Source organism: Gossypium hirsutum, chromosome D02 (assembly GCF_007990345.1).
Source record: "Gossypium hirsutum isolate 1008001.06 chromosome D02, Gossypium_hirsutum_v2.1, whole genome shotgun sequence".
Taxonomy (NCBI): Eukaryota; Viridiplantae; Streptophyta; class Magnoliopsida; order Malvales; family Malvaceae; genus Gossypium; species Gossypium hirsutum.
The window spans coordinates 49,994,030-50,066,118 of record NC_053438.1 but is presented as its reverse complement, the minus strand read 5'-3'; the positions used below and the strand labels follow the sequence as shown (position 1 = coordinate 50,066,118).

General features: G+C 31.2%; 2 protein-coding genes, 1 non-coding gene and 1 pseudogene across 4 annotated transcripts; all 4 read left to right on the top strand.

Annotated features, from left to right (window-relative positions):
• The first annotated feature begins 17,534 nt into the window (after positions 1-17,534).
• On the top strand, positions 17,535-27,744 carry LOC107909963 (histidine kinase 4-like; annotated as a pseudogene).
• A 20,543-nt stretch (positions 27,745-48,287) lies between these two features.
• LOC107887263 (DNA-directed RNA polymerases I and III subunit RPAC2) lies at positions 48,288-50,495 on the top strand. 2 transcript variants are annotated; one of them, XM_041089368.1, is made up of 4 exons: positions 48,293-48,433; positions 48,536-48,612; positions 49,172-49,317; positions 50,138-50,495. In XM_041089368.1, exons 1-4 carry the CDS (start codon positions 48,333-48,335, stop codon positions 50,144-50,146), a joined length of 333 nt encoding a protein of 110 aa, XP_040945302.1. In that variant the 5' UTR covers positions 48,293-48,332; the 3' UTR covers positions 50,147-50,495. The 2 variants fall into 2 exon arrangements, with proteins under 2 accessions (XP_040945301.1, XP_040945302.1); XM_041089367.1 differs by lacking the exon at positions 50,138-50,495 and having other exon boundaries at positions 48,288-48,433; positions 49,172-49,815.
• Positions 50,496-52,899: 2,404 nt separating this feature from the next.
• LOC107909964 (U-box domain-containing protein 21) lies at positions 52,900-54,676 on the top strand. The gene has a single exon (XM_016837680.2). It carries the CDS (start codon positions 53,249-53,251, stop codon positions 54,581-54,583), a length of 1,335 nt encoding a protein of 444 aa, XP_016693169.1. The 5' UTR covers positions 52,900-53,248; the 3' UTR covers positions 54,584-54,676.
• A 9,694-nt stretch (positions 54,677-64,370) lies between these two features.
• LOC121214925 (small nucleolar RNA R71) lies at positions 64,371-64,477 on the top strand. The gene has a single exon (XR_005910663.1). It is a non-coding gene; the product is annotated as a small nucleolar RNA R71 (small nucleolar RNA).
• Positions 64,478-72,089: the final 7,612 nt, after the last annotated feature.

Below are 72,089 nucleotides of genomic sequence, written 5' to 3'. Positions count from 1 at the left end.
GAATTTATAACAAAATATATATAATGCATTTATGAAAATAAAGAAAAATATATAAATATACATATATATATTATAACATATGTGTTGTAAATATAAGTTTGTATTTAAGCAAATAAAAAACATAGACATGTGCGTGTATATATATATTCATTAGAAAAATATATAAATACATACATGTACATATATACAAAAGTAAAAAAAAATTGAAACTAAATATAAAAGTATATATATGTATATAAAAGTTAGGAAGTAAAATAAAAAAAACATATGTATAAAATATATATAAGCATACGTATACTATATACAAAACAATATATATTACATAAAAACGATGCATGCGCATGAATATAAAAATAAAAATAATAATAATAATAATAATGATACAAGATTAATGATGCCACATAATAGTATTAATAATATTAAAATAATTAATTTAATAAAAAAAACTAAAATAAGAAATAGAGAATTAAATAGCATCAATAATCAAAGACCAATGAATTTAAAACAAAGAGTATAAAAAATATATATAAGGCCAAATAAAATGTAAACAAATTTGAAAATAATAAATTTGAAAATGAATAATAAGGAAAAAAGAGATTTGAAATCAACAATATACAAATCAATAAATAAATTATACACAAATCAACAAAATAAGAACGCAAAAGAGAGAGAAATTTGAGTAAATACTCTTAAGAATTATTTTTACTTCCCCCTTCCGTACTTTACAATGAAGGGAGAGGCATCTATTTATAGTTGAGCCTCCCCAAATCCAACGGTACAGATTAATTACATCAACGGCTAAGATTAAAAGGTATCTACAAATTAAATCTCTAATATTACAAAATCATATCTTCTAAGATTGCATATCATATCTAAGATTACATATCATATCTAAGATTGTATATCCTTGAAAATTATGTTTCCATATGCATCAAGCTTGTAGATAGAACTTCAACCTTTTCAAGTAATGAGCCATCCCGACCGGGCCAAATGATATAATTTTGGACTTTGTTTTATTATTTTTGGTTTATTATTTTTTTATGAGCCCGGCCTAAATTAGCCTATTACATTAATCAATGTACGTCAAATTAAAGAGCAAATTGGTCTTTTTTAGTAAAAAAATTATCCATTTTTATTGTTAAAAATTGACGCTACTGACAGAATAATCAGACAATTATACATGACATGTCAAGTATACCTTATTTTGAAATACATGAACCGATTTTTAATAGTGACGAAATTTTTAACAGAATAATTAATTTACTTTTTGATCTAATGAATAAGAAATAATTTACTCATTTTTTAAATAAAAACGATAAAATATAATCATACTCTTAATACAAACACCATATATTACTTTTACGAAAAGTTAAAAAAAGGCATATGGGATGGGATGGATGGGATATAATTGAAGGGACCAGTTGAGAACGTCACCTTCCTCTATGAAAGCAAGCAAAAAAACATAAAAATAAAATAAAAAAGGGAACAAGGGGGACAACAGCAGAGCATGAGGCATCAGGTACTAAGAGTCGGGGCCTAATTGCCTTTGCATTGCAGTTTGCCAATGCAAAATCCCCAGTCCCACACCCCCTGCTCCAGGTTACTGTTGAAGGAACTAAGCAACTGCCCCATGTGAAGAAACAAGACATGATCATCATTTACTCTAACAGAAAAATAAAAATGATTAATTCAACAATATGTCCATAATCTAGAGACATTTATGGGTTGAGTGGGATCTAAATATGATATTAATATAATTTATGTTTGCTTAAGTTTGTTTCAACCTGAAATATGTATTTAAATTTTTGCTCAAACTAACTCATATATATAAATGACTAACCCAAATTCATTTTAAGTTTATTCATAATTTTAAAAAAAATTAAAAATATGTATTTATATTTATTTTATTTAATATTGTTTATTTATTATAGTTTTATATATAGTCATCTTAAATTTTTTTAATATTTATATTATAGTAGTATTATATAATTTTTTTATTATAGATATAATTTTTATGTGTTATAAATTACATAATATATAAAAATAACATAATATAAAACATTATAAACTTAAAAAATAGGTCAAGCTTGAACTTTAAATGTTTAAGCTCGAGCTTGACTCATATTTTAATCGGATTTAATATTTTTGCTCAAAATCTTTTAAATTTTAGACAAGCCTTCGAACATATGCAAATAACCCGACTCATGAACAAATCTACCTTTAACGATGAGTCAAATTTTAAAATATTAATCAAACTTCAAAACAATTTAATTAAATGTATTAATCATTTCTTTCATCGATACACTTAATAGGAAAGATAAAAATGTGGACGGAAAATATTTTTCCCTCCCGTAAAAGGGAAAGAAAATAAAATTAAGGTAAATTTTATTGTTAATTAACAATAGAAAAAGAGATAATTAACAATAAAATATTTTTCCCTCCCGTAAAATGGAAAGAACATATTCTTCCATCCTATTTAAATGGATAAAAAGATAATTTTCATCCCTCTTATTTTCTTTTTTTTTAGTGTATCAAGAAGCTCTTAAAATAATTTTCCTACCATTTTTTTCTCTTTTTAATTTTCTGCTGAATTAAATACATTCTAAATATTAACCTAAGTATTAAATACTAACTTAAATTTAACGTGAAGTAATTACAACTTATTAAAAAGAGCGAAGTTAAAAGTAAATATAAATAGTAAAAAGATCATGTTTAAATTGGTGTATGCTTAGGCTCTATTTGGATGAGATAATTTTATGAATAAATTAATGGTGAATTAAATAATTTAAATGATAAGAAGGGTGTTAAAAATAGTATGGAGTGAGAATAATTATTATAGTGATGGGATTAAATATTATGCAGTGAAATTAAAATAAGTGATTTAATATATGTATGGATTCAGGAGCAATTGACTGTGCGATAAGAATAAAACAATGATGGTTAAGGACATTAAATTAATATATAATGGAAGTTTTAAATTATTTACATTTGTGAACATAGTATAAATATATTAAATTATAATTTTATTAATAAAATAATGTGTCATAATATTTTTTTATCTTTTTTGTTATTATTGATGTAATTATTTATTTTTATTTTAATAATCATTTAAATTAATCTAAGTATATTAATAATTATTTTGTAATATTTTCAATAAATAAAATTTTAAGAATTTTATTTTATGTGCTTATATAAATATTTTAATTAATTAAATGTTTTCTAAGTTTAATCTAGAAAATAATTTAACATTTTCGGTAAAAAAACATGCAAAAAGTTAGGTTAGTATGGCACTAAAAAAAATGTTCATCTTCTTTGAATAGTTTAGGTTTGAATAATCTTTATATAAAAAAAATTAAAACTCACCTATGTCAATGAAATTTTCTTAGGGTAAACTATAAAATTGTCCATAAACTTTATTTAAAATAACATTCCGGTCACCTGACATTCAAAAATTATGTAATAGCCACTAATGTTATAAAATTGTAACATTTTTTTCACTCGGTTGTTAACTTCTATTAAAAGAGTGACATTGCACATTAATCTAAAGGGTTAATAGTTAATTTGATCCCTGAGCTATAGTTAAAAAATTATTTTGAATTTTTTCTTCACAATAATTGTAAAAAAGATTTAGAAAGTCTTAAAAATAAAAAAATTATATAAAAAATCAATTGCAGTAAGGAAAACCCCAAAATTTTGCAACTAATTTTTCTATATCCAATCTCATAAAAAATCACAAACTTCAAACTTTCACAAAAAAATTAAATACTCATTTATTATAAAACTAGAAGAAATATACAAAGATTAAGAGAGAAAGAAAGATAAAGAAATGAAGGAATGATTCAACTTTTACTTAGGGATACAATAAGCTTGTACATGTCCTCTATTTATAGGGTTTCAAGTACCATAAGTTACAAAGCATTAAGGACCAACATTAAGGTACCCTATAAATGATTTAGGGGTTATAGGCATTCATTCTTTAGCGGTTACAATAGGATAAATTTGAGGGTGTTTTGGACATCCATTTACCAATGGATTTACAACACTCCCCCTTGGATGTCCATCAATGAAAATGTCTCGTAAAAAAAACTTTATTAGGAAAACCCCTATAGGATAAAAACCTAATGAAGGAAAAAAGTACATAATCTATTATTACAACCTGCCTCGTTAAAAACCTTTACCGAGAAAACCCAGTGAGACAAAATCTTGGTTAAAGGAAAAGAGTGCAACGTGTTTTTTAACATCACATTACATATTTGAGTTGACGCATTCCAATCTTGTATAGTAGTCTTTCAAACATTGCAATTGACAATGTCTTAGTAAAATATCTGCTAAATTATCACTAGAACGAATTTGTTGAACTTCTATATCACCTTTCTTCTCAAGATCATGAGTGAAGAATAATTTTGGTGAAATATGTTTCGTTCTATCACCTTTGATGTAACTACCCTTCAATTGAGTAATACATGTTACATTATTTTCGTATAAGATAGTTGGCATATTTTCTTGTAAAGGTAAATTACTTATCTTCTGGATATATTAGGTCAACAACATTTTCCAAACACACTCTCGACTAGCCTCATACATTGCAATTATTTCTACATGATTTGAAGAGGCGGCAGCTAATGTTTGCTTTGTTGAATGCGATGATATAGCAGTACCTCCACTTGTAAATAAATATCTCGTTTGAGATCAACCTTTATGTGGTTCCAATAAATATCCAACATCAGCATAGCCGACTAATAGGGATTTTGAATCATTCGAAAATAATAAACCCATATCAATAGTGCTTTTGAGATATATAAATACATGTTTAATTTCATTCCAATGTTTACTTGTTGGACAAGAACTAAATATTGCTAACAAGTTTCCAGCGAAAGTTATATCAAGTCTTGTGTTGTTTGCAAGATACATCAATGCCCCTATGACACTTAGATATGGTATATAGTGCTTCGGGACTAAGAAATTCTTCAACATTTTTGCAAGGACAAAATTTATCTTTATTCACATCTAATGATCATACAACCATCAGGGTACTCAATGGATGTTCTTTATCCATGTAAAATTTCTTTAAGATCTTTTCCGTATGAATTCCATCTTTTAAATGCTCGATCTGCAAGCCAAGTAAAAACCTTTTTTTCCAAGTTCTTCTATCTCAAATTCTTTCTTTAAACAATTTACTGCATTTTGAAGCTTTTCAGGAGTTCCAATAATATTTAGATCATCAACATAAATAGCAATTATCAAAAAATCTGATCCAAACCTTTTTATAAATACACATAGACAAATTGGATACTTTTTATAACCTTCTTTTAACAAATATTCACTAAGACGATAGTACAACATACGTCCAGATTATTTTAATCCATATAAAATTTTCTCTAATTTGATCAATTAATTTTCCTGAAAAACTCTATATCCTTTTGAATTTTAAATTCTTCAGGGATTTTCATATAAATTTCACTATCAAGTGTAACAAACAAATAGGCTGTAATAACATCCATTCGACGCATATCAATTTTTTCACGTACTTTCAGACTAATAAGATATCTAAATATGATTGCATCCACCATAGGAGAATATGTCTTTTCGTAATCAACTTCTGGCCTTTGTGAAAATCATTATGCTAGAAGTCGTGTTTTATATATTACAACTTCATTTTTCTCATTTCATTTTTGCACAAATACCGATTTATATCCCACCAGATTTACATATTTAGGTGTTTGGATTACAGGTCCAAAAACCTCACATTTAGAAAGTGCATTCAATTCTACTTGAATTACGTTTTTCCATTTTGACCAATCTTTTCTATTTCTACATTCCTCAATAGATTTAGGCTCAGGACCCTCATTTTCTTTTGCTATTTCAATAGCAACATTATAACTAATTTTTTTTGTTGATAACTATATTTTTCTGGTTCCATGTTTTACCTGAAGTAACATAACTTATTGAGATCTTTTTGTTATCACCATTTTTAAGTACCTGGACCTCTTTTGGGGTTTTTTATTAGTTATATTCTTTGCCTCTTTTTGGACACTCGCCTTCAAAATATGATCATCTTGAATATTTGCTCATTTCTTTTTATGAAGATTTTTATCTTTAGAACCGACAGGTCTTCCATTCAGGCGTGGATAACTTTCTTTTACACTAACAATTTGCCCTATTAGGACATCGATTCGTATTGGAGCATTTTCAGTTGGTATGTGAGATTTTGTATTCTCTTTAGGTCAGTAAATAAATCTGGTAGTTGATTGGCGATGTTTTGCAAATGTATTATCCTTTGAACTTCTTATTCATATTGACTTGTATAATAATCTAATTGAGATAATGATAACTCATTCCATGTAATTTCTTTTACCAGTTGTATTTTGTCTCCCCCTAATGTTGGTAATGTTGTTACATCAAAGTGACAATCAACAAATCGTGCAGTAAATAAATATTTAGTTAACAGTTCAACATACTTAATTATAAAAGGAGATTCATAACCAACATTCTCAACCTCCTTTGAAGATCTATCTTTGTGCTTTATGGTGGAGTAATTGAAACATATACCGCACATCCAAAAATTTTAAGATGGGAAATATTGGGCTTCCGACCAAAAGCTAATTGTAATAGAGAGTATTTATTATAATTGTTGGCCTGATGCCCCCAAGTGCTATTGCATGCAAAATAACATATCCCCAAACTATAATAGGGAGTTTTATTATCACAAAAAATGGCTTAGCTATTATTTGGAGGCGTTTGATAAACGATTCAACTAAACTGCTTTGTGTATGATCATGAGCTACAGAATGTTCAACTTCTATCTCAATTGACATACAATAATCATTAATAGCTTGAGACATAACCTCACCAGCATTATCAAGATGGATAGTTTTGATTGCTTAATCTGGAAAATATGCTCTTAACCAAATTATTTAAGCAAGTAGTCTCCCAAATGCTACGTTGTGTGTAACACGCCTTACCCGACCCGATCGTTGAATATAAGCAACAAGATGTCACATTAGTTTCCAGAACAACTACTGTCAAATAATCAAAAAACAAATCATTCAAACATTCAATCACATCATAAAACACATTCATATAATGACACACAATTGAATTCAAGCCTTAATCGAGCTTAAAAAAGCTCTTTTCTTGACCTAAGCATGAAATAGGACCAAATTGCAATATTCTCAATTTTTTTAGATTAGGTATTGATACCTTCACTTGGTACCGATACCAAATTAAGCTTCGATGTTGATACTTCCTTCAAGGTATCGATACCATTTTAAGGTTCGATGTTTTGAAAATTATAGAAAAATTACCATGTATCGATACCCCTCCCCTATGGTATTGATACCTCAAATAAAATGGTCAAATTATGTATTTGGTAACAATTTATAGGAACTTATTCAAACATTGCACATTTAGTCCAAAAACATCAAAATTTCTTTGCACAAAAACATGCTAAAACATACTAAGGGCTAGTTTAGCAATGTTTCTAAAAAGCACTTTTTGGACAAAAAGTGCTTTTGAGAGAAGCTCAAATTTTCTGCTTCTGCGTTTGACCAATTTTTGGCATTTGAAAAGCACTTTTTCTCTCAAAAGTGCTTTTTGGCCCAAAAGCGCTTCTGAGAAGCATTGTTAAACTAGCCTTAAATCATTTCATTTAAACCAATTCAATTCAAACAACCAATAAAACATTCCATTACAACCTATTCAAATCATCCAAATTAAAGTTTCCACAATTTGACCACAAGCATAACACTTAATCATGACCAATTCCAACATAACCATCATACATTTAAACTACTTAATGCCACCTTTTACCATATGATTTCATCAAGCAAGATTTTGGCATTTATGTGCCACCTTTAAAGCTTATCACACTACCAAAAATACATATAAACATAAATGAACATTTACATTTCATAATTTCATTCATATACCAAGTTTAGACCTAATCATTCATCCTAAGTGCACACACACGTTAACTCCTATATACATGCCACATAACTAGACTAAAACGAGCAAAAGTTTATCGAATCAATAACAATTTACTTACAAATGCCTTGCCACCACAATGGATTCTTACCTTGATCACTTCATTTCAAATTGATCTCAATATCGACTTATCATATCATCCTAAACCTCATCATCTTAGCCCGTGCATATATCTTCTTTTAAAGGAAAATTAATTTACTAATATCCTTGTATATGGCACTTGAATATAAGATTTGTCCCATAGTCAAGTACTTTTTTTTCCCTTGTGGGCTTGTACTTGTAGGATGCTCCCACAAGACTTTCCCTCTTCAGATCATTCGATAATATACTCCTATAAACAAATGGTCCTCCAACGAACTACTTATTCCTTAGATTGTATAAGATGAAGTTCCTGTTTGTAAGAAAATCCTTAGTGTATTTCACAATGCTAGATAACCCTATCAGTCATCCTCCTCATTTGCTAAACCATGGTAAAATTATCGAATAGCTAGCACCTAGCAGTCATTCCGCCTAAGATAGTCCTTGGCAGACTTTCTTCTTAAGATAACCCCTGGTGGTCTTTCCACTTTTGTAATGACCTTTTTTATCAATAAACACTTAGAATTTAAAACCTGAAGAACCATTTCATTACTTCATAGCAAATGATGGTTTATACATTAACTCTGGCAGAATCTTAATAGTAGATACTTATTTGCAAAATAATTTGAAGGAAATACCCCTTCCTTTCACATATGCCCGCGTTTAAGACGCTTTTACCAGTTCCTCTTACCTTCACATTTTGGCAGATCCTCTTATTAACACGCTTGCCAGCGTTCTCAGACATGCCATAATTATCATGTCATACTGCTCGCTGCACGAGTCATATAATGACTTTCATTTTTATGCCCTGACAGGCTTCTCTGTCCACTGTCTCGGTGGACTCTATTTTTGCCATAAGGTGATTTACCACTAGATCATGCCATGACTATCCATGGACTTTTGGCTTCTAAAAGTCAGTAAGCCCCTTTCGTGGTGCCGCTCCATAAAGCCTATATATCGTTTACACGGTGTCACTCCGAAGAGCCTGAATACCGTTTGCACGGTGTCACTCCAAAAAACTAGTAGATAACCATTCCATGATATCACCAAACTCCATCGAATCCCCGTTCAATTCATCCATTCTTTCAACACACCAATTTTTCCCATGTCCAATAAACCTGTCAAAGTAACTCCCTCCTTAGTCCGTATTTTATAAACATGCTTACCATGTATAGCGTTACATACACTTATTATAACAAAAAGTATGCCACATGTCAATACATTGTTACATAGTTCTAACATACAGAGCATACTAACAGACTTTCATGTATTCACTCAGCCATATATGCATGACTTACTTATTCACCATAATCATATACAACCATAGAACTCATAGAATACAGACACACAGAACATACAACCAACACAACAACCAGTAGACACCCAAAGGTAGAGTACGGAAACTCACCTGCTATCATTCGTCCTCGCCAGCTTAGCTTTTCCAAATGCTAGAGCCTCCTTTTTCCTGACAGCTAAATATGATAACCAAATATACCAGTTAAACCGAAGGTGTTCAAACCTTGAAACCCAAAATTCAATATCATTCAGAAGCTTTTCAGAGTTTTTAGAAATCCATACTTCCCTTTCTCAAATCCACGAATACAATTAGATAAAAAGACTTACCAGTTCATCGAATTCTCTACTTCTTGGTCCCAAACCTCACGATTACTGCCCCATGCAGATTTTTCCTCATCTTTCTCTTCTTTAGAGCAACCAAAGAAAATAATGTTGAATAGGAGAAAATAAAATAGAATTGGGATGATTTATGCCTGCAGAATGATCCTCCTTACTAATATTTATACCCCTTTTTCGCGCGATCACCACAACCCCAATTAAGCCATCCATCAGAAATCATTTTGTCTCCCACTAAGGAACCAGCCGATTCCAACTTAACTGAACCAAGATTGAATCCCAATTATTTATCCTTCAGGCACTAAAATTTTTAAATTTTTTAGTAGGGTTCATTGAACTTCTTATCTTTTCCATATAACTCTCAATCTTTCTTAATTCCAGACTTTAATAAGAATCAGGTGTGAAACTCAGTACCTTATCAGACAAGTTTGAAGTAAATAAGTTGTGTCACGTGCTCATCAGCATAATTGAAGTACAAATGTGCCCTACACTCACCGACCCATAGTCGAAATAACCCTAAGCAATTAATAGGGCAATAATCACTAAATTTTCAATTATAATCAATTCACCGTTCAGCATATTCAAATCATCAATCAAATAATCATTTCATTCATATAATAGCATGAATCATCTTAATTTCAAGCCAATGTCACTATTTCACTAAGTTACACAATTTTTTATTTTATTCATTTTAATTTCTATCTAAAAAACTAGTCAAATCCATACCAATATGATTCGATCAATCATAATCAACCATACATTCATCTAATATCTCAAATTACAATTCATTATATTCAATTTATCAGTTCTTTCCGATTTAGTTCATATCTCACCTTTTATACCAAATTGTAAACATTTCAAACTATTACTAAACATACACATTCATAAATCAATATAAAACAGTTTAAATAAAATCATAGCATATGAACTTACCTAGTCAAAACAACAAACAACCAAATCTTTAAAGACTAATCAACAATTTTGCCTTTTTTTCGATTATCTCCAATTTGGTTCAATTCTCAATCTATACAATAATTCAGTTCAATTTATCAATTCTATACCTCTTATATCATCCTATTATAAGCATATAATCAGCTCAATTTTATTATTTGAATACCCTAAATTTTTACATTTTATTCAATTTAGTCCCTAAAACTAATATTGTCATAACTTTCAAATTTGAGATTCGATTTTGAAATTAATCTCAATTACATAATTCTAAGACCCTTTACTATCCATAATTATAGAAATTTTATAAAAATTTCAAAATTTTTACACTTAAGTCCTTATGTTCAAAACTAACAATTTTCACTTTACAAATTAGTCTTTTTTCATATCTAAGCTTAAAATCTAACAAATTAATATCAAATTCTTCAAGCATTCAACAATGGAAACTTTATAAACTTTAACAGTTTTACAAATTGGTACACAGGTTAGATAAATCAAGCTCCATATAAAAATTACAAGAAACAAACTTGAATTCATACATATTTGAGGGACTAAAAGTTTTGAAGCATGAACCCTATTTTCATTCTTGGTTTCAGGTGGAGAAGAAGAAAAGATGAATGAAAAATTATTTTGTTTTTATTTTATTTTTCTTATATACTTAACTTAATATTTAATTAACCTAAATTAACGTAATTAAGTATTATTATTTAACCTTAAGCATGTTTAGCATTTGTTAGTGGATTAGAAATAATATCCACCACCGTTTGGCATATAAAAATTGGTCTAATTGCTCAATTGGTCCTCAGGGTTAATTAAAAATCCATAGTGATTAAATTTTATTACTTTTACAATTTAGTCCTTGTACCATAATTAACTATCCATTTGATAAAATTAAGGGGCCAAATTTCAATTAGCCTTGTAAACATTGAATAATAATATTTAAGGACTCAAACATCAAAAATAGGGTTCCAAAATCGTATTTTCAAACACCAATGACTTTTAAGTCAGTACATTATGACTCGATAATAAACATACACGTGACCACCTACTAGATGCATCTATCAATACCATAAAATATCTTAATGGTTCACATGGTGGATGAATGGGCCTACATATATTACCTTGAATGCCTTCCAAAAATGCAAGAGATTCAATCTCAACTTTAGTTGGTGACAGTCTAACAATAAAATTTGTCTCAATATTCTTTTTCTTCCTTTTAATGGATGTTTGATAAAGTTATACTAAATGCTCAGACATACGACAGGTACATGACCAATGCCCCTTCATACCATATCGGTAGCATAAATTCTCAACAATCTTTGAAGGATTATTTTGACCATCTTTTTCTTATACTTCATTGTCATTCCTTTTTCTGGTGGTTAGAAGAATCACTGTTATGATTAACATGATAACAGTTACTAGTACATCCTCGACCATGTCCCCCAGTACATCCACGACCACAGCCACGATTGCGACCTCTATATTTTTCATTTTCATAATTATTGTGTACTGTTACATTGACTTAAGGGGAATGGTGCAGAACTAGTAGAACGGATTTCATGGTTTTTCATCAACAGCTCATTATTTTGTTCAGCCACCAAAAGGCATGAAATCAATTTAGAATACTTTTCAAAACCTTTTTCACGATATTTGTTACATCCCGAGATCGAGCCTGGAATTTTTAGCTTTGTAAGTGAGGATTCGCTAGTGTTTAGGCGAACTAGGGGTTCACCAAGTACTTCGACAAACTGGGGAGTTCGCTAAAAGAGTATTAGTAAGGAGTTCCCCAATGTTTTAGCGTTATAGTATACGACAAAAGATGTGGTAAGGGTTCCACCAGATTCATTGCAAGTGGAGTGGGTTCGCTAGTTGGTTTGGCGAGCTAGGGTTCGTTAGTTGAGTTACGAACTGGGGGTACACCAGTCAAAGATTAAGTTAGACTAAAATTAGAAAATAAAGATATGATGTATCTAGGAATACTTTACGTGCAAGTAACACCTTTCCTAGGTCAAGTAGGGTATCCTAAGATTTCCAGGACACTTAGGTCTATAAATACGACCCTTATTTTATGAGAATTCTCTCATTAAATATTTTGTTGACAAGTCTCTATTTTGAATCAAGTTCATAGAACCCAAGGTAAGTTTCTGTCCTATTAGGTGATTGTCCAGAAAGCTAGGTTTGCTTGCATGCGTGAATTTTGAAAGTTTTGTCTGTTTAAGTAATCTGAATCAAGTTTTGTCTTGTTAGGTGATTGTCATGAAAGCTAGGTTCGCTAACTGATTTGTTTTTCAGCATGAATGTTTATGGTTTGTATCCCGTGTGCGAACTGTTATGATTTTTGAGAACTTTATTTCTAAAACTAAGCTCCAAAAGTAAGTTTTCTTCAAACCTCTGTTTTCAAGTTCTGAAACTCTATTTTCAAGATATGTTTATAACCTATGATTTTAAAGATATGTTTTATACATTATCCTAAATGAGCCTATATTTTAAGATATGTTTGTAAAGTATATTTTATAAATTATATTTTATGAGCTTTCGTGCGAACTCTATGTGATAAGAAAGCTCCCTATGTGAGCTCTCTGTGATAAGTCTATATGTATGCTCATTTGTGAGCCTATGTTAGATACATTGGTATTTCAAAGGATTGTGAGTACTCACATTTCAGTTTTGTGATTTTGGGCATTAAGGCTTTGGGACATGTGGAGAGATAAGGAAATGCCGAGTTATGCTCCATTCACTGGGACATGTTGGTGTACAAGAGAGTGTATTGCATTGCGCTGCACTTATGAAACATGTTATAAGGACTCTTTGAGTCATTCTGAGGCGTTATAAGGAGATTCGCTTATCCAACGAGACGAGATTCTAATAAGTATGTGTTAAGTGCGAGAACATATTTTATGTTTCTCAGCCATTCTGATAAGACAAGTATGCGAGCATTTTCATGTTATATAAGTTTCATTTTCGATCAAGCACAAGCTAAGTGTTTAATTTTGATTTTCAGTAAATACATGCAAATCTATTTTACAAATTTATGTTTTCTAACAAACAGGATTTGCGAATTGGGTCTTGCAATCTTTCACCAAGAACCCAGCACGTGAAAACTATTTTTAGACTAAGTATTCTTTCTACTTTAAACTCTGTGTTGTAAGCATACTCTGCCGATTCTTGATTATTCATTGAGTTCTCAATGAACTCATCCACTCCTCTCTTACTTCACAGGAAGGTTGGTCGCGGATGACAGTGTAAAGTAGATGACTCAGTGAGGCTCATCCTTGAATAGATACTAGCGAACTTGGGAATTGGGTGATGGCGTTTATTACTTTATATGGGTTTAGATTTATCGTAAGTTGATTCTGTTATTAAATAATTTCTTTTAAAGTTTAAGTTTATCTTTGCGAACCATGTCTTAAAACATTTTATTATCCTTTATTATGAATAAAGTTTGATGTTTATTCATGCATGAGTGTGACGGGTATTTCCTATTGTCATGATATGCGAGTCAGATTTATTAAGTAGTTTTTTTCTACAACCTCAAAAATTACATGCGTACCCTTGATAGAGATAGTCTTTCTACTTATACGAACCCTACTAAAGAATAAAAACCCTTGCATGCATGATTCATTTGTTTGCGAAGTTTGTTTTTTTGTGAAACCATATTGTATATTGCGAACTTTAGTATTATGTGAACAATTGATTTTTAGGGAACCTATACTATTGTATGCGAACTTATGCTTTTGAATGAACTCATACTTTATGTGTTGCAAACTCATGTTGAATGCTGTTATGAGAACTTTTGTTATTTGATGTTTGCATACCCCTAAGTATTTCTACTATTTGACAGGTGAACCACTCCTTTATTTGTTTTGTAAGCTCGCATGTTTTATATACTATGTATAAGTACATTTTGCTATTATGTAATAACTTAACATATTTCATGCTATAAGTAAGTGGTGTGTTGGAGGTTAGGTTGGGAGTTAACGGAAAGTCACTTCAATGGCTAATGTGGCACGTTGTATTTGGGTTGAATCTACTCGGCCGAGTTTGGGGTGTTACAGTATTACTACTGCAGGAGCATATTAGTAGTATGAAAGGTTGAAAATGTTTTTTTCTAACAAATCCTCATCAGTTATGTTTTCTCCACATAATTTCAGATGAGAACTAATTTTGAAAATTTCCAAATTGTATTCACTTACAATATTAAAATCCTACAACCATAAGTGCATCCAATCATAATGAGCTTTAAAGAGTATTATTGTTTTATGATGATCGTTCTTTCAGATTATTCCACAACTTACAAGAGTCTTTTACAATGAGATAGTCCACTTTTAATTCTTTATGCAGATGATGACGGATGAAAATCATTACTTTTGCCTTGTATTGATTAGATGCTTCCTCATCTACTCCTAGACCTTTAGCATCTAGGTGAATTTCAACATCTAGCACCCATGACAAATAATTCTTGCTTGAGATGTCTAAGGCCGTAAATTCAAGTTTGACAAGATTTGACATTATTCTCACTAAAAAAATTGTAAAATAATAAGCATTCTCAATAGAAAAACAATCCAAATATATATACCAAATTTGCGGAATAATAATATGTATGTCAAATATTGGCATAGAGAGGAATAGTCATAATAATAACTTAAGACAAATTGAAATAATTGAAATTTCTTTTAGTAACCTTAAAAAAATATGTATTCATAATTATCATTATAATATTTATATAAATTTGATTTGTATGCTTTGAATATGTCTCTTTTTATAGAAATATAATGAACAAATTACAACAATGATATGTATATCGTATATCGTATATAGTTCAACGGGAGCTTTACGAGCAAGTTATATATAGTCGCAATGACGTGAACTTTGCTATGAACTTGTAAAGGCTTGTGCTGATAACATATTATAAAACTAAAAGAAGAATACAAAGATTAAGAGAGAAAGAAAGATAAAGAAATAAAATGATGATTCAATTTTTACTTAGAGATACAATAAACTTGCACATGCCCTCTATTTATAAGGTTTCAAGTACCATAAGTTACAAATTATTAAGGACCAACATTAAGGTACCCGATAAATGATTTAGAGTTTACAAGATAACGAATTTACACATTCTTTAGGGATTACAATAGGATAAATTTGTGGGGGTTGTGGACATTCATTTATTAATGGATTTACAATACCATTCACTTTGATCTTACTCATTTTTTCATTTGCTTTGTTGTTTTATGCTCTCTTCATTTTTATCTTTTTTCCCTCTTTTTTCATGTAGATTGGCGTTGGCTCCACTCTTCCCAAATCATTAATAATGTATATGTGTTTTATTTATAACTCAAAGCAAAATCTTAACTTGAAACAAAATCTAGGCTTAAAACATTACTTTCATTCTTAACAATAGTAAAATTTTCTATCATCAATGGCCTATCTGTAGGATTTTCCTAATTATTATGAAAAGAAATAAATGAGAAAATATTAAGAATGAAGAGGACAAGAGAGAAGAGCGAAATATTCCATTATATAGTTTCAATTCTTTGGTAAGTTTCAAATTTTTGAAATTTGAGATTTTTTTTTAATTTATAATACAAAGTACCCTAGTTTTTTTTATTCTAAACCCATCATTTCTTTCTTGTAACTCTATTTACTAGATTGATTAGGTTTTTGAGTAACTTTCAATTTTGGAAAATTTTATAATACGAAGTGCTCTTTTTCTTCTCCAAATCCACTATTTCTTTTATCGAATTTCAAGTCAAGATTTTACTTTCAGCTATAAATAAAAAATATATATATTATTTTTAATAATTTATGAAGAGTGGAGCTAGTGTTGATTTGCATGAAAAAGGAGAAAAAAAAGGTAAAGAAAGATGAAAATAAAGAATGTGTAAAACAACAAAGCAAATGAAAAAATGAGTAGGATGAAAATGAATGTGTATTTAATGTTTTTTTTGTGAAAGTTCAAAGACTAATTTTTGATGAGATTGGATATAAAAATTAGCCGCAAAATTCTTGGCTTTTCTTTGTTGCAATTGATTTTTTTATATGATTTTATAATTTATTTTAAGACTTTTTTAACAATTATTGTTAAGAAAAATTTAAAATATCAAAATAAATTTTTAATTATAGTATTAACTATTAACCTTTTGAATTAAGGAGCAACGTTACTTTTCTTAATGGAGGTTAACAGTCTAGTGATAAAAATGCAACAATTTAATACCATTAGCGACTATTACGCAACTTTTGAAAGTTGATGACTAAAATATAAATTTAAACAAAGCTTAAGAACAATTCTTATGAATTACCCTCTTTTTAATATAAATTGACTTCTAAGCTAATATTTAATATCCAAACCAAAACACGGAAAAACTTGAATTATATAATGTTAATATTTAAAAAACCCAATTAGTTAGCCATTGAGATTTTTATTTGAATTTCAAAATTAAGTGATAATGTATAAATATATTATTTATGAAATTCATGAATGCCTATTTAGCAGTAATTTTAAAAATGGTAAGGAATTTATGAGTGTTAATAAATTTGTAAATATATAGTACATTGAAATCCAATTAATTTTTTCATAATATAACAAATGGAATCCCGAACACAAAATAAAAGTATTGTGAAATTTAGAACCAAATTAAAATTGGAGGACCTACTATGAAATTAATCCCGAAAGATTACATGTTTTTAGGGAAAATGATGCCTGTGGGGCTTCAGTAGCAGCAAGCCCACATGGCCGACATCCACATCGAGTGGGAGGGGTAAGAATTGTTAAGATGAGATAAAAGATAAAACGTAAAAGTGTGAATACAAGAATGATGAAATATTGTGGTTTTGGTCCCCATCCCATCTCCAACTTATTCCATCAACATCTTCTATTTCTTTCTTTCAAATTTCTACCAACTTCTTTTTCTCTACCAATTACTAACACAAAACTCATAAATTTTGAATTATGATACACAGTGGCAACAACGTATCTGCAAAAATCTTAAAAAGTCGATTTAGTTTTACTTTGAAAAGCAAAGAAGAAAGTGGGAAAACAATATACATAAATAAAATGTGCATTAAACAGAAGAAAAAGGAAGAACAGATCAAAGCAGAGCCAAGGGAGAAAAAAACACACCTTTCTACTTTATTTCTTTAGATATATATTATTCAAGGTACTATAATGTACAGGCAAAACACTGTTCCCTTTCAAAATGACCCCCGCATTTCTTTCTCCAAACATCTTTCTCTTTCTTTTTTCTTTATTTGTGGTCTTTACTTTTTGTGCTCTGCTGCGAGATTTGTTGCTGGTCAATTTGCAGGATTTGATTTTAATGTAGAAAAAATAAACAGTGAAGGTGCTCTTCTCAATTTGCCTTTGTTGCTTTAAACTAAGACACCACTTTCATGCTTGGAAGTTAACATGATTAGTGTTGTTCCTCTGTGAAATCCCATTTTTTATTAAATATAGCAAGAGAAAAAAGAAAACCTCATTTTTCTATTGAGGGAGATAATGAGATATTTTTGGAGTTTGAGCTGTTTTACATCTTTTGAAACTCATGCTTGTCTCTGAGAATTGATAACTTGCCTTGTATGGTGAGTCCGTGTTTGCTTGTGTTTTTTAGCTTAGATATGAAGTGGGTATCAAAGAAAGAAGAAGAAAAACAAGTTGAGATGGTATTGTGCATTTGGTAATGGTTCTTAAATTGCAGCAAAGCCATCACCACCAATCAGTGGCTGTCAAAGGGAATGAACAAATGGGGACCAAAAGAGGATACACATTTATTCAGTCTAACAGGGATTGGTTACCAAAACTTATTTTGCTTTGGGTAATGGTGATGGGTTTTATCAGCACTTGGATCTACAAAAAAATGGATGCGGACAACAACGTGAGGAGGGAAGAAGTACTAAGTAGCATGTGTGACCAAAGGGCGAGGATGTTGCAGGATCAGTTCAGTGTTAGTGTTAACCATGTTCATGCCTTAGCCCTTCTTGTCGCCACTTTCCATTACTACAAGAATCCATCTGCTATCGATCAGGTTTGTAAAATTTAGTTTTGGTCTTGAAAATCCTGAATGACATATGAGTTGGTTGTGGCTTATTTTGCAAGAAATGCAGGAGACCTTTGCGGAGTACACTGCTAGAGCTGCTTTCGAGAGGCCATTGCTTAGTGGGGTGGCCTATGCAGAAAGAGTGGTACATTCTGGGAGGGAGAAATTTGAGAAGCAACATGGCTGGACAATAAAGGCAATGCAGAGAGAACCTTCTCGTCTCCGAGATGAATACGCTCCTCTGATATTCTCTCAAGAAACTATTTCTTACATTGAATCACTTGACATGATGTCTGGGGAGGTAAATACTTTGCTGTTTATGGTTATTAGGCTTTACATTTAATTTCATTGTTAGAATTGACTGCCAATGTGCAGGAGGATCGAGAAAACATCGTAAGGGCTAGGGCTACTGGGAAAGCTGTCCTAACTAGCCCTTTCAGGCTACTCGGTTCTCATCATCTTGGTGTTGTGTTGACATTCCCTGTTTACAAATCCAAGCTCCCGCCAAAACCGACTATGGAAGAGCGAATTGTAGCCACTGCAGGGTATGTCCTGCACCTTATCTTTATATTGGAATCCCACTTTATTGTTTGCAAGCTCTTGCCTATTAGAGTTAGTGAATATGTCTGACTTAGTTTTGAAATTTATTGGTTGAATGAAAAAGTTGCACAAGATAATTTGAGAGTGTTGATGATGACTAAAAAGGTTTAGAGTTTATTGTAGATGAAATTGTGCTAGAATGCACATTTCAACCAATATGTTTATAGTTTAGACCTTGGTTTTGATTTGGGGTGGTGAAGTTAGTTATTCGAAGGTATATAAGTTAAGCAGAAAATTTAATGCTATATAGAAATCTTCTGTTTTTCTCCCAAATTTTGCCGGCTTGGCTACACCTGATCATTACCATTTTCTCAATGAATTTTTGTTTTTGCTTTTATATATTAGTATAGTTAGAGTTGGCAAAACTGCCCTGGCCGCAAAAGTTCGCTCGTAAGGATTCAAGTCTGAGAAAGTTTAAGCTTGTGCCCGAGAAAATTCGGGCCTAAGAAAGCCTAAGCTTGAGCTCGGCTTGGCTCAAGCCCAAGATTAATCCAATATAAAGCCCAAAAAAGCTTGAGTTTATAATTTAACAACCATAGACATTAATAATTAAAATGTTTATATGATATTATTTAAAATAAAGTTGAAATATAAATAAATGATAATTATTTATTTTATGAAAATGTATTCATAAGCATTACATATTTCTATTAAAATTGTATTATTAACAAATAGTAATTAATAATATATTTTTACGTTAAATTATATAGTGAAATGAACTTTTGACAACATTAATTGAATATAAAAATATTTGTAATACTATAATTATATATGTATAAAAAATATATAAAATTAATAATGATTAAAATCTATCAAATTTAAATTTAATGATAATATAAAATATATAATGACATAATATGTCAATTTAATCTTTATATTAATTTTTCAATTTGGACCGGGTTTATTTTTATTTAGATTGGATTTTGAGTAGAGTTTAAATAGGACTTAGGTTTGAGTTTAGTTGGTATTGAGTTTGAGTTTAAATATATATTATATTAATAGGTGTAAAGTCGATTAATTTAGTTTATACAATTTTGAATTTTAAAACAAAAATCGGACCACCAACACCAAATTAACTGATTATCTAACTCGGCCTTAAATCGAAAACACCCAAATTGAATCGAAAAATTTGAATTTACCAACTGATTTGATTAAATTAGCTTGATTTGGTTAGTTAAGTCTGTTTTAATTGTTACCTATAGATGATATACTATTACTTAATATAATAATATAGTATATAACTATTAGTGTGTATATATATAATTATTATTATATTATAGATTATATAATAAAAGATATAGTTATGTGTAATTTAGTATATTACATAATACATATTTGTAGCCAAAAAAATAGTAATACATAAAATATTACTAAAACTTTAATATCTTAATAATTAGATTTTAAATTGGATTTTAACTATTTAGATATAAGGTTTCATTTCTTTTTATTTTGTACTTAAGATTTGGACTATAATTAGATTATTTTTAGTTTAGGTAATAATGGGTATATTATTTGGATTTAGGCTTGATATAATTTGTTTGGATTTTGGAATAAATATTTTAGAATATATGTATTAGGTTTATAAAGCTAATAAGAAAGATAAAAGCTATTCAATTGTCAATACAATATATTAATAAACAACAAATGATATTTTCGTCAATTCATGTACATATCATATAATAACAAATTTTATATACAATAATCACTTTAATTATTTTATATTAATGAATTTTATTAAATATATATAATTTATGCTATTTATAAGATAATTTTGAATTGTTGTCATTGTATAAAATTAAAATGAATTATTAATTCAAAATTAAAATATTTATAATTTAAAAAATTTAAAAATATTTGAATCTGTTAGAGCTCGTCCGACTCGACCCAAATCTAAATTTAAAAAATTCCAAGTCAGAAAAGACTTGAGCTTGAAAAAAACCTGAATCCGAAAAAATTTAAGCCCGAGAAAGTCCAAACTTGAATTTTTTATCCAAGACCGAAAAACTCCAAACCTGACAAAATCCAAATACGAATAAAGCCCAATCACCTGTTTGCCACCTCTAAATATAGTCATTGAATATATTACTTTTGTTAACCTGCCAAGGTTTTAAAAAATTGGAGTTATTTTCAAATTATATTAACATCATAATCAAACAAATCTTAATTTATATCGTTGTATTCGGTATTTAAAAAATTAAGGCTTTGTTTGTTTTACTGAAAATGACTTCGGAAAATGATTTCTAGAAAATGACTTACTTTTCTGGAAAATGTAATATTTTATGGTGTTTGGATGAATTTGTGTAAAATATTTTCTGTTGTTTGGTAGATTTCCTAAAAGTATTTTTTAAAAGCTGTTTTCAATAAAACAAATATACATTTGAGATTTTATTATCTTTTCATTATTTAATTGAGTTTATTTCATAAAGCTTATTTATATTTTAATTAATAATGTTTTAGATTTAATCAATCTTAATTTACTTAGTTAAGTTTAATTGTTAATTTCGTACATTAGGGAATATAAATTTATATCTATAAATTTATGTTTAATTAAGTTGAAAGTGATAAATATTTATTTTGAATATTATTTGGATGAGTAAGTTGAAAAATGATTTAATTTAATAAAAATTAAAGTAAGGACCAAATTGTAAAATTTTTAAAATTTCAAATTCTAAGGGTTTGAGTAGTGAATTCTGAAACATTGTTGTGGTAACTAAATTATATGATTATGAAATATGAAGATTTGGAAAGTTGAGCATAAAATAGTAAAGTTTGAAACTATAGGGGTTAAATTGTAAAGATTTCAAAACTTGTGTTTTAGGACTAATTTACATCATTTGAGAATTTACAATTCTTAAAAATGGAATACGAAAGTTTAATTGTTCAAAAATCAAGGAGTAATTTTTGGAAATTTTGACAATTTTAGTTGTAATGACTAAATTATAAAATCTAGAAATTTTAAAAAATGGATTTTTTTGCAAAATTGTACACAACAAGGTTTAGGACTGAAGTATAGAATAAGAAAATCTATTTTTGAGGAATTATATTGTAGAATAGTAAAAAATTGGATTTCAAGGACTAAATCATAAAAAATATAAAATTGAAATATAAGGGACTGTTTTCTTTGACAGTGAAGAGAGCTCCCCCTTCGTTACTCTGAAAGCTTCCCCTTTTTGTTTCCTCGACAAGGAGGACAGTGAACAGAGCCTTATCAGTTTAGAAAATGTCTTACGGAAAAAAAAATGGTAAAACATTTTCCTTTATCTTTTTTTTGGAGAATGTTTTCCTTTGGAAATTTATTTTTCAACAAATAAACACTGTAAAACAATGAATCCTAAAACATTTTATATGCAAACAAATGGACCCTAATAAAAAAATTAAACAAATAAATGAATCACATGAATATCAAATCCGACCATGGTGAGAAAGAAAACTTCGGAACCTTAATATTAGAATGCTTCTTCCTAATGAACTAGACTTCATTGTCTTACAAATTACAATATTAATTGAAATAAATGTTTATATATATACACACATTCATAACAATGATTTTTGTAAATATTACTATTTCTTTTCCTTACTAGTGTTGTTTTTATCTACTATTATCTGAAAATAATTAAGTTATTAATGACTAGATGAAATCAAGAAATAACCCCTCATATGCTAAATTATTGAAGATTCCCTTTAAGATCAAACAATTCCATCGAATTGAGAATGTATGTGTGATAACACCTACTATACTAGGAATATCAATGAACTTGATTATTGCAATGGCTCAAGGTACCCTTTTTTAGTTTAGCATCCAGTTAACTTCTAAAATCTATTTTTTAGTTCAAGGTCCCTCTTTACTAACTGGAATCAAAGAATTAGTAGATCTGTTCGACCCAAAATGGGAATGGGCTGGGGTTATGAACTTATAATCTGTAATTTAATGATCGAGTTGATTCCATGATTATAAGGTCATTCCATACCGGACCAGACTAGAATAGGACTATATAGATTCTCATTATGAGAAGGGGTGATTCGAGCGTATTTAAATAGATACTATGTTTATATATGGATCCTTACGTCTAGGGGTGTGCACAATTCGGGTAAAACCGAAAAAATTCGGTTAACCGACCGAATTCGGTTAATCGGTCGGTTAACCGAAATTTTTCGGTCGGGGGTCGGTTAATTATTTTTTGATTTTTCGGTTAACGGTTAATTCGGTTCGAAACCGGTCGGTTAACCGAATTTTTTCGGTTAACCGAAAAAATTAATAAATAAAATTATAATATATAAATAGGCCCACTATTCACCTAAACCCAATTCAAACCTAAGTATTCAATCCAACCCAATTACCCAACCCAACCCAATCATAAAAATTACAAAAAATTTAATAAATAAAAATAAAATTCTAAAACTAAAACTAAAACTAAAATATAAAAGTCTAAAAAATAATTTAATTATGTATGATTTAATTAGGTTAATTCGGGTAATTCGGGTAATTCGGTTAATTTGGGTAATTCGGTTAATTTGGTTAATTCGGTTAATTTTTAACCAAAAATAAAAAAAAATATAATTTTCGGTTAATTCGGTTAACCGACCGAATTAACCGAAAAAATTTCGGTTCGGTTAATTTTTTTGAAAAAATTTCGGTTCGGTTAATTTTTTTGAAAAAATTTCGGTTCGATTAACGGTTAAAAATTTTGAAAGGTCGGTTAATTCGGTTAATGCTATTTCGGGTCGGTTAACCGATCGGTTAACCGAATGAACACCCCTACTTACGTCGTTACATTCTATTTAGGATTAGGAATGGGGATAACCGGGCCTGCTAGACCCAATCAGCAAACATAGTTTTTCCTTGGGTATAAACAAACTTTTAAATGAACACAGGTACCTCGGTGGAGCCATTGATGTGGAGTCCCTAGTGGAGAATCTACTCGGGCAACTTGCTGGAAATCAGGCGATTCTAGTCAATGTATACGATATTACCAACTCTTCAGATCCCTTGGTCATGTATGGTCACCAAAATCAAGATGGTGACTGGGCTGTGGTCCATGAAAGCAAGCTTGATTTTGGAGATCCGTTCCGGAAGCATCAAATGATATGTAGGTAAGTGTATACTGACTACTTTCTACACTTTCAGAAGTTCGGTAGAATGACTGGAGTTGTTTCTACAAGCACTTACAATTTGGTGTTCTGAGCAGATATCATCAGAAGGCACCCACATCATGGACCGCCCTTACAAATGTGTTCTTATTCTTTGTAATCTGCTTATTAGTTGGCTACATCTTATATGGTGCGGTAATACACATTCTTAAAGTTGAGGATGATTTCCGCGAAATGCAAGAGCTAAAAGTTCGAGCGGAAGCTGCTGATGTTGCCAAATCGCAGGTATGGTTTTCAAGATTTATCTATCCATGCGTTTCCAAGCTAAAACTTATTATGACTTGATTGTTATTTGTTCTCTGGGTACAGTTCTTGGCAACAGTTCCTCATGAAATTAGGACACCTATGAATGGTATTCTTGGTATGTGCCATATCTCTCCTCAAGTTTTTCTTTGTGAAATATATGTGCACCAACAATTACCCCTTTTAATCCAAATAAATGCTGACAGTTTTTTGAATGGTTGCAGGGATGCTTGCGTTGCTTTTAGATACGGATTTAAGTTCAACGCAAAGAGGTTATGCTCAGACCGCTCAAGTTTGCGGAAAGGCATTGATAACATTGATAAATGAGGTGATTGACAGGGCAAAAATTGAAGCTGGAAAGTTAGAGCTGGAAACGGTCCCCTTCAACATTCGATCGATCTTTGATAATGTGCTCTCTTTGTTTTCTGAGAAGTCTAGAAACAAAGGCGTCGAGGTAAGTCGGGACAAAACTAATAGAAAACCCAGTGCTTCATTTTCCAGTATGTTTCTCTTAAGTTAGATGGTTCCTATAGGCTTAGGGGATGCCTACGAGGACACGAGAAAAACCCCTTTGGTTTATAATGCTCTAACTAACTCGATCCTTTCTCTGTTTTGATGGGTTGTTGACATCAAACGGGGATGTTCCTCATGCATTACAATGACTCAAACATGGTGATTTATTTGGGAACTGAAGCTGGCAGTCTTTGTTTCTGATAAAGTTCCGGAAATGGTTATGGGGGACCTGGGGAGATTCAGACAGATAATCACCAATCTTGTTGGGAACTCTGTTAAAGTAAGTGGTATCTATTGATGGAGGCTTTGGCATTAATTGAGTTTATTTGCTAAAATAACTGGTTATTGCTCTCGTAAAATTTCTTTTAACTAGGTAAACATGTTTGTTTGACAGTTCACAGAACGAGGACACATATTTGTTAAAGTCCATCTAGCTGAAAGCACACAGCCTGTGGCAGACACTAAAGTGGAAACTTGTTTGAATGGAGGGTCAGATGAAGGTCTGCTGATATCAAGTGCATGCCAGTTTAAAACCGGCTATGAAGCAGCTGATGAGCGGAACAGTTGGGATTCCTTCAGGCACTTAGTTGTCGACGAAGAATTACGATATGATGCCCCAGTAAACACAATAGATGAAGCTTCTCGGGGTTTCACTTTGATGGTATCTGTAGAGGATACTGGCATTGGGATCCCTTTAATCGTGCAGGATCGGGTTTTCACCCCGTTTATGCAGGCAGATAGTTCAACCTCGAGAAATTATGGTGGCACTGGTATAGGCTTGAGCATAACCAAGTGTTTGGTTGAGTTAATGGGTGGTCATATAAGCTTCATTAGTAGGCCACAAGTTGGAAGCACATTCTCATTCACTACTGTTTTCAAGAGGTGTAACAAAGCTTCGTATAATGATACGAAAAAATCCATTGTAGAACTTCCTTCTGGTTTCAAAGGACTGAAAGCAATAGTAGTTGACGGAAAACCAGTATGAGCTGCTGTAACCAGGTACCACTTGAAGAGGCTTGGTATTCTGGTTAAATTTGCAAATAGTATCAAGAGTGCAGCTTCTGCATCCAGTAAAAATGGTTGTACATGTGGGTAAGTTGAATTCCAACTTAGAATACTATTTTGGAGAAAGTTCTGTTGAAAATTCTGTTTAGATTATTGAGGAAAATAACATGTTACCTTCTATTCATCTTATCAAAATGTTTTAACTTTGTTACTTCATTGAATATTGCAGAAGTAAAATCCAGCCAGATATAGTTCTTGTTGAGAAAAATTTATGACTCTCTAGCAAGGATGGTGGATTGAGCTTATGAATGTTGGAGGGAAAACAGAATGGACATGTGTTTAAGTTGCCTAAGGTGATTTTACTCGCAAAAAATATTACGAATGTGGAACTCGAGAAAGCAAAGGCAGCAGGTTTTGCAGATACTGTGATTATGAAACCAATGAGGGCAAGTATGGCGGCTGCTTGTCTTCAACAGGTGCTGGGGATAGGGAAGAAGAGGCAGGCAGGAAAAGACATGTTGAATGGATCTCCGGTCCTTCAGGGTCTACTCTGCGGGAAGAAAATATTAGTAGTCGATGACAATATGGCACATCAAAGAGTTTTTGCAGGTGCATTGAAGAAGTTTGGAGCTGCTGTAGAATGTAGGGAAAGTGGAAAAGCTGCACTTAAATTGCTTCAGCTTCCATGTTGTTTCTATGCATGCTTCATGGACATTCAGATGCCAGAAATGGATGGGTATGTATACCATTTTCGCTTATGATATTGTGCTTTTACTTTCATCTATATGTGTACGTGCTTGTATTATGGCTATTGGGATCGAAATTAGTAGCACATGGTTCGTTTCTGATTATTTGTTTTTCTGCCCGAAAACCTCATTTACATCTGAGTCATATAAATTGGAAAGTTAATAATACCTTGAATTTTTATTTAAGCTTTGAGGCAACTCATCCAATTCGAATGATGGAGAGCAAGGCAAACGAACAGATGAACGGAGGCATGGATGAAGATTCAGGCAGGAAGGGTGAGTGGCATGTCCCTATATTAGCCATGACAGCTGATGTGATTCATGCCACCTATGATGAGTGCCTTAAATGCAGGATGGATGGATGTGTCGAAGCCCTTTGAGGAAGAAAATCTCTATCAGGCTGTGGCAAAGTTCTTCAAATCAACTCGTAGCAACTGCTTCACCTGATTCAGAAAGCTGACAAAAACAGAACCGAAGAAACATATGCAGGTTGGACTTTCTCCACCAAATTTTTTTCTCCCATTGAAAGCGCATTGAAACCGGAGAAACAGTATATGGTTATGGTTAGCTCGGATTGTTAAGCGTGATCCGGCGATAGTTTCTATTAGATTGCAGTTATAATTGTCATGATTAGGATTTCAGTATACAGCCACAAGAACTCCATTCCCATCTGTTTGTATAGATCTTTACAAGGGGATGGATTCAAAAGTGTAAATCCCATTTTCTCTCTAGACTAGCAAAAACTTCTATATGGTAAGGGATCATTCTGCCTTGATATACATATATAATATTATCTCCATTATTTTTTGTAAAAACTTTGGTATTGAGTTTTTTAATATGAGAAATTAAGAGGTATTTGCTCTGCATGACTGCATGCATAGTTATACTGACAAAAAAAAAAATCCCAATCTACTGGAGATTTCATCATTTTAAATGAGGTGTCAACTTTTGCTCGATATGAATTGTTAATATACTAAAATTGATATAAATAAATAATCTAAATTCTTGATTTCCATTAACGCTGAAAAAGAGAAGATCTCACCACAATTACAGTGTATATATAAGTAACAAAATAAATAAATAAATAAATCTTGGAGCACTGTATGGGGGTAATAATTGCTTGGGTAAAATTTCCATAAAAGCAAAAGAAAAGTAAAAAAGAAAAAAAAAGAAAAGAAATTGCTTTTCTAGACAAGGACATGATATTATTTTATATAGAGAGGGAGAGTGAGACCAGATGCATGTTTTCTGCAAAAAATAAAAAAGGCCATTTATATGGTCGGTCCACTATATGATACAACATTTATACCTAGAAAGTTGCAATTATTCGTTTTCAGCTACACACAAAAACTGTCATGTACTTACGCACATTGTTCAAACCCTCGAGGGTAAAAAACACAATTTCCATGTCTACAATTTTTTATTTGTATATTTCTATTATTGTAAAAATATAATTTTATTATTTTAGAGATTAAAATGTAATTTTATCATTATTAATTTAAAATTTTATAAATTATAAAAATACTCAAAAGAAAAATTTTCAACCGAAACCTCTACTAACCCCCTGGCTTCGCCCCTATTTATGATCATAATCGGTGAAATAAATTAAGTAGAGATTGTTAAGTGGTTGATTAACCGATAATACTCATTGATCGAATCAAATTAATGATTTTGGAACTAAATTAGTAATTGAACAAGTTAAATTATTGATTTTTGATCCGTTCAATTTAAATAAAATAAATTATTAAAAACATAAAAATTTAGAATATATATATATAAATCCAATTCAACTACTTTGTTTAATCAATTTTTTAGCCCAATTCAATTTATTCATCCTAGTACACAAGTCAAATAGTTTTTTTTTACTTCTTTTCAAACTGCTACTTGCCTAGTTCTTGGTCTAACCGGTCTAATCAATTGATCTGATTCTAAAAATATTGAATCAAATAAATTTTAACTAATACAAATTTATTTGTCCAAATTCAAAACTCTCCACATTAATGTAATTTAAAATAAATTAAACAATTTCAAAAAATAAAATAAAATAATTGTATAATTAAATAAAAATAAAAATATGTTATTAATTAAAAAAAAGTACAAAACTAGACTGAATAAACTTAAATTAAAAGAGTCTAAAAAGAAAAAGGAATATATTCACCCAAGGGTTATGTGATAAAGTTGATCCTTTTAAACAAAATTTGGAGCTTTAGTCTATGTCACAGCTGCAAATGCGATAAACCAACTTCAATCTAAAAGTAATTAATCCTTTATTTATGTTATTTAGATCAAAGACAAAATGGGTAATTTTTTTTTTAAATTTATATATCAAAATATGTATTGTATACAAATGTTGAAAATGGATAATACACTTATAAAGAAATGAAAAAGAAAATAAATGAAATGTTTTATATTCATAACCCGCTCTACCATTAGGAGTAAATAAGTGTTTAGCAATTACATGCGCTGATCTTATCGTTACTTAGCACTACAATTACCAGACAAGTTTACCTGCAACCACAGGCATACAATTACCAGACAAGTTTACCTACAACCATAGGCAATGGGAATGTGTAAATTTTTTTTTAAAAAGAAAACTTCATATTTCTCTATCCGCTTTTGTGCTAATAGGGACTAGATTGCATCCTTTTGGAATCACGATATGGTATGATGCGGCGATATGATATGGTGCCTTTTATTACGGTATTTAGGTGTATTCTTGGGTCCTTTATATGTATATGTATGCTGTTAAGGTTGGACGTACATTTAGTACAATATGTGAAGAGTTTGGATGAGATTCTTGAGTATTCGAGTCATATTTTATTAGAGTTTATTAAAAGTGAAATGAATTAAAAGCTTGATAATGAAACTTATGAATATAAAATGTTATATGTGAACTAAAGTGATATATGCTAAATGCTATAAAATAAATATGTTGAATTCAACAAATGAGTAAAACTAGTAAGGATTTTGCTATAATTATCATGTTCTGATCAATTGTGGCATAAATGAAAGTTATATGCAAATAGATTTAGATAAGTGATCAAGTGTTTATCAATAAAGGAAAAATTATAGACAACTCATTAGTATAAGGGTTATAAGATAAAAATTGAGATTTAAATCTATGATTTTGTATGTCCTTAATATAGAAAAGGAAAGTATAATAATTATCTTTTTATATGGAATAAAAGTGAAATAAGTGAAATTTATATGTACCTGTGATAAGGACAATGTCAAAAGGGAATATATGTTTGATTAAAAACCATTTGAGCATTTCATAGGAATCGCGTATCTAACTTCATAATGTGACCAACTAATAAATTAATAATACGTAAGTTGATCTCTTATGATTTGAAAACAAGACTTGATTTTGTTAGTGACAGTGAAATATGATATGAGTGAACTTTGTAATAATCACTTTTGAAAACATGGTATAAGTAAGTTTATCATTGTTTATTTATTGAGCTTATTGAGCTCACCCAATAATTGTTTAAATGCATAGGTTTGGACTTACTGAGAAGCTTGCGGTTTAGTTTGGGAGCATTGTATCACCAATTTAGCTGAGGTTGTCAACTATTTCTTTAGATGTCATTTGTAAAAAATTCTTTGCATGTACATAAAGACATAGATTGAATTTGTATTTGCGAATTTGAAATGAAACTTTGAATCCTTGTGGTATTCTTAAACAAGAAATATATTATTTCATTTTCAATGTGTTTATGGTGTGTACTTGAGTAAAATGGCTTTAAGTTTTTCTTTACAATGTTTTGAGACTTGACATAATGATGTGCATGTGTTTGGATATGAAATAGGTGTTTGGGGTTGATTTTAACTCCATGAATCTAGGCTCCGGTACTTATAGAAAAGTATTAGAGCATTGCAAAACAATAGCTAAAAAGCTACAATTTATAGCCTAGTTGTTGATGTATATGACCTATGTATTGATACCTTACCTAAAGTATCAATACTTATAATACCTAGCCCTTGAAATTAGACAGAGTAGTGTTTTGAGTATTTTAAGCCTATTGAAGCTCATGTTTGACCCTAGACACTTCTAACCACTCAAAAAACAATTCAAAATGATTTTTAGATGATTTTAGAACCTTGGAATTGATCTTATCAAAATTAGCTTATTAGTAAAAAAATCAATTAAGTCCTCAACAAACTTTAACACCCAATTGAATCTTTGTTGTTGGAAAATCATCACAACCAAGCCCTCTGTAGACATTCACATTGTTTGACTATCTATTTTTGGTAATGTGGCTAATAGTGGAGTCAAGGGAGGGTATGTATCACACCATATCAAGCTTGAAATGGAAAATCCATTGACGTGGAATTAACATGTTTTAAAATAGTTTTTTTTTATTTTTATTTGGGAACTACCATGTGAATTGGTCTCGGTGATAATAAATGACAGAAATTGTAATAGCCTACTTTTCAATAGTGTCAAAAACAGTAGTTTCGATGCCACAAATCCAACGAGTAAGTTCATAAATGTTATTATTTAATATTTACGAGTCAAATATTGTATTAAAATAAATTTTGGATTGGCAATTTATGTTATTTGAATGAATAATTAGGTTTAAGAGGTATGACCCTAAAGTCAAGTGGTTTTAGAAAATGAGGAATCGAGACCTCATTTCTATAAATCGAGCCGTAAATATTTTATTAAATATTTACAGAATGTTATTAAGGTTGTATTAATTTTTGGTAAAGAAATTTTATTGTTTGGATAACTAATTAAAGAAAAAGGACTAAATTGTAAAGGGTACAAAACTTGTTAATTGATATATTTAGGTGATTTAATAACTTAAATATCATAAGAGGGAGGACTTATGTGGCAAATAAACCTTAGTCATTAATGTTGGACGGTAAAAGGAATAAAAGTAGTAAAATAAAACATATTTTAATGTCAAAATGATAAATAACATAAAAATTAAGACAAAATAATTAGAAAAAGATATCATCTTCTTCTTCATTTTGTTTCATGTTGGCCAAATATACCTTAAGGGAGAAACGTAACATTCGGTTGGTTTGAAGCTTTGCATGGGTAAGTTTTGATACCCGTTTCTTGTAATTTTTATGTTTTTGAGATCGTTGTAATTAGGTCTAACTAGCCCGTACCTTCGTTTTTGAATTTGTTAAAAATTTTAGAATTTGTCATTGATGAATCTTGAATTTTTTTGATGATAAACGTGCATTTGATGCTTTGATGGTATTTGGTTGTTTTGTGAAGTAATTTTTGTTAGATTTTGATTTAAGGATTAAATTGTTAAAATGTTAAAATTTCAAGGTTTGATGGAGAATTTAATGTTAAATAGGGACTATATTAGGGCCTAGAATATTTGGTTATAATCTGATCTTGAGGGAAATGGTTAATTTGATGATTTTCAGGTTAAGGAACTAAATTGAAAAAGTTGTGAAAGTTAATGGCAATTGTGTAAATTTGAAAAATAAAAGGGTATAAAATGTAAAGTAAATTGGAATGTGAAATGTAATCTAATAATTGAGAAATTTTGCCTTTTAGATCAAGAACGAGTGAAAAATCGAAGAGAAGAGGAAATTACCAAATAGCCCTTGAACTCAGTTATTGCTACAATTTAGTCAGGTAAGTTCGCATGAACTGTAATTATTTTAATGTTATATAAATTGAATGTTTGTTATGTCATTTTAATGCAATTGAATTATTTTATAAATGTACCAATGCTATGATGAATTGACGGCTATTAAGTCTTGGTTGAACTTTAGGAATTCTTAGGATACAAATGACATGTCATTAGGGATTTCATATTTCTGGTGCTGGTCTTGAATGTTCTATCGATGGATGAGGTCCCGCATTTGTTGTAGATTCTCCACAGCTCGTGTGAGCAGTATTGTGTAGTTTACCTTCTGACCCACAGCTTGTGTGAGCAGACCTATTTCACAACTCGTGTGAGCATTGATGTAAAGGAAAGGTTACGGTTATATGTAAAGGCACACTTCGTGTGAGCTTTCCCGAGTATCCAATGTAATTCTAGATAGTTCAACGGGTAAGAAAAGGGAATGAAACAGTAATGATGTTACAATTGAGATGTAACATGATGTTATAAAAAGATTGATGAATTAAATGATGTACTTATTTATGGGAAATATACTTATGCTATGGATGAACTCATTTATATTAAGGACAAGTGCACTAACTTGTGATTTGATGATGCTGTTTAGGCTTATACTAAGCATTTGGAAATGGTAAGTAAGCTAATGGAATGAAACATGATCATATGGTAATGACGATGAATTAAATATTATGTTTATATATATATGGTTGATTTCATATGTATCATGAACAAGTATGCTAACTTGTAAGTTTGATGGTGTTATATAGGCTTTATTAATCTTATGCATTGGTATGGCATCTGATGTGATTGTTTTTAAGGTTATCTTGGCATGTTGATAATGACTTAAAAATGATTACTTGAGACATGGTTAAGTTCATTTATGAGCTAAGTTATCATGTATGTAACACCCCAAACCCGGCCCAGACGTTTTGGTCGGATCTAGCGATATCACATGATAGGGTGTTTGAAAATCGTGTCGTCGCTTTAAAACCATTTCCATTGAATTCCTTATCTTAACATATTATTAGTTCCAAATTTGTGTTGCTCATTTAATCGATAGTTTCAAAATGTTATTCGTTTGCAGAAGCTTTTAAAATAGATTAAACAATCGTGCGTTTAGGACAAACATTTGTTTCTTTTGAAAACCGAGGTTTCCTACTACTAGTAGTTGTAATCCATAAGGTAAAGATAATTAAAACCCAAAACCAAAGTCCGAAAGTCCAATTACAACCCAAAAACTTAGCCAGTAAAAATAGAATAGAAATAAAACCAATTATCGTACATATGGGTTAAAAACCATGAAAGTCCAAAACCGTGGTCACCGCTGAGTCCTCCGCAGCACCGATCCATCTAGATCTGGGGATTACCTGTGCATATTTAAATAAAAGGGGTGAGTTTATGAAAACTCAGTGTGTAATCCCACAGAAAACAAATAATAGCAAATCACAGTGCACAGTTAAAGCAATCCCACGCCTAAGCCATTTTTCAGTATCAGTAACAATTTGGGCCTTAACCCATCTTAGTACAGTATCAAATATGCAGTAGGGCCTTAGCCCATCACAGTATCAGTAGCAGTCATGCAGTATTCACTAACAAAGTCCTACCCAACCAGCCTCTACACACCATCTCCGTCCAAACCTACACTCTAGTGGGGATCAAATCAACCCACCCATCCCTACACTCCAGGTAGTACCGAATGTTGCACAAAACAGTAATTTGTAGCTGAGCTGCCAGTATGTTAGGCTTAAGAGCCTTTCAGTACACTTCTTCCAAATATAATTAACCCAACCCCATGCAATGAAACATACAAGTCACGACATGCTATCTCAGGACATAAGTACATATAACCAGTTCAGTATACAAGCATACTATCATCATGCTCAACACATATATAAATCAGATATTCAGTTCATACAATTAGGGTCTAAGTGATGCTTACCGACCCTACAGTAGGTTCACAGTCGACTTGGGCGACCCGTGTAACCTTACCAATCAATTCAGTGAAAATGCGCTCACACGCCCATGTGGTCTACCCGTGTGGGCCCACATGCCTGTGTGGCCCACTCGGCCCAAATTGACCTTGGCCACATAGTCCATTTTTAATGTACCCCGTGCTAGCTAAATATTCATATATGTTTTCACTATTTACTTATATGTTCCTTCAAAGCTGTCTACTTGAGTCACTGTTACTAAATTATTTATATCTTGAGCTACAAAATTCAAAATTAAGATCCTCTTAATGTCTTTGAAACTAGACTCAAATACCTTTCTACCATAAAATTTTCAAAATTTTTGGTTTAGCCAAAAAGTACAGTAAAATCTTCAATCTTACCCCTATTCTGCTATCTGACAGCTTCGACCTTTCTTTGCTAAAAATTAATTATCTCTTAGTAAAAAATTTGGATGATGTTAACATTTGTTTCTATTGAAAATAAACTCATTAATAATTTAAACATGAAAATTTTAACCCCTAATTATTTTTCTCCAATTTTTGATGATTTTCCAAAGTCAGATCAGGGGACCTGAATTCATTCTGACCTTCTCTCACAAAACTTATTATATCTCACGATTTACAATTCCATTACTTACACTGTTTCTTCTATGATAAACTAGACTTAATAATATGTAATTCTATATTTTTTTAATCCTCTAATTCCATTTCCACAACTTATGGTGATTTTTCAAAGTTATCCTATTGCTGTTTTCCAAACAGCAAGCAATTTCAGCTTTTCGCCGAATCCCATTTTCTGCGTTTCGGGTATACACCTGGTTTCGTTTGATGCTAAAACAATCCCCGAGCACTCCAAAGCCTATAATTGAACAAATAAAACTAATTTAATCTCACATAATGTAATCACAAATTGAATTCATATCGAGGTTTTAACCCATAAGCGGTTAAACCTTACCTTCAATCGGTAAACAGTAATACCCACACAAACTAAGACTCTGATTGGTGATTACGAGCCCTTGAATCCTCCCCTAATTGGTGTAAATAAAACACTTCAGAAGAAAGTTAACAAACAGAGACAAATCACTTATCTAAAACTTATCGAATGATCGCAGACAAATATGGAGCGACACGAGGCAGAGTGGGAAAAGAAAAATCAAGAAAATGAAGGGTGAAAGAGAGAAAAAATTCGACAGCAATGAAGAGAAAAACGGCAAGAGGGTGGAGGGATTTTGGTTCATCTTAAACTCCCTACTAAATCCACTACTCAGATTTTTTAGTTCATCTCAAACTCTCCTGGACGCACGAGCAAAAATAATGCCTACGCCAAGATTCGAACACAGGACCTCCTTCACACCAACACTCCACTTATCCACCAAACCATCAGGCCCATTCTGTTAATTTTTTGTCAACTTTTACTTAAAAGCCTACTGACCAAAGATAGGGTTTATTCATAAAAATACCAAAATTTTCCCAAGTCTTAGCTTGAACTTGGGACCTCCCAAACACACCCAGAACACATAACAACTAAAGCAGACAGATATTTTGTGTCACACATTCATAATACCCAAAATTAAAATTTTGGGGTGTTACAATGTATGGAAAGGACAATATTATCATGTATAAGTCTATTGTATTGATGGTTCATAGTAGTATTAATGGTTTTTTTATTATGCTTGTGTCTTTGAAGTTTATGTTATATGATGGACTTGTAATGGTTGTTAAGTAAAGTCATCTTAACTACTTTTAGTTATTTATAAGATATGGTCTTTTGGTAGGCTTGTAATGGTTGAGAATGGATAAATTGAGATATGTTTTGGTAAGGAATTTAAGCTAAATTATGATGCTTGAAATAAGGTATGATGACTTATGTTGGCATGTTATGTTTTGGCATGTTTGTGATGCCTTTGAATGGCATATTTGTTAGGTAAATTAGGATGCTTGAAATGGTATGTTTATACAAGTTTGAATGGTGTTTGAACCCCTTGAGCATGTGCACAAACGGTTTATATAGTTATTCATGAAATGGTCTTGAAAATGGCTTGATTTTAGACAGATTTGGATCCATACATGGCTTGGTGATACGATCGTGTGTCATCTAATGATTTCTTTAGGGTGTAAGTCAGTGAGTTACATGGCCTGACACACGAACGTATGACACGGCTGTGTGACCCTGCTTAGAGAGTTACAGTGAGGACACGGGTTGGGATACGACCATGTGTCCCTAGTACGAAGGTTACACGGCCTGAGACACGGACTTGTGTCTTAGCTGTGTGAGTCACATGGCCTAGCCACACGGCCGTGTGACCCCTATTTTTCAAATTTTGCATATTTTTCCTAAATTTTTCAATTTGTTTCAAATTGGTCCCGAATTATTTCTAACCTATTTTTAGGGCATCAAGGGCTCAATTTAGGGACAATATGCATGTATATGAAGGTTCATGGTATGATTAAATTATTAAATGATATTAAGTCTGAATGTTTTTGATTATATAGTAATGCTCCGTAACCCTAATTCGACGACGGAGACGGGTTAAGGGTGTTATAGAAACTCTTGTTTATGTAATTGTAGTTGTAGAAACATTTTAATATTGATTGCGAAGAGTTGATTGAATGTGGATCCCATGACAATTGTTGTACATGTTGGTCCCATTTATACAATATTATAATGGTTTATGGTTTGTGTTAGTCCCATGTTTAAAGTTAAAAAAATGCCATACAAATTGTTGTTTTATGTTCACTAACAGTGAGATCATCTTGGTTTTTATGATATTATTTATATAGTTAATGCTTAAATTGTTAAAAAGGTTTAAAAATTTTTAGTGAAATTTTAATAGTTATGTTAGTATCACTAGTTAATGTAAAATGACAGAAGAACCTGAAGTAATTTATGTATTAAGATACTTTCATGGTAGAAAATTTGTTACATGTCCCAAGTTTGAGTATGTGAATTAGACCTTAGATAGGTATGAAGTAGAACCTAATAGAGTGCCATATTGAATAATAGTTGAACATGTAAAAGCACTAGGATATAATAAACTTTTTTTCACTATAGAGTACTTGGTGTGGAATTCAAGTTTGATAGTCTAGTGTTAGTGCATGATGATGAAACTGTTAAAAATTTAATTGACCATTTGATACAATGTGGCCCAATAGATATACACACTACATTTTTACCAAAAAATAATGAGGAAGTGGTAGGTGAATTTTAACTTCGAAAAACATGTAACAATGACATGAAAAGTTATCTGAGAAACTGTTACCAGAATCATCATTGTCAGCATTGAGAGGTTTTGGAACACCCCCGTTTGGAGAAGATAATAAAATCTATGGATATCTTGAGTGTTTTTCTTGAGGATTTATGAAGGTAATTGGCTTGGGAATGTTAGGAAATCAAAGTGCTATGGTTTGAGAAGCAAAAACTAATGAAAGGGGCAAGGGAATAGCAAGGGATGGCAAAGCTTGTGTTGGGGAAAAACCTATCGTGATGTCATGTTGGTGGGGGAGGAAATAGGCTGAATTTTAAAATTTGGGCTAATTGCCTATTAAAAACTCACAGTTTTGACTCTATTTCAATTCAGTCCTTTTTCTAAAATTAAAGATTTCTAGAGCATTTTCTCAAAAATTGATTTAACAGCTAAGATGTCATAGTTGAATATAATCTCAATTTACCATGCTACAAAATTTCGGGCACTCTAGAGCTAAAATTCCTAAAATACCCTAAAACTCCTAGGCCCTATTTTGGGGTGTTACAAAAGTTCAATTGACCTTGAATTGTAACGGTTCTATTTTAGTTGAACTGAAAGCTATACCACTATTTTTGTAGAGAATTTGAGAGTTGCATGATGATGACCTAAAAATTGATAGCTAAACGAGAACAGATTTAGAGTGATTAATGCACGGAATTTAGAGTTGGTATTGTTGAGATGTGATATTTCCGCAATAGATTGTATGCTCTGAATGATCTGGAATTGAAATAAGACATATTACCAGAGGTTCACAGTTGTACGCACTCCATTTTTTCGAGTAGTACTAAAATGTTTTATGATTTGAAACAGATGTACTAGTGGTCGATAACGAAATGCGAAATTTCAAAATTTGTGGCTAAATGTTTGGTTGTCAGTAGGTGAAAGTCAAGCAGCAAGTTTCGTCTGGATTATTATAGCCTGTATGATTCCTGAATGGAAATTGAGTGAGTCATGATGGATTTCGCATTTGGATTGTTTGTGACACCAAGAAAGAAAGACTCGATCTTGATATTTGCTGATAGACTGACAAAATTGACTCATTTTATTCTGGTTAGAACTGATTATTCACTCGAAAGGTTAGCTAAGGGTTATGTGTTCGAGATTATTAGATAACACGGAGTACTAATCTTTATTATCTTTGATTGAGACTCGAGATTCACCTCTAGTTTTTGGAGTAAACTTCACGAGGCTCTAGGTACTAAACTCAATTTTGATACGATATTTCATCCATAGACAAATGGACAGATAGAACGGTTAATATAGATTCTAGAAGACATGTTATGGTGTTGTATTCTTGAGTTTGAAGGTAGTTGGGAAAAAATATTTTTCGTTAGTTGAATTTTCTCATAATAACAATTATTAGTCCAGTATTAAAATAATACCATTTGAAGCTTTGTATGGAAGAAAATGTAGAACACCGTTATACTGGCCGGAGTTGAGTGAATTCAAGATAGTTGGGTTAGACTCAATTTGAAAAACTGAAGATAAAGTTCACGTTATTCGAGATGTTTGAAAGTTGCATCAAATTGTCATTTGTCATATTTAGAAGAGTTGGTAACGAATTTAGCTCATGAAGTAAAATAACTTTAAAATAAATAGGTACCGTTAGTAATAGTTCTGTGGTATCGGCATAGTATTTAAGAAACTATGTAGGGAATCTAAGGTGTTGATGAAGTCATAATACTAGAATTCATTCTCAGGTAAAAATTTTGAGGATGAAATTTCCTAAGGGGGAGAGTTGTAACAACCCGATTTTCAGTGGTTTTAGAAATAGTGGTTTTGGGCCACAATTCCACCGAATGAGTTCGTAAATAATATTACAAGTTTAATTATAATTTTTTTTAATTTTTGATTTGATAATTTTTTGTTATTTGAACGAATAGTTAAGTTCAAATGGTTTGCCCCTAAAGGCAAGTGGTTTTGGAAAATGAGGTATTGGGACCTTGTTGCTATGAAACAAGCTTGTAAATAAAATATTTACAGAGTTACGAATTAGGTATATCGAATTTGGTCCGAAAATTTTAACGTTTATATAGTTAATTAAATAAAAAGGACTAAGTCGTAAAAGTTACTAAAGTTAATTGTTATAGGTTTAGTTGTGACAAATGAATATAAAAGCATGAACTAAAGGTTTCAATTGGCAATTATACCATATAAATTGGTAGTGGACCGTTTGGTTTAGCATGGTACGAAATTTTTTATTATTTTAAAGGTTAAAATGGTAATTAGTTAATTAAGTAAAAATTAAATAAAACATGAAAGCATAATCTTCTCTCCTGTTTCTTTTGTTCCATGACCGACTACTCCATGAATGTTTAGGAGAAGTTTTGGCAAAGCTTAATCAACCTTGCATGGGTATGTTATTTTAGCCCTTTATAGTATTTTTATACTTTTGAGATTGTTGCAACTAGGTCCAGTTAACTTGTATCTTCATTTTCAAAACTGTTAAAGTTTGTTAAAATTACCATTGATGATTTTTGGATGTTCTTGATATTAAATGGAAGATTTTGAAGCTTAGAAATGTTTTAGGGCTAGTTTGTAAAGTGATTTTTATATAGTTTTTATGTTTAGGGATTAAATTGAAAATAAATTAATTATGGCATATTTTTCTTGCAAAATATCAGCATGTGGGGGCTATTTTGGAGTATTAATAAATTTGGTTGAGAGTAATTAGGGTTAAATGTGAAATTTTAAATAGTTTTGGTGTTAAGGACTAAATTGAATAAAGTGTAAAAGTTAAGGGAAAATTGTAAAATAAAATTTAAAGATCACATGTATAGAAATGAGTTTGATAATTTATTTGATTTTGATAAATTGAATTTAATCACTGTATAGATCAGGAATCAGTAAATAATTCTGGAAAAGAGAATTGTTGAATAGTTCCTAATGTTGTCATCTTTGCTATTTAGTCCTGGTAAGTTCATGCAGTTTAATTAAGTAAAATTTGTAATATTATATTGTTTTCTGAGTTTTGTATGTTAATAAATGTATATATATGTAATTGAGTTGTTACAAATTGGTACAAGGTGAGATGATACAATTAGTATGCCAATAGGTTATATTGCATGTTGTACAAGTCTGACTTGAGATGAGATGATGATTCCTAATTTATTCCTATCCATTGAATATACCAGAGTCTAGCATTTGTTGTAGACTATCGTGTTATATTTACAGTGTTTCTAGCGTGTTACCAGGGGCGGATATAAAGCCTTCAGGCTTGTTACTTGGTGCCAATTTGTGTTCTGGAGGGATGGTATCCTATGAGCTAGGCACTTAGTGCCAAGGCGTGTTCTGAGTTGGTTTGGCTTGGAGCATTTTGGTGTGTTTCGGTGGATAACCACGTATCCATATCTGTTATATGACTTGGGTAGATTTTTAAATTGGTTAAATGACTTGCGTATTAAATTGGATCAACATGAATATCACACTATCCAAATTCTTTTTGGTAGATTTTTAAAAATTTTAATTTTGGGTTATGTGGCATGTAATAAGAGTATATTGTATTTGTTTGAAGTAATTATTACAAGTGGTATTTTCTATACTTGTGTGATAAATATATGCTTTAGTTAATAATGTGCTAATTCATGGTTTGGTATGAAATCCAAATATAGTATGGAACTTGTCATGTAATAGGTGAAATTTGTATATGTTTTGATTGTGTGTTATATGTGGTATTGGTTAGATTGATGAAATGATGTTTACGCTTTGTAATAGCTTATATGTGACCATGTTTTAGATCTTGGTGTGTTTATGGTCTTGTTGTGCTAATTGTTCACTTGATATAAACTTTACAAAGGTGTTTGAATTATGGTACAAATGAAAGTGGTTGAACAAAAAAAGTAATGGTAAGTTTTGACATGAGTTAATGTATGATTTTTAAGCTTAAATGCAAACCATTTGGTATATACTTGTGACATAAAAGTATAGGCTTGGTTTTGATTTGTTTTGGTATATAAGTTGTGGTGCCAAATGATGACATATTGGTTAAGCATAGGTTGGTTGAAATTGACATGTTTTTTAATGAGATTCAATGTGTTTGAGCATGGTATTGTAGCTAATAATGGTGTGGTTTGGTGTCTAAGCTTTTGTGGAAAATGACTTGAAATGTAAGATTTTTAAGGTGCACATAGCCTGGGACACGGGCTGTCACACGGTCGTGTGCCACACATGGCCACCCGACAAGGCCGTGTGTCATTATTGTTTTTAGATGCAGGTTTCACATGGTTAGAGACATGACCGTGTGTCACAAGTCAGTATGTAACATGGTCTGACACACGGCCGTGTGACCTAACAAAGAATGCATACACGATTTGGCATACAACCTACAATGTAACAACCTATTTTTAGTGAAATCAAAATAGTGGATTCGGGACCACAAATTTGAAGTCAAAAAATTTATTTTAATATTATTTTAATATCTACAGTATGATAGTATTATAGTATAAAAGTTTTGTTAAGAAATTTTACCGTTTGCATGCTCAATTTGATGAAAAGGACTAAATTGCGTAAAGTGTGAAAGTTGTGTTCTATTAGCTAAAGGTGTTAAATAGCTATAGAAATTTAAAGTGGAGGTCCTTATATGGTAATTAGACCATTAAAGGTGATAGTGGATGTACATGGCTTGGTAATTGAGTAATTTTTAAAGTTATGTAAGGGTAATTTGGTAAATAGGTAATTAAAGGTTAAAATTAAATAAAACAAAATAGCCATCTTCTCTATTCATCAACCCACAAAAAATTTCAGAAAAATAGAGAATTTTGGAGCTTAAAATTTCAACCAAGAGAATCCTTGCATGTAAGTGAAGTTTCAGTCTATTTTTAATGATTTTTACGTTTTCGGAATCATTGTAACTTAACCTAGCTAACTAGGGGATTAAATTGGAAAACTATTGAATAGTTTGAGATTTTCCATTGATGAATATGTTAAGGTTTTGAAGTTTAATGGAATAAAATGAATCCTTATTGTTTATTAGACAACTTTTGTTAAGTGAGTTTTGATGAAATTGTTAATTAGGGGTTAAATTGAGAAATGTGAAAATTGTGTGGTAAATATGTGAAATTGTGAAATTTGTGGGCTGCTATGAGAATTTATTAAATTAGGTTAGGCTTAGATGTGAATGAAATTGCATGAATTTCATTTTACGAGCCTAGGGACTAAATTGTAAAGAAGTTAAAAGCATAGGGGTAAAATAGTAATTTTTCCATAACATGAATTTTGGATTGAATTGAATAGAGTGAGGTTTAAATTGGTTAAATTTGATTATATAGATCAAGAAAAGCAACGTACGAAATTAGATCGGGGAAAGGACAAAGTTATCGATTAAACGATCGTTTTTCTCCGTACGACTTTGAGGTAAATTTGTGTAATTAAATTGAGTATTTATATGCTTTAATTGAAAATATATGTATGTGAATGGTTTAATTATTATGTATGATTATTGAGCGCATAACCGACGACATACGAAGAATACTGACCCCAGTTTGAACCTTAGGAATACATAGGATACAAATAACATGTCATTAGGGTTACTGATTTCAGCTCTTATGAGCTTGCCGATACTCAGCTCACTATTCATCTCGGAGGAGCTTATCGTTTATCGCTCGTATGAGCATACATGTACAAGAATTGACGAATTACAATTTAGTACACCTCGTGTGTACCACTCGTGTATCTAATGATATTCTAAGTGGTTCAACGGGCATACTGTTATTACAAGATTATACAAGTTCGATATGAACTAGTACAGGTATTTACATGGAAACGGTTTTATATGATATACAGATACACGGTATAGATGTTATATGTACATGGAATTTAATAATTGTTGAATTCAAACATGATTTTTGGTTTTTATATGATTACATTGCTAACTTGGTTAATGGTTATGTGATAGGCTTTGGCTAAATTGAATTGTGTATGCTTTGACTTACTTACCTAAATTTGTGATTAAATGGTAAGCTTAATTCTATGTTATACAAACTTACTAAGCTTAATTACTTACTCTATTTATTTTTCGTGGTTTATAGTGTTTCGGAAGCTCGTTCGGATTGGAAGTTGTCGGAGATCGCATCACACTATCTAACGTTATTTTGGTACTTTTGACTTTATATTTTGGGTTAAATGGCATGTATAGGTCTTTTGTCTAATGGAAGCCTATATGTTTTGTTGTGTATTTAGTCATTTGATTTGGCTTGAATTTGGTATATTTTGTTATGCAAATATGTAAATAGCCTTATTGGATGTGATGTATGGTTGCTATGTGAATGCCTTGGTTGTGAATTTGTATTTGGGTACCAAATGAATTAGATTGATAAGTGACATATATGTTATGTTTTAGGCAAAATGATGCATGTATGTATTTGACCATTTAGGTATGTGTTGAGATGCATAGGTTGCTTGAGTGTATGTGGTCAATTGAAGTGCTTATGGACATCATGTTGTATGTGTTGATATTACATGTTATAAATATATAGTGGTTGGTTTTGAATGCCTAGTTATGCCATGGTTTTATGAAAATTGATGTGTGTGGGTTGGCACCAATTTGGGTGAGAAATATGGCTTGGAAAATGATTTATTTTTGTCCACACAGGAAGAAACACGGGCGTGTCTCTCAACTGTGTATGACACCCAGTTAGGTGACATGACCATGTGTCTCCTGTAACTTTTATAGAAAACAAGTCAGTAGCTTCACACGGCCTAGCACACAGGCGTGTTGCTTGACCGTGTGGCACAAGTCAATAGACCCTCCAGTTTTCACATGGCATAGCATACGGCCTAGCACACGGGCGTGTGAGGCCATTTTGAAGGGTACACAGCCTGGTACATGGGTGTGTGGTCTGGCCGTGTGACCCAAGTCAGTATGCTCACTAGTTTAGACATGGGATAGGACATGGGCAAGGACACGGGCGTGTGGCCTTATTTCGAATGCCCACACGGCCTGAGACATGGGCGTGTCTCTCATACGGCCTAGCCACACGGGCGTGTGTCCCTTGTACCTTTGAAAATTTTACATGTTTTTCGAAAATTTCTTAAGTACTCAGTTTAGTCCCAAACTATTTCTAATGTCTATTTGGGGCATCGAGGGCTCGTATTATGGACTATATGAATGAATTTAAATGGTTTTTGATTTGAATGAGAAAAGGATATGATATGTATGATTTTTTTATTTATAAGTCTGGTAATGCTTTGTAACTTTATTCTGACGTTAGATACGGGTTAAGGGTGTTATCTACGACACGACTATGTGACCCTATTTCAAATACTCACATGGGCAAACGCACGGGCTAGGATACGACTGTGTGTCGAAATTTCGATTACCCACACGGTTTAGGCTATGTCACAAGGCCGTGTGACACCTGTTTTCAAAATTTTTAAATTATTCTAAAACTTTCTGTTTTATTTCAAATTAGTCCATGATTGTTTCTAAATTATTTTTAAGGCCATGTAAGCCCGATTTAAGGTAAATAATTATATTTATGCTATGAATGACATTTGAATTTGATTATATGTTATTTAATTTGATATTTGAATGGTTAAATGTTAGTAATTGTTATGATATGCGTTGTAATGCTCTGTAACCCTAATCAGGCGACAGAGACGGGTTAAAGGTGTTACAGTCTCAGGGTCAGAGTCTTATTTGTAATTAGTTTTGATAAGAATATTATTTCCAAAGTAAGTAAATATTCAATATGTTTAAACTACTTTGTAAAATATTTAGATAACAATATTTTAATAATAACTGCATTAAATCAGAATGGCAAAATATACATTAAAGAATGTGTTAGTTAATTTACGATTATGAAGTGTAGCATCCTGTAGTCCGAATCCAATGATCGGTTCGGGTATGAGGTGTTACATGCAATCCTTAGAATACATTTATGGCGAGCTTTCAAAGGTTTTGATATAACGTTTGACTATAAAATAAAGCTAACATCCGGAGTAACCTGTGAAAGAGAGAGCTAACAGATCAGAGTGCCTCGAGGAAGGCCATTTTATAACCCTCCTCTCAACTCGAAAGGGGGAATACTGTTATATCTCTATTCGTGTCAAGACACGTGGCAAGCCAGAAAGATGCTTGAACACTAAGCCTGCCACCAGCAAACTGGGAGGCCACCCTTAAGCTCTCATTTCCGAGATGACCATCCGGACAAGCACATACCATCTGTCATCCGGATCCCTGAGCTTCATTGGGAACTTGAAGTTGTTGGTCACCAAACATCACGTGGTCTAAATTGCTTTATCGTATCAAGTCAGAATGAATGATAAGATCTGTCTTGTCACAGACATCCTTGTCCTATCGAATACATTCCTCCACGGGCTCCGTAATGATGGCTAGATGGCAAGTCCAACACGTTAGCACTATTTTACATGAGACCCTTGCCTATAAATACTTCTAGGAACAATGAAGAGAGGATTGATCCTTCAAGAATACTAAGCCTACACTTTGTCAATACTCCTTCAACCCTTAACCTTTACCTTCTCTGCACCTCCACTCTCCATAACCTCCGACTCTCCGTCTTGATTGGGTGAACTAGCCCTCATAGTAATCACCCTTCTCTCCTTTGTGCTCCTCCCTTGTTGTACACCGCGTAAACAAATAGTGAGTTAATGACCTCCATTAGCAAGTTAATGGAAGGGTGACTTAAGTGATCAATTTTAAATAGTTAAATGATTAACTTATAACTTTTCATAATTATATGATTCAAGTGTAAACTTACTAAAAGTTAAATAATATAGGTGTAGTTTATCCAAACTTTTATTTTTATTAATTTCTTTTGTTTTCTCAGTTTTCTGCCATCTTTATCCTTTCTCCTTTTAAAAACAAACAAAATAAAACAAAGTTGAAAAAATATTTTATTTTCTTTTTTATTTATCTCTAGATTTTGCCTCATTAATTTTCGAATGTGAAATAGTAATGATTTCACAACGCAAATGGATTTTTATATAAGATTGAATCAAAATCGGGTTTGATCCTAATAATTCCAATCCAAATCTTTACCAACAAAAATACTTTTTGTTTGTTTATCGGAAAAATTTGGAGCGAAGCAAAAAAAAAAGAGAAAAAAAGAAGAAGAGAAGAATGACCACCGACAACGTATAGGAAATCAAAGAGAAACATCTAGAATGAGATTTCATATAAAATAATTACCAACACAAGAAATATTATGTTGGTTTCTTGAAAAAATCAGGGAAATTGTCCTTAGGCATTTTATTGGATTTTCATGCCACATGAGATAACGTTATAAATGGAATGAAAATATCAAACTAAGAATTTGAATGTGATATAAAAAGTCAAAATAAGTTTTCTAAAGTATAAGCTGTCAAAAGAATTTCTTCAATTTATTTACACAACCTAATATAAAAGAAAAAGTACTTTCAAAAATAATATAAAAAAGTGTACTTTGGCAATCTTACAATTCACAAAGTTTTTATGATATCAAGCAATGTCCATTATCGGTCATTATCGAAAATAATGTATATATAGTTGGTGAAAAGAAAAAAAAATGTTATATACAATCCAAATTTTAAAATATCTTATTTTATGTGGAATTCAATCAGCTTCAAGTTTATATATATATATATATGGTCATATAACACGCATTTTTGCAGAAAATGATGGGAGAGTCGGCCATCTGTTGGTTTTAAGGCATAAGACTGATGACTGATCATATGATATGTTGTATATTAGGTATTTGAAACTTTAAAAACACCAAGGAATAGTCCACGGTCATACTCTCTTACCCTTCTAGAATATGACCATTAGTCACATATCATACTATACCTCATAACCTTCCTTCTGCTACTACAAACCATCATCGGTGTCAATGCACTTTGCCTATTTTCTGCAACATATGGTAAAGCCTTTGGGACTTCCACTACCACTTTTCTTTCTTCTTTCCCTTTCGGCGACGATCCTCTAGTTTTTCTTCCAACTGTTTGCTAAAGCACTATCATAATCTTTCTTTCTTTGGACCTTTGTTAATGCTAAAATATTTTATTATTTTTATTACCCATTCATTCTTATTCTAGATAAAATGTTTACCGGATAAAAAACAGTAAGAGCTTGTTTGGTTGGGTGTATTGGCATAGCCATTACACCCCTAATCGTGGGCCCCACTCAATACATTGTTTGGTTGGGTGTATTAGCCTAATACGGGTCTATTACATTACTGATCTAATCCCCAAATTCCACCGATTTCCAATCCCTCCGTTGTGCTCAGTTTAGGTCCGGATTGTGTTTTGGTCCCTGTTTTACCCCCTGATTCACGCTTCTGTCTTACCCCTGTTTCTTCCTTCTACCTTTCTTCTCCACTCTCCTCACCTTTTTGTCTTACCTTTCTATCTCCACCGATTCACGCTTCTACCTTTCTATCTTACCTCTCTTTGGCGTCACAACTGGACTTCGAACACCGATCAGAAAGCAGCCCCCTTCTCACGTTTTCCGTTCCTCTCCATCGGTGAAACTGTGTTCTGTCCATTGGAACCGGTAAGGAAGATACAACCTTATTTTTTATTTAAAAATATGTTTTCCCAATGATTATTGGATTAAATTTCATCATTTTAATAGTTTTGTTTCTTGGTTTGGAGATTTAGAAATTGGATTAAAGGAAACAATGGAACACGGGTTTTTCACTGATAATAGTGCTGCCACTTTTTCTTTAACTGATGAGGATCATACCATAGCTAACGCTGTTAGATTCACTTTGAATCAAGAGTCAGTTCACTCACATCTGTTTTTGGCTTTGATTCATGCTGGGTTTTCTTTGTTTTAAATGATTGTATTGAAAGTGGAAGCTATCCTTTTTATGTTGTGCAGCCCAAGGGTTACATTCTGTGGCTACAGTATTCCTCATTCGTCAGAGGCTCGAGTTAATATTAGAGTTCAAACCACTGGTAAACTCAATATAACACTCTTTTTCAAGTTAGAAGGAAATGAAATTAGATCCTTAAATATTGTGTTTTCAATGCTAAGGGCAGGCTTTTGTTGCTAAATAATTGTGGTAACACTGTTTGATTCAGTTAGAAGTCAAATGTCGTTTCCATATGTGAACAATTTCTGGTTTTTAAGTAGCGACTTTGTTTCATGTTGGCCTGGACATTTTCCAGATTAGTAATTATAAGTTTGAATTTGGCTACTAAATCACGCCAGTTAATGATTTCAGTGGGCTGGTGTTTCAGACTTTCAGTTGAATTGACTTTGGTTTCGAATATTTTTAGTGATGGAAATAAGCACGATTTATTTGAATTATGATTGAATTGGAGAAGCTGCTTTTTGTACATTTTGAGAAATATCAGGCCCTTGGATACACAAAGGGTGTTAACTTGCGCCCATCTCAATTACCCCATTCCTGCCCATTGAATTGGAGAAAGTTCTTTTTTTTTTAATGATTCTGTGTTGTTTTCTTCTTTATGAAGAGCTCATTTCAGTAAAGTTAACCTTTCTATTATGCAGGAGGTGCAGTATTTGATGCATCACAATATGCATTTTTTGGAAACGGTGTTCTCGAGGAAGTTGAATTGGGGGGGCTAGATGATGAGGATGAGGATTTACCTACAGCTGGACTTGATGAAGAGGAGTTTTTGTTTGATCAAGAGGAGGTTAATATTCTTGTTTCTTTCAGTTTTTTTTCCTGTTTCGATTGTTCTTGTAAGTTTCTGCAGCATAGCACAACCAGTGACTATTTGATTGGAAAATAAATGTCTCCCTTCCAGGCGTCATGCTAAAAAATAGCCTTTTGGATTATTGTTAGATTTTTTCTCCATGTTCTTTAACAGATAGATTCCACTGCATTCAATTAGTGGTTGGCATGCGAGTTTTATTTGTAGAATAAAGCTCTGTGGGAGTTCATATTATATATTGTTCTATTTGTCTGTGTAAAACATTGTGAACCTTGTTCTCTGTATTTATAAGTTGACAATGTAGCCATCTTGGTTGGCTGCTTTCCGAAGTCAATTTATTTGATTCGTTCTCTTTGCTCTTCACAATGAGAGGTAGCTCTTTTGTACTTTTTTAATAAGATCATATTATACATGCTCTTTTGCAGTGGTCTAGTGGTTTAGTATCTTGTTAATAAAACCATATTGTATATTTGAATAGTTTGGAGATTGTGTTAATTGTATTTGGTGCATCTTGAAGTAATGTTTGTTGTGTCTTATATGCTTCCTGAATCAAATATGGAGAGAAGGTAGTATATGGAGTTTATATTTTCAAGTATTTTTCACACAATTGATTTATCTGTTCCCTTCATTGAGGGGAAAACATGGAATGAATTGACTTACACCTCACTTCTTCCTCAAACACCTTTGGTACCACTTATTTTCATAAAATGATAAGAATCTTTTCAGATTACAACTTCCAGAGGTCTATGTCACCTTCTTGACAATCAGGTTTTTAGGAATCTTTTTACCCATCATGCAGAAGTTTTAGACAAAATCTTGTTCGTGGTTGCTGCTAGATGCATGATACTGCCTCATTTCCTCTGTGGTGGTTCTTTGCTCTCCCCCTTCTTAGTATTTTTGGTTGTTGAGTCTTGGAGGCAGTTGTATTCAGTAATGGCTGGCTTGCTTTAATGCATTGCTTCTGTATATCTTTGTAGAAAACGAATCTGTATCTATTTTTAACACAAATTTGATTAGTTCATGCCAATGGATTTGTAAAGTTAAATTAGTTATTGGCGTTAGAAATTTACTCTTATGCCTGGAAGGAGATCTGGCTTATAGATCAACTACTGGAGTTAATTATGGAAATTTGTTTGATTTGGTTTCTTATAAAATTGTTCCCCTGTTCTATTTATGTTGGAGTAGCTGAAATCTGATGTTGCATTTGTCATTAACAACTAGCAATCCAAAAAGAGAGGAAAGTGATATCATCCCCTCCACTTTTTCCTTGGAATTGCGTACTTCAAACTTTTTAAATTGTATAAATTCATATAAGAAAATTTGTTATGATGTTGTAAAACTATATAACATATGGATTATGGTGTAGAATTTTATTTTCATCTAACCTTTTCTTAATATAAGTTAATTATGTTTATGCAGAATATAATTCTCAAGTTATTTTTTGATTTTAGTAAATTCATATAAGAACATTTTATTATTAAATTATATTGAATATTAATTATTTTAAATTGTATAAATTCATATAAGAAAATTTATTATCACGAATTTTATGAAATTATATATTATTATTAAATTATATTTAATAATAATTTTTTTAAATTATACAAATTCATATAAGAAAATTTATTAGTTATAATTATTTTAAATTTTATTAAATCATATATTTTAATTAAAATATTTTGAATATTAATTACTTCAAATTATATTTTATAGTATCATATATTATGATTTTAGTAAATTCATATAAGAATGTTGATTATTAAGAATTTTATTAAATTATATATTTTAATTAAAATATTTTAATATTAATTAATTCAAATTATATTTTATAGTATCATATATTATGATTTTAGTAAATTCATATAAGAATTTTGATTATTAAGAATTTTATTAAATTATATATTTTAATTAAAATATATTTAATAATAATTATGTTAAATTATCTTTTATAGTATCATATATTATGATTTGAGTAAATTCATATAAGAATATTAATTTTTAAGAATTTTACTAAATTATATATTTTAATTATAATATATTTAATAATAATTATGTTAAATTATATTTTATAGTATCATATATTATGATTTGAGTAAATTCATATAAGATATTGATTATTAAGAATTTTATTAAATTATATATTTTAATTATAATATATTTAATAATTATTATGTTTAAATATAATTAAATGCTCTATTATTGATATTAATAATCTTATTAAAATTTAAATAACAATAACAATAATCATTTACCCAAACAAATTTATGCTAAGGGTATTCTAGTCATTTTAGTTTTTTCCATTATGCTATTACACCTCTATTCCATTCAACCAAACATAAGATTACTATTACGCCTCTATTCCATTACATTCAACCAAACAGTTGATTTGCTATTACACCTCTATTCCATTACACCTCTATTCCATTACACCTCTAATCCAATACAGCGAACCAAACGTGCTCTAAATCCCTGGAAATTATCATCACTGTTGGGGTTTAACTATTAGCTCGTTTGGATGGTTGGCAGTTTTAAGTTAATAATATCAATGAACTATGACTATGGTTCATGACGTTATGTTCTATATCAAACATAATATACCGGCCAAATGGATCTCCTCTTCACTGCGAGTTAACAGTTGGATATTAATCACCATGCTATTATAAATATTATTTATGGCTTCTTCAACTTAAAAAAAAAAAAACTTCATTTTAGTCTTTTATTTAAATTTTTTTTGTCTTTTTTAATCCAACTTGCTTCTTCTTTTTTTTTGGTCAAATAACCTCAAAGTAAATGGAAAAATTAACTTTATTTACTTTTTTCACATGAAATACACATGGGTTGCCACGTGGATATTTTTAACTATTTTTAATTTTAATAATAGTTTTTATATTTTTTTAAAATTTTTAAATTTTAAAAATTTAATTAAATGTTTACGTGTCTTTTACGTGTATTCCACATCAATAAAATTAAAAATCGTTAATTTTTCATTTCTTTTAAAGTGATTTAAAATATTTAATATAGCTTCCTGCGTGTTTGGTACTGCGTGAAAATGAAAAATCTCAAATAATAATAATAATAATAATAATAATAATAATAATAGCATTTCCTGTGTATTTTCTAAATAAAATTTTAAATTCAAGCATGAAATTTAAAAGGTTCCGTGTAATTTTCAAGAAGTAGGAGTTAGTTCTTGTAATTGTATTTCGATAATTTTTTTTTTACTTTTTAGATTTTAAAATTTAAATTTAATTATTAATATTGTTAAAATTTTTGTTAATTCAGATTAATTACATCTTTTTTTCAACAAATTAGACCTAAATTTTAAAATCTGAAAAAGTAAAACAACTAAAAATAATATAGGGACTAAATTCTCAATTTTGAAAAAGTACAAGAAGTATAGACATATTTTAACCAATTTAAAAATCCGACTCATCTTAACACGGAATTTAATATAATTATTAAAAAAAGACTTTAACTATAAAAATTGGTCAAAATGATCACATGGGGAGACCGAGAGCGGCCGCTAGTGTCCGTCAGTTCACACCGACTCTCATACTTAGACGGCGCCTTTAATCTTTTGGTTTCGTCAAAGTTTTGATTTTCTCCGTTCCAAAATCCGCCCCCTTTTACCATTTCAACATCTCCCATCATTTTTATTTATCTAATTCAACGGTCAAACTTTGAGACCTTCATCACGCCCTCTCTCCCATGCTTTCTTTCTTTAATTTTCAAGCTTTTCTATTTCAAATTTAAATAATATTCTTCGGGTTTTAAACGTTGAACCACCATCCTCCTCCTCGTAATATAACAACGACATATATGTTGCCTTAATCACTCACCCAAAGCAAACCCCAACATTCTTTCTTAGAATCCAAACAAGAAATTTTTAAAAAGAAAAAACTGTTTTCCAATGATGATTTCTTCCTGGAGGAGGAGAAGAGCTGCCAGGCGTGAAGGGAAATTGCAACAGCAAAGGAACGACAATGGAGAGATTGAGCTTACGGTTCCAAGGGATTTCAGGTGCCCCATATCACTAGACTTGATGAAAGATCCCGTCACTTTGTCTACAGGGATAACCTACGATCGAGAGAACATTGAGAAGTGGATTGAAGCTGGGAATTTCACTTGCCCACTCACCAATCAAGTTCTCAGGAGTCTCGAACCCATTCCAAATCATATCATAAGGAAAAAAATACAAGATTGGTGCGTCGAGAATCGATCCTATGGGATTGAAAGAATCCCCACGCCTCGGGTTCCCGTCACTTCCATGGAGGTTTCCGATATTCTTTCCAAAATCAACGTCGCTTGTATGAAACAAAACGGAAAAGGGTGTCGAGATTTGGTTTTAAAGATCAAGTCGTTGGCAAAAGAGAGCGAACGTAACAAGCGTTGCTTTGTCAGTAATGGGGCAGGCTGCGCTTTATCGGAAGCTTTCCAAGCATTTTCCAGGGAGTCTTTTGATGAAAACGTTGCTGTTTTAGAGGAGATATTGTCAGCTTTGGCGATAATGTTCCCCCTTGATGTAGAGGCCAAAGGTTTCTTAGGATCAGCCTCCGCCATGCGTTGCTTGATATGGTTTCTAAGCAGTGGAGACTTGTCTAGGAGAAGAAACGCAGTTTTGGGCTTAAGAGAGCTTGTTTCAATAGATGAGAGAAAAGTCAACGAGTTGTCAGACATGGAAGGTGCCATTGAAGCATTGTTCAAGCTGATTAAAGACCCAATTTGCCCTACATCAACAAAAGCTTCATTACTCGTCATTTACAAGATAATCACATCATCTCCAACAAAGGAGAAACAAGTGAAAAAGCTAGTAAACTTAGGCATAGTATCGTTGCTGCTAGAAACGTTGGTAGACTCCGAAAGAGGCATATGCGAGAAGGCGTTGGGTGTTCTAGATGGTATATGCAACAGCGAGGAAGGGAGACAGATGGCCTGCAACAATGCCTTAAGCATGCCGGTTTTGGTTAAGAAAATCCTTAGGGTTTCCAATTTAACAACCGACTTTTCGGTCTCCATATTGTGGAAGCTTTGCAAGAAGGAGAAAACCGAAGATGATGCAAGTGTTATACTTGAAGCTCTTCAAGTGGGCGCTTTTCTAAAGCTTTTGCTGCTTTTACAGGTCGGATGTGTTGAGGAAACTAAGGACAAAGCTTCCGAGTTGTTGAAAATATTGAATCTTCATAGAAACAAAATGGAATGTGTTGATCCAATGGATAATTTCAAGGATCTGAAAAGGCCATTTTGATTGTAAATGATACATCAGTAGGTGTGAATTTTTGTTATGATTTTAGATACAAGACAAAAAGTTCTCAAGTATACAGATCAAGCTTCATTTAAATGTCGTTTTGCTATTTTCTATTTGATAACAAGAGTGATTTGTAATTTTTCTTTATATTCAACCGTGTATAAAGTTATAGAAGCTTGCCATCTTTTTCAAAGATACTATATAAGTTTTATATTATTTATACTATTATTTAATTTGTTGGTTGAGTTGGTGTCGTGAGTTAGCTGGACAATAAAAATTACAGTAATTAAAATAAATTATGTGATTTGAGGGTACTTTATTCTTTTTATTTTAACAAAAATCAATAAAAATAAAAAATGTGCATATGGTTGGATTTTAAATTTACTACTTAACCAAAACTCCATTTTTAACATTTTTTTTATTTTAATACGCACAATTTATTATCTCCATAAGTTGTATATATTAATAATATTATTAACTGAGTTGATGTCACAAGTCAACTCGACAATAATTCACAATTGATGACAACACTATGATAAACATTTGTAGTGCATTAGTATTGTTAATCTAATGTATTTATGTGTTTTAATTTCGTTTTACTCATAATGTAACCTAATTTTTTATATTTTAATATCGTATATATATTTCATTTGTTATTATGATTAATTAATTTTAAATCATACGTTTCATTATTCAATAAATATTATTTTTAAACATATATTTATATTTTAAATTCGTGATTTCCGCATTCATTTGTAGTGAGATTTCTAATCCATATTTTAATTATAATTTTGTAAGTAAACTAAATATAAACCAACCTATTATTTCGTTAATCTCTTTCTTTATTTATTATTATCAAGTATCAAAATCTTATCTTTCGTGAAGCAAATAAACCAGTTGATTACATTGCTAAACTAAATCTATCTACCCAGCGAGAAATTTATATTCTTCATCACTCTCCTGCTGGTATAAACAGTAGAAAGATATAACTTTTTTATAAAAAATATAACATAAAAATTACTTACAGAAAATATTTTTTTGTTTATTTTAGTATTATATTATCCTATAAAAATTAGTTTTAAATAATATATCACACAAATTTCATAATTTAAATTTAAATTTTCAATACCTAAATTTTTTTAACATTTAATTTGAAATTTATCAAAATCGCACATAAAGTAGCCCATTATATCCATATAAAACCAAAATAAGAAATAAAAAGAAAAACCCTACAAATTCATACATTACACAAACAAACAAAATTCTATATACCACATGTAATGCAGTTATAGTCATATATTGACCATTTGATGAGGACACGATTTGCTAACATTAACTTATTAATTTAGATATCTTTTAAAAGTTGTATAAAAATTGTTTTAATAATATAGTTTAAGATTTAAATGTTTAATAATATTGTCAAAATGTAATGCAAAAAGTTTTATTAAAAAGGTCTTTCAAAAAATTAAAATATTTACTTTAGATGTAATATTGTAAACTAAAAACAATAAATTATTTAAATTCATCATAATATATAAATATTAATTTTAAATATCTTTTCAAAAATTAATATAGATTATTTAAAAATTTTAATTTAGATATGTAATTATATTTTTTAGTATCAAAATCATATATAAATATAACTCTTATAAATTAATAAAAAATTATAGTTAATGGAAAATGGAAAGTATCCTTATTTTCTCGTGCATTTATTATTACCAAAATAACATATTAGCATTATTTTAGTATTAACAAATATTTAATTTAGATTATAATAAAAATATTAAAAAATAATATATGGTAACTTATTGTTAATGTTACAATATATGGAAATGTAAATTTTAAATATTTTAAAGTAATTAATATAAATTTGGCATCCAAACCAAGTTTTGAAAAGTTAAAATTTGGATTTTCTAACTTTTTTTGTTCAGCTTGAAAGGCTAGTTTCAACTCAAAACTGGTCATCAACACCATTGTTTATGGACTAAAAAGTTATTTAACTATGCCAAACAAACAATTTGATCACCCCTTTATACAAGTGTCTTGAAAATAAGAAATTACATAAAAAGAATGATTTTTAAGAGATGGCCAATTCTTTCAAAATGAAAAACTTTAAGATTTCTTTATGAAATTAAAAAAATAATTTTATTTTTACAAATTTTATGGTCATAAATATCTTATTATAAATGAATGTCCATTATGATAAAAACTCTAATGCAATGAATGATAAAAATTATGGTATTTTTTATTATTATAACTCTAATGTCTATTAGGATTAAAATTCTATATCAAACATGCTTCTTATGTTTATACTTATACAAGTTGGAGAAGTATTATAGCTATCTTATTGATGATGAATAAATAATACATATCCCCTCTTTATTCTTCTATCTCTTGTTCCTTACCTTGTAACACCCTTTACTCGACCCGAATTATCGGATCTAAATGTCGAGTGTTACAAGACTTAAACATTTAATAAAAATTTAAAGCTGGTGTAACCCAAATACAACAAACTCCCTATTTATTTCTTCACAATCATAAAAAGGAAGCTCTCATTAAATACGACAAAATCTTACATATAGTGTACAAGTTATTACAATTTAAATCTTTCTTAAAGATAGACTCAAACATGGCGTAGAATACAATTTGTCATATCTTTAAAGCGTCCTCTGTATACATCATATCGCCACTCGATCAACCTCCTTGGTGCATTCCTGGCTTGATCCCCTCTAACATAACAACACTTTTCTCAGAACATGTATCACATCAAACACTAGTAAGTTCAAATGAACTTAGTGAACCTCAATCGAGGATAACCTTAGACTCTTGTTGTTGAACTCCACCATTCATAGAATCATAGTTTTATTATTCAGTCTTTCGCAGACACTCTTCTAAATTCTTGGCATATACGTGTACGCCAACTTCCACACTTGGTCATCATATACACATTTCTCCTGATCAGCGGATTTCTAAAACCACTACTTTATGTAGATATTATTTCCTACACTCTAGGTAGACAGAAGATAAGTACATTTCCCGGAATGATAATCATGCAAAGGTTTCTTCCAGCAGATTCTCACACAGACAAGTGTTGAATATTTCTCTTAGATATTATTCTTGGCGGATACTTATACTAACTAATTTTTTAAGATGAACTTAATATGGATCCTACCTTTGGCAGATTCTCGTAATGAATTTGGAAACTATTAGGATACTAGTAAGATCATATCTTAAATCAACCCAGACCACAACTTATTGTGTTGGATGAAACATTCTAAGTCATTCCTAGGAAATTCCAAAAAACCATGTTACATATCATGAGAACGTCCAGGTTTGATGGATAATCTAGACTCCAAATAACCTTTATACATAGCGTGAAAATACTCAGATTTGGAAGATACCATAGAATTTCGATATCTTTCTTACACAACATAGAAAAACTGAAGTCCTACGAACACTTAAACCACCCATAACTACGAATACACCAAATTCTCTATACTAAAGAGCTACTATGACAGATTTACTCTTCAAAAACACTATTGAGAAATCTTATAAGAAGTACCCCTAGGGCAAATTTAATTTTTGCCACAAAGCTATCCAAACAGGGTTATCTTCTAACTTACCTAGATCTCTGCTGTAGAGTCAACTAGCGGAGAAGTATTAAAGCTTACCCATATTTCGCCACAAAGGCGATTAACCAGATTTTACCTCAAGGGTGTTACAAAATATGCCACAAGGGCTTCACAAAATACGCCACGAAGGCATCACATAATACACCACAAAGGCATCACAACATATGCCACAAATGCATCATAGAATATGCCACAAAAGGCATCACAAATTATATCTTATCATATTGATTTTCAGAAAGTTCCATGACCATGGTCTTTCCACAGATTTATTTCGTGATCTATCAGTCCAGTTAGCTTTATAGCCATCCACCGGAGGCTACACAATAAATCTCCATTTTCACATTGATCTAACTGTCCGGTTAGCGATTTACATGCCCTACCAAAGGCTTCACATCCAAAATTACATTTATCATGTCATATACCAACATTCCGCTAAACCCCAATTTCTCTAACATTCTCAACTACGCATCATACATGTAGCATAACTACACATTCATGCAGACTTCACTCATACCTATAACAGAATCATATTCCTATGTACAAAAGCATAATTGTTTCCTAAAGAACACTACACTCATGCATACCACACATTATACAATTACACTCATGCAGATGTTTCACAAGGATCACACACATACGTTCAACTGTTACTTTAAGAGACATGCATTGTTACTGGAACAACAATCATATGAAGAATATCTCTAGAATGACATGCAAGGGTCGAGGCCAATGACTCACTTGAGACTCACCTTTACTTAAACTCAGAGTTTCTGTTCCAATAGTCCTACTCAAACCAGTAGCAGCAAATTTTTAAAAGATTATGGAACTTCCATTAAAATCTAATACGTCGTAAAACTAACTAAAAATTTGACTAAGGCAAGTGCACCTATCAATTAATAGTATAACTATTGTGAGCAAAGATATTGTTCCCACGAAGACCAAAAGTCCTAGTAATTATTATCTTTCTATTATTTAACTGATGAATTTGAGTGATGGAGTAAAACTAAAATTAGCTAATTAATTAACTGCGAACGCAACAAATAAAAATTTAGGAAAATAAATTTTTATTTGTTGCGTTAAAAATTTAGGAAAATAAATTTTTAACAACCAAAAAGCGAAACAATACCCAAGAAAGATTTCACATAAACTTCATCTGTCACTATCAATCTAAATTATGCAATTTCTTCAGTTAGTATCTTGATCCATAGAAATCCCTAAATTATGCTAATATTTCTTTCCAGAGTAAGAGCAACTGACTTTAGTTTGATTAATTGAAATTTCTTTCTAATTAAAACCCATGTTATCGCATTAACTCAATTTATGGATTCCCCTATTAGATTTTACTCTAATCCAATATATTTATGTCGTCCTATTTTTAGGATCGCATGCAACTCCACTCAATTACGCTCTGATTTAAGCACATCAAACATGGATCAATAATCTAGAAATACCAAACCAAGATTTAAGCACACATAATTGAGAACAATATCTAAGTATTTATTAGGTAAAATAAAAATTAAAAGACAAAATTCATCATAGGGTTCATCTTACCTAGGTATTTAGAAAATTAGTTTATGCTTGAAAATAAAAACATCCTAAAGACAGTATATCCGAAAGAAATAAAGAAACTCATTATAATCTCTTAAGAAATCAATTGGGAGTCTTCAATCTTGATAGAAATCTACTTCAGAATTTACTCCAATGGTGTTTTTTGAGTTGTTTTCTTAAGTATTCTATGATGACTCTCCCTTATCTTCTTATTTTTGTCATATATACGTCTTAGAATGCCCGAAAAACCTAAAAATTGTATTTTTTTTGCAAGTTTAGAGTGCAAATCGTGAAATTGATACAGCTTGCCATAGGGCCATATGGTAGCCCCTATGGCTCACACGACGGTGTGGAAATGGTCAACTTGTGTGGCTCTTGTAACTCACTTCAATTTTTCAATTTTCACTCGTTTTTCGCTCTTTTTGCTCCCAAATACTCTCCTAAGTATAAAAACATGAATTTAAAGTATTAGGAGCATAAAATTCACCATTAACATCGAATAGTCACACAAAAACACATTAAGAATGAGATTAAAGCATGTTACTTTTAGCACCGATCAAATCGCGCACTTAAGCGTTTGCTTGTCCTTAAGCAAAATCCTCAACCCACAATAAAGTTAACTTCTTTCAATTTATTGTTTCCACCAATAATGTCTTAGGACAATTTACAGATAATCATGCATTGAAAATTTACACTAAAATGACACTAAACAGTACAAGCAATCCAAGTAGAGAATTTTAAGCTTTAAAAACATTAGGAATCTCTCTTATCTCAATAATTACCTGATAGTCAAACTCAACAAGAATTAACATTCTTACTAAGGATTCACTCAAAGTGTTTAAGGTTCAAGTAATATGCACTCAACAGTCGAACAAGAAATGTTTTTACCATATGCTTGCTTGGAAATCAAATCTCCACCACTATATAAATGAGATGACACACCAAGTCAAGAGGTCTTTAAAGGTTATAGTGGAGCTTATGTTAAGGGCATGGAAAATGTTAGAAAAGTTATTTACAATCGAGAATCAAGTTGATAAGCTACCAAACTAAAAAAAATTAGTTGCTGAACAAAAAGAATTTACATCAACAAGAAATAAGGAGAGGAAATGAGCTTTTCAAAAGAATATGAAACTAAACATTTAAGCTCAATCAATTTTTTCTTTTTTTTTTGAACAGAGTAAAATTGAACACTACAGATGATGGAACATAGTTAGGCCACTAACCAAATCAAATCTCAACAAAAAATGGTCAATTAAAAAGGATAATTTTACAACATAGATATGGGTTATGGGTTAACATTAACGGGTGATAGAAAAAAATGTGTTAGGATTAACAGGGTTTACTAGGGGTTAATACAACAGGTAAGCTGTTTAAAGGTTATATCAACTTAATAATGTGATCTCGACATGTATAACCGAAGCAAGTTCTAGAATAAAAAATCAAGTTGACATATTCACAACCAAAAATAAAATAAGCACGAAAAAATATATGCTTTATAGACTCAAAAACTCACAAAAAATTATTGTTTTGATGTTAAACTTGCAGATTTAAAATTTTAAGATAATGCTTCAATTTAGGGAGACAACCTAAAATAATAATTTCTGGAAAAAAATAGCTTACAATGCTTGAATCTCTCATGTTTTAAAGTATAAATCACACAATGCACAAAAAAAAATCCACAAATTATTCTGAAACAAAATCAATAAAAACTCCAAATCAAAAAAAAAAAACTCTAATGCTAGGTGTGAGAGAATTACTTATACAAAAAAAATTTAGGGATTATTCACATAAGCATATAAGTAACATCCCCACACTTAAGATGTACATTTTCCTCAATGTACAAACAAATATAAATAGAATAAGCACAATATCATAAAGGAGGGAGAGAAATGAAACTACCTTGAATTTGGATGATTTCACCGGAATAATGAAATCTGAAATCGTAGAAGAGTTTATATGAAGTACATATTTCCAAGCACACTAACAAAAAAATAAGCAAAAAATAAAATAAGATCAAAAGATTACAAACTAGAAAAAACAATTGAAAAAGCATAACAAAAAAATGCATACTAAAATAAAATAAAATAAAATAAAATAAAAGGAACTAAAATAAATAAAAACTAAAAATAGGGCTTGGGGTAGGGAGGAATAAAGCAACAAAAACACAAAAGAAAATAAAACTAGCTTTAAAGAGAAAAAAAGTTCATGGCTATGTGGCCAGCCCTGTAAGCCACACTTTTGTGTGTCCAGGCCGTGTGTCCCACACAATCGTGTGTCAAGCCGTGTCGATCACACAGTCTATCACACGCCCTTGTGCTAGGTTGTGTGTATCACACGACCATTTCTCCAAGCTGTATGCCTCTACTCAAACTGAATCGGTCAAAAAATAATTTTGAAAAATTAATTCCAGTGTTCTCACGGCCTGTGACACACCTGTGTGGATCACTCCAGACCATGTGGACCACCATTTTTTTCAAAATTTTTTGAATTTGCTTTAAAATATCATGAAAGTAAAATGAATAAATAAAATAGAAACACTTGAGTTGCCTCTTGAGAAGAGCTTATTTAGAGTCTAAGCTTGACTTCCCTTTTTAAACTAACAGTTAAGGCGAATCTTGAAACCGAAACTCCTCACTCTCGTTATTAGTATTACCACTAAAATAAAGCTTGAGACGATGACTGTTTACCTTCAATGTGCTATAATCAGAGTGTGTTACCTCAATGGTTCCATATGGGAATACGTTTTGTATCATAAATGGGTTCGACTGTCTTGACTTAAGCTCTGAATGGAACATTCGTGGATCTGACTTGTTTAGCAGCATTTTGTCCCCAACTTTGAATTGGTTTGTCCTCTTTACATGCATATTATGACATTTCTTTGTTACTTTCTTGTACTTTTTTGGTTTCTCATTAGTCTTCGTTCACCATTCATCTAGTTCATGGAGCTACACTATTTTCTATTCACTTGTGCCTTGATTTTTATCACATTGAGAAGGATACAGTTTGAACACGTATTCATTAGTGATTTTCTGCAAAGAATGTCGAGCTGCATGATTACTATCATTAACATAATAACGAGTATCATCTCACTCACTAGCAACTCTAACAAAATCACATGCTTGAAAAGTAATCTTTTCATCACCTACACTCAGTACAAGATCACCATTACCCACATCAATAACAGTTCTAGCAGTGGCTAAAAAGGGTTGACCTAAGGTAATTGGGACTTCAATATACTCATCCATGTCCAATATAACGAAATTAGTAGGGAATATAAATTTATCTACTTTCATAAGTACATCCTCAACAATACCCCTCGAATCCTTTATTGATCTGTTAGCTAATTGAATACTCATCCTAGTGGGTTTGGTTTCCCGAGACCAAGTTGTTTGAACATTTTATAAGGCATAACATTTGTACTAGCCCCCAAATCAGCCAAAAGTTTATCAACATTGAAGCTACCAATAAGACAAGGAGTAGTAAAACTCCCTGGATCCTTAAGCTTGGTAGGTATTTTGTTTTGGAGAATGGCCAAGCAATCCTCATTGAGATCCACAGTTGACTAGTCGTCTAACTTCTCTTTATTTGTTAACAGCTCCTTTAAAAATGTTGCATACTTTGGCATCTGTGAAATGACTTCCACAAAAGGTAAGTTAATAAGAAATTTTTTCAAAAGTTTAAGAAATTTAGCATATTGTTTGTTTATGTGGTCTTTCTTCAATGTTGTTGGGTATGTAATTCGTGGTTTATATTCTCTAACCATCGGTTTATGATCTTTCTTGATTTCCTCAACCCTATCATTTTTCTCAACAACTTCTAAACTTGACTTCTTTTCAAGCTCGACTAACCCTTCCATGCTTCAAACAGTGGTTACATAGACTTGCTTCTTTAGGTTAGTTTTAGTATTACTAGGTAAGCTACCTTGTTGTCTCTACGAAACCAGTTTAACAAGCTATCAAATTTGATTTTCAAGCCCTTGAACCGATGCTTGCTAATTTTTCAAAGTTATCTCAGTGTTTTGAAATCAAGTTTCAGACATCGAAATAAATTTAGCTAACATCTCCTCAAGGTTCGGTTTCTTTTCTTCTTGCTGATAAGGTTGCTGAAAACCCGAAGGGGGTTGTGACCTTTGATTACCTTGACCACCCAAAGAGAAATTTGGATGATTCCTCCATCTTGGATTATAGTTATTGCTATAGGGGTTATTTTGAGGTCTAGAATTATTACCCATAAAGTCGACTTTCTTATGCTCCATGTTAAACTTGAAGGGTGAATATTCTGAATTAATCATCCCCGCTCTAGTTGTATCGTGTTACGTTACCGAATTCCCATGTTTACTGCAACTCAAACCATCAATCTGTTTACTCAATGCTTCAACCTAATTCACCAACATAGCAACTGCATCCATATTAAAAACACTGGTTGCCTTGATCGGTTTTGTTCTCATGACTTGCCACTGATAATTATTCAGTGTTATCTCTTCAATAAATTCTTGGGCTGCCTCAAGTGTTTTGTTATTCAATGTTCCACCGGCTGCTGTATCAATCATCTGCCTAGTTGAGGGATTCAAACTGTTGTAAAAGGTTTGAACTTGTAACCACAAAGGTAACCCATGATAAGGACACATTCTCAAAAGTTCCTTAAATCTCTCCCATGCATCATATAATGTCTCAAACTCAATTTGAGAAAAAGAAGAGATTTCATTCCTCAACTTAGTTATTTTAGATGGTGGAAAGTAATTCAACAAAAAATTCTCAGTCATCTGATCTCAAGTCGTGAGAGAACCTCGTGGAAGTGAATTCAACCATTGTTTTGCCTTGGTCCTCAAAGAGAATAGGAATAACCATAAGCGTATGGCATCATCAATAACACCATTATTCTTGAATGTGTTGCAAATCACTAGAAAATTAGCTAAATGAGCATTCGAATCTTCATCTTGCAACCCATCAAATTGAACATATTATTGTACCATCTAAATTATGTTCAGATTCAACTCAAAATTGTCTGTAGCAATAATTGGTCTGGCGATACTTGATTTAGCCCCAATCAGAGTAGGCATAGCATAGTCAAACATAGTATGAGGAGCAAGACAAGCAGGAGGTTGTTAATTATTTTGATTATCTTCGATCTTCATAATAATATCCTTTTCCTCTTGATCGTCTTTGAAAACATGTTGACCTTGCCTTGCTTCTCTAACTTCTCTTCAATTTTTGTGAGCAGTCTTTTTAATCTTACTGTAAAAAACCAACGGTTCTAACGTGTTTCCTCTACTCATAAACTAAAAGAACCTATTAGAATCAAACAAACTAAAATAACTTATCAGAATCAAACAAACGAAAAATTAGAATGTAAAAATTAAATCAAAAATAAAAATATTAAAATAAAAAATGGCTAAATTAATATAAATAAAGTTTTCCTAATATTTTAGTCCCTAGCAACAACGCCAAAAATTTGATGTCCACCAAACCAACTAGCGTCGTAAAATTGATGCGTCGAAACCAAAGATTATGAAACTTCCATTAAAATTTGATGCGTCATAAAACTAACTAAAAATTTGACTAAGGCAAGTGCACCTATAAATTATTAGTATAGCTCCGGTGAACAAAAATATTTTTCCCACGAAGACTAAAAGCACTAGTAATTACTATATTCTATTATTTAACCGATAAATTTGAGTGATGGATTAAAACTAAAATTAACTAAGTTAATTAGCTACAAACACGATAAAGAACAATTAAGGAAAATAAATGATTAACAACCAAGAAGTGAAACAATACTAAGGAAAGATTTCACCTAGACTTCACCTGTCACTATTAATCTAAATTACGCAATTTCTTCACTTAGTATATTGATCCGTAGAAAAACCTAAATTATGCTAATATCTCTTTCGAGAGTAAGAGAAATAGACTCTAGGTTGATTAATTGAAATTTCTTTCTAATTAAAAGCTCTATTATTGCATTAACTTGAATTATGGATTCCCCTATTAGATTTGACTCTAATCCGATAGATTTATGTCATCCTATTTCTAGAATTGCATACAACTCAATTCAATTACGCTAGATCTACTCTTAAACAAGGTATATTCCTCCTTTGATTTAAGCACATCAAACATGGATCAATAATCTAGAAATATCAAATCAAGAATTAAGCACACATAATTGAGAACAAGATTTAAGTATTTATTGCATAAAATAAAAATCAAAAGATAGAATTCATCATAGGGTTCATCTCCCGTAGGTATCTAGAAAATTAGTTCATGATTGAGAGTAAAAACATTTTAAAGACAGTATATCCGAAAGAAATAAAGAAACTCATTATAATCTCCTGAGAAATCAAATGGGAGTCTTTAATCTTGAGAGAAATCTATTTTAGAGTCTGTTCCAATGGTATTTTTTGAGTTGTTTTCTTAAGTATTCTATGACAGCTATCCTCTATCTTCTTATTTTTCTCATATATACATCTTAGAATGCTGAAAAACTTAAAAATTATATATTTTTTGCAAGTTTAGAGTACAAATCATGAAATTGACACAGCCTGTCACATGACCATATGGCTTACACGGCCACGTGGAAATGATTAGCCCTTGTGGCTCTTGTAACTCGCTCTAATTTTTCAATTTTTTCTCTTTTTCTGCTACTTTTGCTCTCAAATACTCTCTTAAGTATAAAACCATGAATTTAAAGGATTAGAAGCATAAAAATCAACATTAACATCGAATAATCACCTAAAAATGCATTAAGAATGAGATTAAAACATGTTACTTTTAGCACCTATCAAAATCCCATTTACAGACAGTTTGTAACACCCAGCCCGACGTCTTCCCAGTTGGTGGTTTTTGTAGGCAGATTGTTGGCTAAAGTATAAGCCAAGGAAGGCTGATTTACGCTCTATCCGCCAGGTTAAGTTAGTGTTTATTGTTGTGCTATGATTTGCGCTTTGTTTTGCTATCCCGTTAAGTCTATAAAAAGGTGGTAGAAGGTTTATCTTTTGACAAAGTGCAGGTTATTAATCTATATGTTTTGGCATGGTCGATGTCGAGAACCCGCTAATCAGTGGATTCTCTCAGCGAGCCTTATATTGGCAAACCCTTATGCTAGTATCTGCTAGTGGCAGATTGTTAGGTTCTGGACCCGATAGTTTTCTTTATGAGCATGTGGGTATACTATTCAGATTTTAATTGGTTTCTTGTTAAGATATAGTTGGAAATTAACTAGAGTATTGTAAATGACAACTTAATGTGTTTAGGTAATTAATTGACAAGTTTAGTTTGTTACTTGAGTACAAGAAAAGTGTACCACTCTGATTAGTGGTGTTTGGTAGAAATGATTTGTCTAGGAATTATTATGTTAGCCACAAAAGGGTGCTAAAAGGGTGCTGAGTCAGCTTTGTAACAGCCCGTTTTTAGTGAAATTGAAACAGTGATTTTGAGACTATAAATTTGATGAGTAAATTATTATTTTATTATTATTTTAATGTCTGTGGAATGTTAGTAAGGTCATATAAAAATTTAGTTAAGAATTTTGACATTTGCATGTTCAATTACATAAAAGGGACTAAATCGTAAAAGGTGCAAAAATAGACTTCTATTAGTAAAAAGGGTCAAATGGCTATGAGACTTAAATGTGAATGGACTTAGATGGTAACTAGACCATTTATAATGTTAGTGGACAAAGATGAGCATCAATTAAGTGTTTTATTTAGTTAATTAACAAGGTTATAAAAGTAATTTAATAATGAAATTAAAGTAAAATAACATAAAACAAAGGTATCATCTTCCTTAGTTTATGTTTCTACTGAAAATTAGAGGAAGGAGGAGCCATAGCTAGGGTTCTTCATTCGACCAAGTTCTCCCATAGCATTTAAGTGATTTTTGAGCTCGTTTTTAATGATTTTATATTTTTGGGATCGTTATAGCTTAATCTAGCTATTCCGGGGATCAATTTGCAAAATTGTTAAATATTTAGGGTTTTTCCATGAATTTTCTTACGTGATTCTTGATGTTTAATGGAAGATTATGAGTCCTTGTTGATAAATAAAGTAGTTTTGTAAAGTGATTTTGGATGAAAATGACATTTAGGGACTTATTTATAAAAATGATAAAATTTCATAGTAAATTTGTGAAATGATGATTTGTATAGATTGATATAGGTCCTTAGCGAAATTGGCTAGCTTGAAAAAATGATGAAAATGTTTAGATTTCAATTTATGAGTTTAAGGGCTAAATTGTAAAAAGTTAAAATGTTCGGGGTAAAATAGTAATTTTGCAATAGTATGAAATATGGATTGAATTGAATAATAGAAGTATTAAATGGATTGAATTTGTATATGTAGATCAAGATAGACCACGTACACCCAGGTCGATGCGACGGGAGCTCGGTTATATTAGTATTTCATTCCTTTTAACTATTTTAAATTGGTTTTAAGTGCTTTGTAAAATTTGGACTGTTTTGGACATTTTACTGTCTTGGTTTTGGATTTTATTTTTGATTCTCGCATGATATTGATAAAAAGATTTATCGAAAATTACTGTTTTCCTGCAAACAATCGTTTTCGAGAAAACAAACTTGGTTTCGAAAATATAATGATCTAAGAATTTGCGATGCAAAGTATTCATTTTATTTAGAAAATGTAAACAAACAATGTTTGCAATTAAATAGTTATGTCTAATACGTTTTCTAATAAAACGGGTTTTTAAGTAACAAAAGTTCAATGTTTTTTAAAATATATGAAAACTGAATTTACAACTGTTTTATGTAACATCTCCAAATCTAGCCATAACGTCTAGGTTGAGTTTGGGGTGTTACAGGTGGAGTGGTTGAGGGTTGTGATTGTTTGTGTAAGGTTTGGGGTGCAAGTTCTTTCTTTGGAAATTTTGTTAATTTTTTGTTCTATTCCTATCCTTGATAATTTGACTGAAATCTTATTTCTGTGCATATTAGAATAGAATAAGCTTGCTAGTTCAATGGTAATGTGTTAGCTTACTCTTAAGTCTTGTGTTCAAATCTTTGTGTATGCTATGTATGAATTCTTTTTGTTTCTTGCCTTGTGTCAAAAGTTGAGTTGCTTTAAAATTCTAATTAAATCTGATATGATTTTGTGGGATGGGATTTTAACAAATGTTTTATTTTATTTTATATTTGAATTATCAAAGAAATATCCCCGTCCAACAACCTTCCCATCTTACGTTCTTTTTCTTTGCAACCATTTTCTTTCTTTCCTTCCTTTCCTTATTCAAGAATTTCCATTGGTTACACTAAATTTTTCCTTTTCCCTATAGTAATTCTATCATTTTATCTATTCTTGTTCTTTCCTCGTTGTGGTTTTGTGACGAGTTCGGCAAGTTGCTATTAAGGTTGTTATTTTTTTGTGTTGGGAAAATTTGTTAAGATAAGTGAAGGTTTTCATTAATTCTTCTGTGATTAATATCATATTTGTGTTCTTGTGCTATTACTAGATAATCGTATTGTGTCTAACGATACACTAATGAGTTAAGAACAACTTTGGGTAGCTATTATTTTCATGGTAACTAAGTTGAATATCAGATTTGGGGATTTCATGTTGAATCTTAAATATTGAATGCAAGGTTTTGATGTTGTTAATTGTTAGAGTATGCCCAAAGATCAATCATGAGATGGTTGTAATAACATACTTGATTTATCATGTTTATTAATATAAGGCGTTACCATTATTATTTCAGTTTCTTTTCTGTGTGTATAAATAAACTGTTTTTCTAATAATGTCCTAAGAATAATATAATTATTCTTAAAAGATCCTTAGTCAAGTATTATTGTTGGATAGGACAACAATAATGCATTAAGACTAACATGTAGTTGATTGATGATAAAGAGTTATCATTGATATGGAATATCATAATCGATGCATGAATATGTGTGTTGGAGAACAACATATTGGATTGACCCATTATGAGTATGTTTCTTGGATTATTATGTAATTGTCACGGCATTACTCATAGTGATTAATATGTATATGATCCTCAGACTTGAGATCATCATAATCCCAAAATCATGAGTAGTATATTTTGATACAGTCAAACGTACACCGTAACTGGTTGTTCTATAAAGGCTGGTGTTGGATATACCACAATCGATGTAGAGGGATATGGTTGGTCGATATAGAATAAGTCCCTCCTACATAATGGGAGTAATATCTTAGGCCACTTGATTAAGTGAGACTAGAAATGCATGGCCATGCTCAAATAAGTTGATATGAGATGTCATACTTATTTGTATATCGTAGTCTGCTTAAAATATCAAGGAACATGGAATGGACTATACAAGTGTGACTATTCCATGACTTGTGTCCAATCCAGAGATAAAGGACTTAAGGATTATTGCATAAAAGGTTAATCATAAAAGGTTATGTCGAATCATGATCTCTTGTGACTTAGGTAGCAATGATGCATTGCTAGATGCCACTCATTGTTTGTAACATTGGAATCGTTCTATTATTACTGCTAACGTTACAAGAACCTACAGGGTCACACCCTATAGTTAAAATGAACGGAATAAACCATAGTTGGTATTGTTTTTAGGTGTCACTTGAATTAAATTAATTATAGAATTAATTTAATTCTATTTCCAACACATTATGTACAAGGTTGTTGTACACATAATGAGGTTAGCATATGAATTCAAATAAATATATGGTTTACCGAAATTATATTATAATTAATGTAATTATAATTTTTGGTTTAAAATATTATTATATTTATTTTAATTCATAAATAAAAACCCTAAAAAATAAATAATAAGGATATGAGTATCCCGTTTTTCTTTGTTTTTGGTCTAGCAGCCGTCAAAGAAAATTCACTCTCAAAACTGTTTTGAAAAAAAAAGTTCTTTCAATCTATGTATGGTATCAATATCATACATGGTTGTTCAATCCTAGCTTGATATGTGCTTTAAAAATTAGTGTATCCCACCCATACTTGTAAGTGATTAATCTAAGCTCATTTAGATTTACCAATATATATATGAAATCTCTTAAATTTCTAGTGGACCTTCAAGCTTGGGTGAGTAGTTTGGCCCTTGAAAGTTCCAATAATATACGACAGTACAATGCATAACAGACCACGAACCAAACAAAACAAGACAAAATGCAGAGAGAAACTAGACAAAACCCACACAAGCCATATGTACATGGTGCGAGACAAACCCACACATCGCAAATGCGGATGGTGGCACTCAAACCCAAGGCTTCAAGGCAGTCGCAACCTTTGGAAACAGTGCCAAGGCCTTATTGGCAGTTCTAGTGTATCTTGATTTCTTGTTTCAGGTTTATCTGCATTTTCAAGTATTTTTCATACATATATATTTGTAGTTTAATTATTTTTAAAAATAAAATATATATCATAGATTCAAATACATCTAAATTACATAGTATAAATACATATACACATATAAATTTTAAATTTATTAATTAAGTTCTATAATTTAATTTAACAATTACATTTTTAATAGAATTATAAAAAATAAAAATTACTAAAATAAAAAAAATAAAAGAATTGATAGAAAATATCAAAATTATGCATCAATTGATATCAATTTGATACAATCTAGTATTATAATTTGAATCCAACCACATAGAATAGGATAAAAATGATAGAAGACTAGTTGTTTTTCCCCATTTTCTAAGTATTTTTAAGATGAGATGTTGTATTTTAAGAATCCAAACAACATAGAAATATCATTTGCTTGACAAAATAAAACTAAAAGATCTATAAAATCTATATGCATGTATATATGGAAGCATATATAATATATTTTTTATGCATAGATGTATTGATTATCAAAGGTTTTACTCTGTAGTGCCTGCTTGACGGCACATGACGCTCTTCAGCCAACCAACTAGCCAACAACCAACTGTAGCGAGGGATTGTTGTTGTTAAAGTGCCAAACAGAACCTCCTGATAGCTTCCTATTGCTCTTTTGATGAGGTCGATATTTTACTATCTGTAGAGTGGCCACCGATAGCGGCGACAACTGCTTCGGTTCGGGATCCGCCGTTCTCACCTTTCTTGATGTACACTTCCCAGAAAGCTATTTTAGAACACTGATGGTCACTGAACTAACTATAAATATGACAAATGCAAGCGCACCTATCGAACAATAATATAGTTACGGTGAGTAAAGATATCGTATCAACGAGGACTAAAAGTAATAGCAATTATTGTTTTCTTATTATTTAGCCAACAAATTGGAGTGATGTGTTTTAATCTAAAAATTACTAAACTAATTTAACTAAGAAAGCAACAGAGAATGGATTAAGGAAGTAATCGAATATTAGCCAATGAGAGAGACAATAC

Excerpts from the sequence above, each read along its gene's own strand:
- LOC107887263 (XM_041089367.1), top strand. The coding sequence starts at position 48,333 with ATGGAACACGGGTTTTTCACTGATAATAGTGCTGCCACTTTTTCTTTA. Across the intron at positions 48,434-48,535 it reads AGATTCACTTTGAATCAAGA|CCCAAGGGTTACATTCTGTG; the intron begins GTCAGTTCACTC and ends TATGTTGTGCAG. Across the intron at positions 48,613-49,171 it reads TATTAGAGTTCAAACCACTG|GAGGTGCAGTATTTGATGCA; the intron begins GTAAACTCAATA and ends TCTATTATGCAG.
- LOC107909964 (XM_016837680.2), top strand. The coding sequence starts at position 53,249 with ATGATGATTTCTTCCTGGAGGAGGAGAAGAGCTGCCAGGCGTGAAGGG.